At 34.5% G+C, this 72,089-nt stretch overlaps 2 protein-coding genes across 2 annotated transcripts; both read right to left on the bottom strand.

The window, feature by feature from the left end:
- Positions 1 to 36,329: 36,329 nt before the first annotated feature.
- LOC115883659 lies at positions 36,330 to 37,052 on the bottom strand. The gene has a single exon (XM_030902045.1). It carries the CDS (start codon positions 37,050 to 37,052, stop codon positions 36,330 to 36,332), a length of 723 nt encoding a protein of 240 aa, XP_030757905.1.
- A 41-nt stretch (positions 37,053 to 37,093) lies between these two features.
- Positions 37,094 to 41,118, bottom strand: LOC115883658. Its single transcript, XM_030902044.1, has 3 exons — positions 40,845 to 41,118; positions 39,669 to 40,043; positions 37,094 to 38,277 (listed from the first exon to the last, which is right to left on the bottom strand). Exons 1-3 carry the CDS (start codon positions 41,116 to 41,118, stop codon positions 37,094 to 37,096), a joined length of 1,833 nt encoding a protein of 610 aa, XP_030757904.1.
- Between the last annotated feature and the right edge of the window lie 30,971 nt (positions 41,119 to 72,089).

Below are 72,089 nucleotides of genomic sequence, written 5' to 3'. Positions count from 1 at the left end.
ATCTTATGGGTTTCTGTCTCTGCTTAGTATGCATATATGTATATGTTAAATTGTCACAATTTAATAAATCCATGTATTGATGGCCGTTAAATTGGTTTCATCTTGGTTGCATTCAATAAACATATTTATAATTTCAGCTATTTTTGTCTCAAAAAAAATGCTTTCTGCACCGCATTCATTAATTTGCAACCATCAGTTCTTTAAACATCTACGTATAGAAAAATCAAGATAATACATTCGGACTGGACGCGAATATAATTATACGATCAAACGAACTTACCTGAAGTGAAGTTCGATCGTAATTATATGAGGCGTCCAGTTCGAATGTATTATCTTCCCACCCTTCCCGTTTTGCCCCATGGTCGCTGGAATTAATGAATAAATCTTTGAAAAATGAATACCGACCGCCGCGCCAGGGCCGTCGCCGCCACCTAGACTAGCAACGGGTAGGAATTTAGCTTATAGCTTTAAAATTGTGCACGCAGGGACGGTACTACGTATAGAAAAATCAAGATAATACATTCGGACTGGACGCCTCATATAATTACGATCGAACTTCACTTCAGGTAAGTTCGTTTGATCGTATAATTTTAAGGATAAATATCTAAATAATCCGATCCATTTTGATCATCTAAACAGTTTAATCTCACCGAACTAGTCCGGCTCGGTTTAAAATCAATTTCCGGCCGCAAAATTAAATTTTTAATTCGCTCATCTCGCCGCCAACCCCCGACCTATGGCCCTTGACCCCACAGTCCCCTTCGAATTCGTTTAATTACGACGGTTGTTTGGCACGCTGGGCGCCGCCGACGTTGGCGTCGCGTCGTGGCGCGGCCTCTAATTAAATTATTTTTACAAATTTTGCCCCGAAATCTCACTCCCGGAGACAAATTAGATGCTTTTCTTCTTCTGTTTTTCGCGCTCGAATCGTCAACGAATCTGATTTTAAAAGCTGAAAATTTATTCGCGATATTTTTTTTGAAGTTGGGTCTCTACCAAAGGAAACTTGCCAACTTTAACGTTGTCAAAACCTGTTAAAATTTCTGTAATTTCTAAAGTTGTTAAAAATAATCGTAAATATCTGTGCGATAACAGCGTTTTAATTTTTGGCGACAGACATAGAAGGAATATGCGTATAAACGTTAACCTGGATGCCAGGGTACGGGGGTCACAAGGGTATCAAAAAAGCAGATAAAATGACTAAACATGACTCATCAATGTCATTCATTAGCCCCAAACTTCTTTGCAAAAGCAGTTCCAAGAATTATCACAAAATGGTTAGGTTAGATTAGGTAGCTTGGGTTTGGGATCATGTTTGATCCCTCACTCGGAGGCCTTGGGCCCATTGCGATACCACTGTATACTGTATTGTTGTACCGAACATTTCTCTCATTCTTTCTTTGCGTTAAAAAACTTCCAGCTCTTTGCAAAGTTCTCGATGTCGCTGATGTTGGCTTCTGCTGCTTCCTCTAGTCCATCCAAAAAACCTTGCCCTAAAGTTTTAAAGCGTCGGTATTCCAGTGCCGGATAGTGGCACAGCAGGTGCTCTATGGTTTCTTCTTCCTCTCCGCATTCTCTGCAGTAGTCGTCGTTGGAAATCTTCCATGTCACCAGGTTCCATGGACTAGGTTCTTTTTGTGCCCTAGTAGTTGTTTTGCATTTTCGCTATCTACCGCTGGCCACAGTATTCGAGCTGTAGCGCAGGCCTCACGGTATTGCCACGTCTTTACCACAAAATAGTAGGTGGCTAACAAATTTCTAGAATAGTGGAGAGAGCCAGGCAGAGAGAGGCGAAAGAGTCCAATTAGAACATTGGCCAACATTTGCGGCAACTTTGACAAGCAAATAAAAAAGGACTATCTAAGCTCTAGTGGATCTACTAACAAGGGATTGTAAGCTCAATAGGATACTATATTTTGTAAGTATCAAAAGATAATGATACTATATTTAGTAAGGTTAATTTTGGAAAGAAAATTCTCTCTCTCTCTCTCTCTCTCTCTTTCTGACCTTTTGCATTTAATTTTTTATCTCCAAAGCAAAGGAACGTTCAGCTTCGGCAAAGACATATTCTAATATAAAATTTTACGCTCTACAAAAAAGGCATCTTTGGTTTTTTCAATAAAAATATTCCTCGAAAAGTTTTTTGCGGTCAAAGTTATGCACATAGTTTATAATCAAATTTTTCTATCGTTCACTTCAAATTCTAATTGCGCCTTTTGATTTTGACTAAAAAAGGATCTAAAGTCCATACTTTTTTCAATAAAACAATATTTCTTTACCAACTTTAATTTGAAAAACTATTACTACTATTACTACTAATTTAAGTATTAGTAAATAATATTTACGAACATTGAAAGACAATGAAACAATAACGTTAAATTATAATTTGGATCAATTGATCATAGATGGAGCAATATTAGTTTCCCATATTAAAGTTGGTAAAGAAATATTGTTTTATTGAAAAAAGTATGGCTCTAGATCCTTTTTAACTCAAAATCAAAAGAACCAATTAGAATTTGCAGTGAATGATAGACAAATTTGATTATAAACTATGTGCATAAATTTGACCGCGAATAACTTTTAAAGGAATGCTTTTATGGAAAAAAAAACAAAGAGACCTTTTTTGTAGAGCGTAAAATTTTGCAGTAGAATATGTCTTTGTCGAAGCTGTAGGTTCATGTGCTTTGGACATCTTGTTTACGTTGGATAATTTTTTTAGAGCAAAAACTGAAATATCAGAGGGAGGCAGCAAAAAAATCAACCTGTGAAATAACGGACACTCTAGTGTGCAGTGGCCTGTGAGTGTGAGCTTTGATAGCTGATCTACCCACCGGGAGAGCGAGCGGCCTCTTGGCCTTTTTCCTGGACCCTTGCCCTGTATAATGAGTCTTTCCATACAGCCAGTATCCCTCCTCTTAACGTGGCCGAAATATTTAAGTATACGTGACTGTATAGAAGTTGAGAGACGTTCTGTGATGTTCAGTTCTTGGATTATGGATTCATTGGTTCGCCGGGCAGTACAGATAATTCTAAGCATTCGTCGCCAACAGTACGTCTCAGTTGCGTCGCGGAGAAAATACTATTTATGATTAAATTTATTAAAGGATTATAAAGTGTTTGACCATATTGTGTAAGGAATATAAATCTTAGTCATAAAGCCTGATATTAACCATTTTTCTGAATAGCGTGCCATTCCGTATAAAACAATATCGTTACGTTCAACGATATAATATATGGTAGTGCTTAGCCCGAGTTTAGAATTATTTACAATCAAAATATATGGCAGGAAACTAAGGAAAAGAAAATATTGTTTCTAGACGACTTAAAGATATAATTTTAAGGCAAACTTCACGGTGTTGTCGGAAGAAATACGTTTCACATCTTTATACTCCACTAACTTAGAGTAATTGAAGTTAAATTTTGTTGTTGCTCTTAAGTTAGTTCGGTTTAGTGGGAAGGCTTTCCTTGTTTAGGACGATGCCAGAATTGCCACAGAATGCGGATCGTTATGTATTTTACGAAATAATATTCCCTAGGCGATGCGCGATGTCTAATAATAAAATAAACTACTGCAAATATTTGACTGTGTACTTTAGAGTTAAAGAAGTATTAAAAATGGGTTATTTGATTTTAACATTTGATGGGAATAGACTTTTTATTTTATTAACTAAACGACAATGAGCATAACCATAAAATAAATCTGATTTATATAGAGATTTAAGGAATCATCTATGTCTCCGATATGTGTATGGTGATGTATCATTAGAGGAACTTGCCTGTACTCAGAACCCCTGCTGTTCAACTACTAAATAAGAGATCGTAATATAACACGATAAAATCGTATTGCGTGATCGTAAATTATAGTAAAAATACAATTAATTATACAATACTATGACATTTCGGTCATAGTAGTATATACCGTAAATTTTGTACATTATTACAAGCATTCCTCTATGTCTTCAGGTGTAGATAGTCATATACCATTAGAAATAAGAATGTACCTACCTAAAGTGTATCATCATTATAATGCAACCAGTCACTATGGGTTAATGACTACAACTTTTGATTTTTAATGGCACCCTCGGTGTTTTTTTTTACTTTATTCGATAGAAAATGACACTCTGAATAGAATGACGTAATATCATGTGTCAACTTTTGACATTTTCGCATATGGTTTATTTGAAATTATAACAGGTGGTTCATAAAAACTATTTGACTCGAAACACCAAGTGTCTGGCATCAAATTATTCGTAAAAAATGCTTTTTCCAAATACACTAATGAGCCATCCACGTTCCATTTGAAAAAATTGAGATATGATTAAAAATAAAATATGGGTATCTTTTAACCGGACGAAGACACTAAAAACGTTAGACGATCAAATCTATTTCACCAAGACCCCTTGATTAAGAATTAGTGTTGTTAACATAGCCATTGGCACTCTAGATTGAAATTTAAAATATGATTTTTTATTAAGCGAGAATGCCAAAAGTTGACATATTATGATATTATGTCATTCTATTTAGAATTCCATTTTAACATTGAAAATGTTTCTGTTATCCTATATAAGGGAGCCCAAATCGAATTAAAATGCTACATTTGCCACACCATGACGTCATATATACAAGGGTATAGGAAATCTCGGCGCAGCGGCGGCAGTCGGCCAGCGCGCGCAAAAACCATTACATCGCTAATTGTTTATTGATATATCTTTATTAGTTTAAAAGCAAAAAATATGGGGTTTGCTTTGATACCTTGTCAAGACATAAGCGAAACTTTTAAATTGTTTCTTTTTTTTTTTTCATTTAGGCCTTCGTTTTTCGTTAAATGAAAGTTATATTACAAAAATCTATTTTAAACCAAATTTTCGCATGATTGAAATGATTATTCATGTTTAAAGTTTTTTTTTTGGTCATAAGCGCTAATGGAAATGTTTTTTGTAAATAATTATTAAAAATTTGCTCCCTACGAAGACTTTATTGTATACTGGATCAAAAATAAGTATTTGTTTTCTCTATACGGTGTTATTAATATATCGATTTGATGATAGTGCCTTTTTACCCGCAGTCTAATTTTGTACTACTTTCGGAATAAGGGTCCCCCATATCATGTATTGCAAATGTACTGTACTTCCATCCCTGAAAAATTCAGCTTGTGACACCGAAGTGAGAGTAACGTCAAAATAAGCTTTAATCTACCTACATCATAGGTAGGTGTAGGTACTCTAGGTATATTCTACCTAGACAGTAGCTGAACTTAGCTGACAGTAGTAATTAATTTGTTATCCGATAAGTAGTTGTCATTATATAAGTTTAATCATCTTATACCTCCTATAACGGTAGGTTTTGGATTTTTTCCTGATTGGTTTGTTAAACAAAAATATACTGGCCATATAAATGTCTGTTACAGGTTAATTCGTTAAAGAAATATGTTACACACATATTATTTTAATAATAATAGTATAATAGTAATGGCTATATTATGTTATAACACATACATATGTATTGAATGTACTTAATAATGCTTAAAATTTAATAATATATTTGTACATAAAATAAAATAGACTAGAAAGTCAATTAATTAATATTGACGTAATTACTAAATAAGTACAAGATTTTTTTCTAATTATTTTAGTGTATTTTTAGTCACCTAATTATAAAGGAGAGATATCCAACCATTGCATTATTTTACTCACAAATAAATGTTTTATGGTTTTATTATAAAACAACGATTAATTTATTATACACCCTTAACCCAAACACTCCAAGGAGGATATTTCGTGACCCCTTATTTAAAGTGGACAAGCTTTATTAGTCAATGTTTTAATTACCCAGCGTCTTTAATAAAAATCTAATGTAATTTTCATAGAAATGATCTGACATAAAAAGCAAATTTTATCAAAAAACTTTTTGATTATCTACAAGGAGTAAACCGCTGACAAATGTCTGTATACTAATGCCAAAGTAATGCCAAAAATACCAAAATTTATTTAATTAATTTTTTTTAATTTATTATATATTAAATACCAAAATTTCTCATATAATGTCCCACTAATGCCAAGCTGATTCCAATATAATACCACTAATACCACGAATAATATGTAACACATTTGTTTCACGAATTAACTCTTAACAATAATGGTAGGTACGTGCACAGATTTTTTCCTAGGTAACTTAAAAGTCGTTAAAAAGTCTAATTATATTTAAAGAAGATATAATTCCAACAAATTACATTATAAGGCCAATAATGCACAAGTAATACCATTAAAATTTTAGCGTTTTTTAACTTGTGTAACACATTTCTTTAACGAATTAACCTGTAATTAACCTGTAGGTACGCGCACAGATTTTTTCGCTAGGTAACTTTTTAAGTCGTTAAACAGGCCTATAAAAGCTATAACAACATAGGTAACTAATATTTATAATTTAATTCGAGTTTTAATCTCAAATAATAAATGTTTTTACTGGTGTATTTCTGAAGTGTTCATTATTAAAAGTAGATATTCTTCAAGTTATGCGAAGTAATAAGTAATGTTTCCGGTGAGTCCGCGTATATGTCATCGGATTCTGGTTAGTATAAAGATTTTTTCTATAGAAAGAATTTTTTCTATATTTTCCTTTCCTATGCGCAGATGAGCGTCTTCAAGACTCTTCCTTCGGCCAGGGTCACGACGCCGCCGAAGAGGAATCGGCCTACGTTTGGCTAAACAGGCTGGACACGGTGGAGTACGATATTGGCGAGTCTGAATATTTATAAAAATTTGCAAAGTAAAATATGTTGGAAAAATAATTAATCCATACATAAAATCCATACATAAAAGCGCTAAAGTATTTTTATAGTGCTTAATGGCTATTTCTTTGTGTAAAACGACTAAATACTAAAACATACCTGAAAAACACCTACACACAATACCTCCAGAAATAAAATATTTGTCATTGTCAGTGGTGTGTCAGTTAGATTATATATTACGTTTGTATTACGTTTTTAGATATTTTAGAGTGAGTTCATGCCGCCAGCTTTAGATACATAAATATTGGCAAAAAGGTTCGTTTAAACGACATTAGTGAGTTAGCTACACAAAGCGATTTTAGGAAATTCATCCTCTTAGAGGGTAAAATTATCTCGGAACAGTTTGTTGTATGAAAATTCCTTACTATTTGGTCTAGAAGAATGAAATCCTACAAAAAGAATTAGAAGAAATTTTTGAAATTCATCAACCAAATGGGTAAAGTTAGTAAAAATTTATATTGTTGCGGGCCGGTGTGGACTCGACCTAACCTCACAATATGGCCCGCCCTCGGATGACCTTAACATCGCATAGACACCGCAATGATTCATTCGTTCGAGAAGAATCGAGTCCCACTGGAATGGACGAGTACATACGAGAACATTCGAAAACCTTCTCTACGCACCTAACGATCTATGGACAATTCTAGAGTTCTTTACCTGCCGGTATAAAAACCGGCGGCCGTGACCTACAGGGGGCAGTTATAAATATACAGTTGACGCGCTAAAATTCAAAATAAATTCTTAGTTATAAATCGTTTGTAAATAGTTCTATAAGTCTTTTATCGTTATTGTTTTTTTTGTTAATTAGTGTTAAATAAATAGTGTTTAAATAAATTGTGACTTTCTATCCACACGGAACCGACGAAAAACGTAACAATTGGTGTCAAGTGTGGCGTGTGTGATAGACTAGGAAAATAAAAAGACAGACAATGGCTCCGAAAAAAATTGTTGAAAGACTTGAAAGTGTCGGAATTAAAATGCGTACTGGAAGAGAGGAATGCGAAACAGATGGAAAGAAAAGCATTTTACAAGCCAGACTGAGACGTTTTGATTGAGGAAGGTGAGGATCTGACACATATTGCTTTGAGATGGAAGGTGACCTTGACTCGTCATTGAAAAATTTACAAGACAATTTAAACGACAATTTGAATAGTTTAAATAGTAAAATAATTGACTTGGAAGTTAATTTAGAAGAAAAATCAGTGATAAAATTATGGAAAATTCCCGGAGTTTGCAAGAAACTTTAAATGATAAAATGAATATTTTAGAGATAAGATCATAAAATTCTAAAGACATACAGGCCAGCTTCAATAATAAAATATTGAATTTAGAACAAAGTTTATACAACAAGATAACAGAAAACTCCAAGGAATTAGAAGAAAAGATAATAGATACACAAGACAAAATAGCACAGATTGAGGACGATGTTAACAGAAAAATCGAAATTTTAAAAGAAGAAATAGCGAAGTCAAATTCACCAAAATGTCAAGAAACATCGGAGGGACCGAAACTAGTCGAAAATAGGTATGCCTCAAAATCAGTTATAAAACCTCCACAGTTTGACGGAAAAACCGCTTGGGCCAATTATTTTTGCCAGTTTGAGGCCGCTGCGAGAGCGAACGGATGGACAATCGCTGAAAAGGCTACCGCTTTGACTGTCGCACTGCGAGGAGATGCGACTGATATCCTGCAGACACTGTCACCATCGGAACAGGGAGATTATCAGCAATTGGTACGACATTTAGAAATGAGGTACGGCCAAGCTCATTTGGAACATGTCTATCATTCCCAGCTAAAAAATCGCATTCAAAAGTCAAATGAGTCTATGCAGGAGTTTGAAGCCGACGTAGCCCGCCTCGTTCGCCTTGCGTACCCTGCTACGCCCGAGAATGTAATGGAGCGGTTGGCAGTACAGGCATTCTCCGATGGCTTACGTGACAACGAGACAAGACAAGCACTTCTCCTAGCCCACCCAACGCACTTGGTGGATGCTTTAGCACGTGCCCTAGAATTTGAGGCCGCGAAACAAAGTTCTCGGTCTTTAGGAAGAGTACGGGCCATCGACGAATGTTCCGACGAATCCGTGGAAGGGATTGTTCGGAAGGTAATGGACCAGTATATGGGCAAGAAGGGACCGATACGTTGCTGGAACTGCGGACAGGTAGGACACGTGCGAAGCCGTTGTAAGGAGAAGAACGAAGAACCGGCTCCGTCGAGGTCGGAAAACTACTAAGGGTCGAAATGAAGGGGCACACGTCGACCTGTACCCAACATGCCCCAACGAAAACTGCTCAAGTCGCCTCGCTACAACACAAATTCAACAGCATTTTGTGGATGGATGGTTTGTTGATGGAGAGTTCCAGGACCATGCTGTTGGATACAGGTGCGACGAAAACTATCATCAGACCGGACATTCTTAAACATCGAAGAAGGTTAAAACAACACAATGGCGACTACGTACTGCTACGGGGGGCTCCGCTGCTGTCCATGGAGAAGTAAATCTTAATTTTGTTATTGGGAGCACCAGTTTTGAACATCCAGTGTTAGTAGCAGATATCGAAGATGAACTTATTCTCGGAATGAACATCATGACCACTAAAGGTTTTGACCTAAACTTCAAAGAGGGAATTTTGAAAATAAATGAGGAATAAGTGGTTCTACATCGAAAATGTGAGGAGACGCTTCGCGTGGTAGTAGCAGAAGATGTTTCGATCCCTGAGCGCTGTGAGGTATTTTTGGATGGTTGCCTGGAAGGTAAAATGAATAATGGGAGTATTATTCTGTTGGAGCCAAGGAACCATGACAGCGAAATAGGACGAGGGATCGCTGTTGGAAAAGCCCTGCTACGAGCGAAGAAAACTGTACCGGTGAGAGTAATGAATACGAATTATTATTCTGTATCCTTGAAGAAGGGAACCCTGTTAGGGTACTGTTGTTCGGTCTCCTCAGTCATTCGAAGCGTGGAAGCCTCCAAAGTTTCGACTTCAAAAATTCCGGACAAAATGGTGAAGGAGTTAGTAAACGTTAAGGGATTATCTCCCGAAAATAGTAGAAAATTGGGAAACCTGATAATCAAGTATCAAGATGTGTTTGATAAAGGAGAAGCAGGACACAGAGGTCGTACCAATTTAGTACAACATAAAATTGATACCGGAGAAGCACGACCAATCAAACAAAATCCGAGAAGACTTCCGCTCGCCAAACGTGAAGAAGCTGATAAAATCCTTCGAGAAATGAAAGAAGAGGTGTCATCGAACCATCTAACAGCCCGTGGACATCGCCGGTAGTACTAGTAAAGAAGAAAGACGGTACCACCAGGTTCTGTGTTGATTATCGGCAGCTCAATAATGTTACCAAGAAGGATAGTTATCCCCTGCCGAGGATAGACGATACTCTAGACACGTTGGCGGGATCGACAATATTCTCTACCTTGGATCTGAAGACTGGATATTGGCAAGTCGACATGGCGCCTAAAGACAGGGAGAAGACAGCGTTCTCGGTGGGCTCCGGACTGTGGCAATTTACCGTCATGCCTTTTGGATTGTGCAACGCGCCAGCTACCTTAGAAAGACTAATGGAGTCTGTGTTAAAGGGACTATCCTGGACCACCTGTTTAGTGTACCTGGATGACATTATAGTGATGGGGAAATCCTTCGACGATCATCTGAAGAATTTGGAAGAAGTTTTCAAGCGACTTGCGAGCTCTGGTTTGAAACTTAGCCCCAAGAAATGTCATCTGTGTCAAGAAAAGGTACACTACTTGGGCCATGTAGTCTCCTCCCAAGGAGTTGCGGTAGATCCACAGAAGACCAAGACAGTGGAAGAGTGACCGATACCCAAAGACAAACATGAACTCAGAAGCTTTTTGGGGCTATGCACATATTATCGCCGTTATGTACAGGGTTTCACCACCATCGCAAAACCATTGACCAGACTTACCGAAGGCGAGAGGCGTTTCTCTTGGGACTCAGATTCTGACGAGGCATTCCGAAGATAGAAGAAAGCCCTGACTAGTGCGCCTGTACTTAGCTATCCTCTTGGCAACGGAAACTTTATATTAGATACCGACGCTAGCAATGTTGGATAGGCGCTGTTCTGTCTCAGATCCAGGATGGTCAAGAAAAAGTCATTGGTTATTTTAGTAAGACCTTGTCAAAACCGGAAAGGAACTACTGTGTAACCAGACGAGAATTACTAGCAGTAGTTAAAGCAGTGGAACACTTCTACAAGTATCTCTATGGAAGAAAGTTCTTGTTAAGAACAGACCATGCTGCTTTGAAATGGCTGTTGCAGTTTAAGAATCCTGAAGGGCAGGTAGCTAGATGGATTGAACGATTACAAGAATTTGACTTCGACACAGAACATCGAGCTGGGGCAATCCATCGAAATGCCGACGCACTTTCCAGAAGACCTTGCGCTAAGGACTGTAAGCATTGTTCCCGAGCAGAAGAGAAAGAAGTGAAACTCCTAAGAACAACTGTGGTTAATGATAGTTGGCAACCCGAAGATCTTGCAAATGACCAAACCAGTGACCCAGAATTAGGTTTAGTAATTAACTGGAAAAACACAGGCCAAAGACCAACGTGGGAAGAAGTTTGCAGATATTCGCCGAACGTAAAGTCGTACTGGGCCCAGTGGAATTCCTTGGTAATAGATAACGGACTACTTCGCCGTGTGATCGAGAGACCGGAGGGACAAGAAGAGAGAAGGCAGATCGTCATTCCAAAAGAAGAGGGGTCCCAGAAGTCTTGGAGGAAGTTCACAATGGAACCAGCGGAGACATCTTGGTGTTACCAAGACACTTGGCAAGCTGCGTGAACGGTTCTACTGGGTGAACTGCAAAGAAGATGTGAGGGCCTGGTGTAAGAAATGTGACATTTGCGCAGCCATTAATGGGCCACAAAAGCGTGGTAAAGCCCCTATGCGCCAGTACAATGTTGGTAGTCCCTTCGAACGAATAGCGATCGACGTGGCTGGTCCTTTCCCGGAGACGAACGATGGCAACAAATACATTGTGGTAGTAATGGATTACTTCAGCAAATGGGTCGAGGCCTACGCGTTGCCAAATCAAGAAGCGTCCACGATTGCTGATGCCCTTGTTAAAGAATGGATCTGCAGGTTTGGTGTTCCCATGGAGCTTCATTCAGATCAGGGAAGAAACTTTGAGTCCAATCTGTTCCAAGGCGTCTGTGAAGTCCTGAACATCCGCAAGACCAGGACGACTGCTCTACATCCACAATCCGATGGGATGGTTGAACGCATGAACAGAACTATCAACCGTTATCTGGCCAAAGTAGTCTCTGACCACCAAAGAGACTGGGACAAATTTCTTCACCTGTTCCTGTTGGCCTACCGTTCATCCGTCCAAGAATCTACAGGGCAAACTCCAGCCAGCATCGTTATGGGACGGGAAGTGCGCCTACCCTGTGATCTGAAATTTGGTTGCCGACCGGGAGAAGAAGTCGCCGGAGAAGATTATGTCCACACACTACGTCAAAGGATGGACGACATTCATCAGAGAGTCCGCCTAAATATTCAAAGTGCTAGTGACCGAATGAAGGAACACTACGACATTCAAGCTGAGCATGGAGGATACCAACCAGGGAAGTTGGTGTGGCTATATAACCCGCAGAGACGTCGTGGGTTATCTCCGAAGCTACAATCCTCGTGGGAAGGGCCATACGAAGTCATGGATAGAATTAATGACGTCGTATACCGTATCAGAAAATTGCCAAAAGGAAAACCGAGGGTAGTCCATTTCAACCGTTTGAGCCCCTACCAAGGCGAAATAGAAGATCGTGCTGGGACCGTGAGAACCTGCAGCTTTGATCCCCCTGATTCGGAGATGTCCTTTGACGATTTCATGGCCCGATACAACAGCAGTGAGAAGGCTCGCTATGGTGTAACCAAAGAAGATCAACGAGACCTCTTTTCCGTGCCTCCTGATTATTCGCTCGCTCATTGTGTGGCTCGAGATTTGCGGATGTCCAGAGGAATCGCTGCGACGTTCAATGAGAAGTTTGGGCGTGTCGGAGAACTACGCCGACAGGATCCAGAGGTTGGAAGCGTCTTGAGGCTAACCGACAATGCACATGGTCAAGCAAGGCACATCTTCTACCTGGTCACCAAGGAATGGTCCCCGAGTAAGCCGACTTATCTCAATCTATGGAAGACCCTGATTGAACTGAGAGAAGCCCTGCTAAACAACAACATTGCACGATTAGCCATTCCGAAGCTGGCGTGTGGACTCGATGGTTTGAGTTGGCGTACAATCCGGAACATGATTGAAGTCTTGTTCAGATTTACGGGAATCGAGATCCTCGTTTGCTGCTACAACCCAAAGCTGAGATCGGGAGAGAAAACTGTAGACTGCTATTTCTACCAGACTTCGCAATGTACCAGGGGCCAGCTTTGCAAATACCTTCATTCACCGTATACATCTCGGGACGAGCATGTACCCTAAGAAGGGGCAGTGTTGCGGGCCGGTGTGGATCGACCTAACCTCACAATATGGCCCGCCCTCGGATGACCTTAACATCGCATAGACACCGCAATGATTCATTCGTTCGAGAAGAATCGAGTCCCACTGGAATGGACTAGTACATACGAGAACATTCGAAAACCTTCTCTGCGCACCTAACGATCTATGGACTATTCTAGATTTCTTTTGCTGTAGATATAAAAGCCGGCGGCAGTGGCCTAGAGAGGGCAGTTATAAATATACCAGTGCAGTTGACGCGCTAAAATTCAAAATAAATTCTTAGTTATAAATCGTTTGTAAATAGTTCTATAGGTCTTTTATCGTTATTATTTTTTTGTTAATTAGTGTTAAATAAATAGTGTTTAAATAAATTGTGACTTTCTATCCACACGGAACCGACGAAAAACGTAACAATATAAAACTTGGTGACCTCTGGATTATACACATAAAAATTGGCACAAAGGTAAAGCGAATTTATGAAATTTATACCCTTGGGGAGTAGAATAGGGAATGAAAGTTTGCTGTACGAAAATGCAATACTATAACATTATAAACCAGACAGTATAAAATTTTATACAAGGGTTTATTTAGTGACATCATAACGAAATATATCTTCCTCAATTATCCTTCAAAGAATAAAAAATAGCCTATAAAGAGAGAGTATTAGTGCTCTTAATAAATAAAAAGATGAAAAATAAAAAACATCTATATGCTCACTAGCTCTCTCTCTATAAAGAAGTAAAAAATCATTCAAATCAATGCATAAACGATTCGAGGTGTAACGCGAACGTAGTCGCGAAAAAAGCTAGTAATTTATTAAATTATTTTATTTAACTCATTAATTTTCATTGAAAAGGAATTTTGTAATTCGCCACTATATTAGTTAAAAACTAAGAAACTCATATCAAATTTAAGTTTTGCGATTTTGACTTATACTTTTTACAAAATCTGCACACATTTAAAAAGAAAAAAGTTTTTGATAATATTTGTGTAGATTGACTACAAGTTGTATAACATAAATTTCTACGACCGGTCTACCTAGTGGTCTGCAGCATCGCCTTGTGGTGCAAACGTGGGCCTGTTAATCTGTGACGTGACGCACAACAGCCAAGAAAAACAGAAGCGTGGCTAAGAATTTAGTAATTTAAAAAAGTCTTTTTAGATACAGTAGTAGGTATTAAAAAAGTTTTGTGTTTAAATGGGGTTTGCCTTTAACAGGTAAAAAGTTATATCGTAAAGTGTAATTTTCCGTAAGAATTCTTTATCTGTCATTGATCATGATCTGTCATCATGTTAACCTGATGTTTTGTATGTTATTTTATTTTTTCGAGGTTTTTGCTTGCTTGTTTACGGATAGGTGCGATCGCATAATTATTATTGATAATGTTATATTTAATGTTAACATTACTACTTTTTCAGTGAATCTTTAAATCTGTTGTTTTTTGTTAAGTTCGTTATTTAAACATATGTATGTAATACACTCATATTAACACTAATCATATTTTTACGTTTTTATTCATCATTTTCAATGCCCCCCCGGTTGCATCTTTGTAAAGGACTGTGAATTTTCTATCGAATAAAGTAAACAAGCGTCCGGATCGTACAATGAACTTAGCGCGTGGCTACGGACAGGCCAGTAGGCAAGCGAGACAGCGACGCGCCGATTTACCAAAATAAATAATTTTAAACCTGCCGTCATTTCGTTAATAATTATCGTATCGTGTTGATTTTTGCATAGAAATACTCATGAGTCTTTAGCGCTTCCGACAAGCCTAAATAACTGGATTATTTTTAATATTTTCGATTTGTTTACATTGCCCGAGCATATTATAATTTTGAGATAAAAATCTCTGTTATAAATTTTAAAACTGACAGATATGAATACTATCATTTAATTAGTTATACATTTAGTTACAACATATTCAAAATTTAGGTCTATCGGTTTATGTTAGCAGTAATAACGAGTATAAATAAAAAAATGGTCAGTACAACGCTCGCCGTTTTTAGCGCACGTTCGGCTTTGGTTTTAGTTTTAGCGCTATTTTTACAGAAAATAAATTCTGAACTTTAATCAAATGACAACAACATTATCATTGCCGATATCTCCTGGTTATAATGTAGTTCTTTTTTCAATATATTGCATTGTTTTAGCTTAAAAAAACTTGAATTATGCGGCTTTTTTTTGCGAGAGCTACAGGATCTGCGTTAATAAAGAGATGGCTGTGTACGTCAATCATAGCCACAACAGACTGTAAGTTTACATCGTCACGAGATTTTTTGGAATTATTGCACTTCCATTTATCCGGATTTCTACTAAATTTTGACCTTTCTTTTCGGTCGCATTTCCCTCTATTTAATAATAAATAATTTAAAAAAACGCAGAGATACTACTGGTAGTAAACAAGCTGTGGCAAAAATTTTCTATACTCCGTGTAAACAAAAGACTATCGCAAATACTGACTTTCGATTGACGTACATAGCCATCTATTTATTAACGCAGCGCCGGTAGCTCTCGCAAAAAAGCCGCATAATTTAAGTTTTTTTTAAGCTAAAACAATTCAATATTTTGAAAAAAGAACTACATTATAACCAGGAGATATCGACAATGATAATGTTCTTGTCATTTGATCAAAGTTCAGAATTTATTTTCTGTGAAAATAGCGCTAAAACTAAAACCAAAGCTGAACGTGCGCTAAAAACGGCGAGCGTTGTACTGGCCATTTTTTTTATTTATACTTGTTATTACTGCTAGCATAAACCGATAGACCTAAATTTTGAATATGTTGTAACTAAATGTATAACTAATTAAATGATAGTATTCATATCTGTCAGTTTTAAAATTTATAACAGAGATTTTTATCTCATAGTTATAACATGCTCGGGCAATGTAAACAAATCGAAAATATAAAAAATAATCCAGATATTTAGGCTTGTCGGAAGCGCTAAAGACTCATGAGTATTTCTATGCAAAAATCAACACGATACGATAATTATTAACGAAATGACGGCAGGTTTAAAATTATTTATTTTGTTAAATCGGCGCGTCGCTGTCTCGCTTGCCTATTGGGCTGCCCGCAGCCACGCGCTAAGGTCGTTGTGCAATCCGGACGCTCAGTTGAATACGTCAGTCAACCCTAATTTATGTCATATACTAAAATACCAAATAGCAGATGATACACTGGAAATTCTAGCATTTATATTTCAAGGAGTCATCCATATCTTTAGATACGGATGGTTATACAGGGTGAGTCATAAATAAGGTGCAAAAATATTAGGGCTAGTATATACCCAATCCCAGAAACACGATTATGAGGGTTTTTTCGCAAAAATGTTCTTTGGAAAATTTGGATTTTTGAAAAAAAAATTGGATTGGATAAATATAATTTCCCGATAGTATGGAAAAATAGGTAGTAGATTAAATTTACAACAAAGAAAGCACAGAAAAGATCCAGTGGTTCTCAAAATTTAAGCAAAAAATATTTTTTTTTAATTTTCAAAGTAAAATAACTCGGTTATTTTGGACTTATTTGAAAAACGAGAAAAAAATAAGAGAAAGAAAGAGAAAATATGTTTCCTTTATCAAGATTTGAAAATATTGGCACTTAAGACTTACCTGTAAGTATAAAATTTGATTATGTACTAATGTACTATATACAGGGTAGCCCATCGAAAACGTTCCGCAAAGCATAACGGCCAGGGTAATTTTTTTTCAGAAAATTCAAAAACATGTCAATTTTGTTTGTGAAGGGGACAACGTTTGCCCCAAAAATGATTGCAAAATCTTCAACCCTCTAAGCGGGGGTGTCATCCCCCAATTTTTTTCAAATGGGAAGGGGTGTCAAGTGGTACCGCAATGAAAAGAACTTTCTATTCTCTATACTTTCCCGCTTCGTTTCTGAAAATCGGTCGAGTCATTGAGAAAATATGAAGGATTGAAATTTGAAAAGTTTATTTAAACATTTATCAGAGTAAATGGTAAGGATAAATTTCTTCGACCAATTTGCTGTTTTTTCTTATTATTTCAAGATGTTTACTCATTTTTTCACTTACCACAAGGTTGAACGATCAGGTGCGGTAGTTGCTAGATAGCTGTTCCGTGACTTGTGCGTTGAAGTTCTGCTCAATATCGTTAAACTTTTTAACAATTATGGTGTACTCACTGGCAAAAAAAGTGGAAATAATCGAACTTTATTTTAAAAATAATAAATGTGGCAATCGGGTTGCGCAGATATTCAATGAACGCCATCCTGTCGAGGAGCTACGACCCAGGCCGGGTAGACGAAACAGTAGCTTGTATCGCCTGTTGGGTATAGAGGTAGGAGGTAGGCTCCCGACCCTTGGAGGAGGTGGTAGCTTGTATGCCACTTGCGGAGGATAGTCTCACGCAAATGTCGGCCACCTCTCCTGTAGTTCTCTTTGGGTTTGGCCCTTGGAACTTTCATTGTTACTGTTCCCAGTGTCGCTAGGGGGGTTCCCCACAGCTTCACCGGTGATGTTTTTATTACTATTATTACCAGATCTCATAGTGTTCCTATGAGTCGCTAGGGACAGTCGGTCCACTTCTACAGAGCCCCGCATGTAGAAGTAAGGGGTAAAATACAATGGGGTGCCCCCCGGTGCCCCAAGGTTGAGGCTGTCCGTAGCCCCGCCCGGTATCGTTATATGTCTTGGTGCAATTCCCTGGCCACGACACTGCAGTCAGGGACAAGACGATAAGTGAGATGCTTCTTAGACCAAGCCAAGTGCTAGAGGGGATTCCCCCCAGCACCTGACCAGGAGCTTCCCCACCAACGACAAGGTCTTGCATCTCCTAGGGGAAGTACGTGTGGGCTTGTATTTTTGGAAATTCTATTGTCGGTCAGTTTAACGATATTGAGAAGAACTTCAACGCACAAGTCACAGAACAGCTATCTAGCAACTACCGCACCTGATCGTTCAACCTTGTGGCAAGTGAAAAAATGCTTAAACATTTAGAAATAATAAGAAAAAACAGCAAATTGGTCGAAAGAATTTATCCTTATCATTTACTCTGATAAATGTTTAAATAAACTTTTCAAATTTCAATTCTTCATATTTTCTCAGTGACTCAACAGATTTTCAAAAACGAAGCGGGGAAATATAGAGAATAGAAAATTCTTTTCATTGCGGTGCCACTTGACCCCCCTTCCCATTTGAAAAAAGTTGGGGAATGACACCCCCGCTTAGAGGGTTGAACATTTTGCAATCACTTTTGGGGCAAAAGTTATCCCCCTCACAAAAAAAAATACCCTGGCCCTTATGCCCTGCGGAACGTTTTCGATGGGCCACCCTGTATTATAATAATTAATAAAAACTAAGAGTATTGGACTAATTTTAACGTAAGATTATTGATGTTTATAATAATAAATTAAAATTATATTTACAATAAATTTACAAGTCCTCATTAAAAAAAGAAAATAATACTTACGTTACTGTCTAATACCACAGATTATACAGATTATAAACTTATCGTCAAAAGCATTGTTTTTCGTGGTTCCAATTTTCGGAGTCGCGCACTAGTTAGGTTATCTACTAGTTTGCGCACATAGCACGCCCACTTATGGCCTCTAAAATTGTGCACAGCGCCTGACCGGACAGTTACTACGGCCACAGATTAGGTATGCTATAAGTATACAGATAAAAATCTTGTCCCTAATTCGTGGTACGAAAATTGTTTTTTATGACGATGTGCAAACGAGTAAAATTTCCTGTGCGCAAAAATAAACTCGCGTAAAATAACAATAAACAGCGTAATAGAGAGATATCGCTAAACCGAATAGCATGCATAGACGTTAATAAGGCCAGGTGTTATTTCCTTTACGTGAGGTGGTATTAACTCTCTTCATTTATAGTTATCGGATCTGAAAGAATTCTGTTCGCGGCGCGTCCGCTATTTAAACTTAACCTAACTTTGAATTAAAAACTTTGAAATTGTTTTGTTTACTAGGTATTTTAAAACTAAAGGGCTAAAATCCTTATTTCCAGTGCTTTAATGTTCAACGTCTGCTAGTGGGTTTAGGGCAACAAGCAACAAATTCTCTTAGAAGGGCTAAGTCGTCATCTGCTGTAAACCTAAGCCTCTTTGTAGGTTCTTTAATATTGGAAGATGTGGAATCCATATTTTGGGCCATATTTATTTAATTAAAACTAATTCCAGCTACTTAAATATCAAATTACGTAATAAAACTAAAGTAATAATTCAAAACATTTCAAACATAACCTAAAATAAAAGATCTCACCGGCCGGCCTCTGTTGTCAAATATCCGCACAGCCCACACATGCCCATTTAAGCAATTTTTAAACGTTATTTAGAAATAGTGCTTGGTGTATTTAATCCGCAAATTACGTCAAGCGGTAACGTTATTAGGGTGTTGCGTTAAAAATTGACTCGCGCATATCGTAAACATGATAAGGTACAAGAACAGTTAACCTAATAGGAGTGCTCATTCAGCCAAAAGTGTCCGCCAGGTACATGCGAAAACTACTCGCTTTGTGACGTCATTGTAGCCCTTGTCAGGGTTATTAGTCCTTATCCGGCAACCAATAATACACACACGTGCATTATTGCTTACCGAATGCAAAACGTTCATTATTTAGTTTATTTATTTAAACACCTTATATGTATGCAGTATAGAAAATTAACTGTATAAATCCTATTAAATACTCGGATAGCAGTTCCCAGCATCACCTTTTGCAAGCATTCTTTTTAGAGTACTTCCATATTTTGCTTGAAAATAATTAATAAACAAAATCTTAGTATGCACTTTCTCACAATCCACAACACAAAATGAACGTATTTATACACTCTATAGCTCTAAAAACTTTAAAGACACCTTTTTCACATTTAAAATTGACAAAATATTTAACTCAAAATTTCTCAGCTGTTATTTTTATAAGTTTACCATAGGCAACTAATAATACACACTATCATGACAAGGCCACGAAGGCTTTGACAAGGGCTACAATGACGTCACAACTGTCAGCTGAAGCGCGGGAAGAGGCGAACGTACGTCTTATGAGGATGAGCAATCCTATTAGTTTTCCCTTTCTTGGATAAGGTACGCGTAAATACTGCATGACGCTATTCAGTTTTCCGATATCTCTCTAATAACTGTGCCGGTCAGGCGCTGTGCACAATTTTTAGAGGCCATAAGTGGGCGTGCTATGTGCGCAAACTAGTAACCTAACTAGTGCCCGATTCCGAAAAAAACAAAGTTTATAATCTGTATAATCTGTGCTACGGTGTTAAACGCGAGTTTATTTTAGCGCACAGGAAATTTTACTCGTTTGTTCATCGTCATAAAAAACAATTTTCGTGCCACGAATTAGAGACAAGATTTTTATCTGTGTATAGTATACCTAATCTGTGCTAATACAGCTCTAAACATTATATTTATTAATTTCTAGTACAACAATATGGATATTTTAAACCGCAAATTGGTTTTGAAATATACATTAACTAGCTGAAAGGCAATATTTTTATTTTCGCCCAAATAAAAAAAGTATTTTTTTATTTGTCTCTCCCCGGCGGGATTTAACGATAGAAATATCGTCGATATTAAATATTTTTCACAATATTGGAGCATCCCTGAGGAGGGCGAAAACACTCCAATCAGGTTGGAGCGGCTGGCGGTGCCCGAGCCTCGGGACTCGACGGACAAATTTAAATTTAAATCGCTTTTTGATGGAAAAATTAATCCCACAAATCCGGAACGTCGTATTCTGGCCTGGAGACGATACGACGTAGGTTCGAATATACACAAGGAAGAACATAAGCGGTTTATTTTAACTTTTTAAGTAGTTTTATTTGGGTAATTTATTATTAACTGAATATTGAAGAAAGAAATTTTTATTTTATACAAATAAGAAAGCTATATACCGGATGCATCTCAAAAATGACTCACCCCTATAACTTTTTATTTTTCAGTTAAAAAACGAGATTTGGTATGTTAGTATATGACATAAATTAGAATTGATTGACGTATTCAATTTTTTTGGTCACTTCCTGTTTGACCGGAAATGACTACAACATTTGATTTTTAAATGGCGCCCCCCGTATTTTTTTACTTTATTCGATAGAAAATAACACTCTGAATAGAATGACATATTACATGTCAACTTTTGACACAATTTAAATTTCAGTTAGTCAGCCCGGCGCCGAATACGTCCATCGTTGGCCAACAATGAATTTAAAAATCGCGCCCTCGTAATTACAATAATAAACCTATTTGAAGTGTAGATTCGATATTTCTCCTTTTCTTAAAAATGTTTCAACAAGACTAATTTATTTTCAAACTTATTAATATTTAATTATAAAAAAACAAACAGCCGAAAATGACAAAATAAATTAACACATGTTTCAATGAAATACATAATGTTTTATTTGAAAGGGCACAGAAATATACCATACGATAAAAAAAACAGCGTCAAAGACGGCTGGGGAATGGCAATCGATGATAATTTTGGCAAGGTAAAGCCCTAGACATCATTGCCATTAGTATAAATTTATCGAGGATAGAAATTTTGTTATTGAAACAGATAAAAACCCAACCAAAATACATCAATCAATATCAGTATACCTAGGTTTGTTTTATTTAAGATCGCAATACATATTAACGCAATTTTCAGTCGATTGAATACAATTTGTGTAAAGCATGTTTAATTATATAAATAATATAAATCCCAAAATAAATTAATGGCAAAATAGTTAATTTTAAACAGGACAGAGGTATACATTTAAGATCAACGACATTATATAACCGAAATTGATTGTGTTTCATCGCAGACCAGCGCAGCGTTCTGTGTGCTTGTGCCTCTTATCTATATCAAAAACACGACTAAAAGGGCACGTCTGGACCGGCAAAAGATCTCTGCGAACACGTTTCGTAACATTGAAACACGCCCGCATCCAGTCGTGTTATCTCAGTCCGAACGATTCGGCAAACAATCCTTTACCGGAGTGGAGATCGCTTAAATAGACTTGACCTCATCCTTGGTCCTCGTTCTCTCGGCTTTCCATCAGCCTTCTCGATTTATATTCTGACCAATTTAAGACGGACCTTCCTAGTTACGAGGCATGTTTTTTAAGTAAGTACCGTTTTGGAATTTAAAAAAAACGTGCAAAGATATCGCAATAATTTTATTTTTACATGAAAGCATGTACCTTAATCTACTTTTCTACATAATTTCCGTGAATATTGAGGCACTTGTCATAACGTGGCACGAGTTTTTCAATACCCTCCTCATAAAATTCTGCCGCCTGACTGGTTAACCACTGTATCACAACTGTTTTGACTTCGTTATCGTCTTGAAGACGCTGACCGCCCAGGTGTTTCTTCAAGTGCAGGAATAAATGGTAGTCACTGGGCGCCAGATCAGGGCTGTATGGAGGATGATCTAGAGTTTCCCATTTAAAAGATTTGATGAGATCTTTGGTCCGATTAGCCACATGTGGACGGGCATTATCATGCAGCAAAACAATACCCTTACTCAACTTGCCACGTCTTTTGTTTTGGATTGCACGGCGCAGATTGTTCAATGTCTCACAATAAGATGCTGCCTTGACTGTCTCATTACGAGGCAGAAACTCCACTAGCAATACTCCTTTTCTGTCCCAAAAAACTGCACATGATTCTCCGGGCAGAAATTGTTTGCTTAAACTTCACTGTTTTGGGTGATGATGAATGTCGCCATTCCATGGACTGTTGTTTCGATTCTGGTGTTTCGTAGGCCACCCATGTTTCGTCACCAGTAACAATTTTGTCTAAAAAATCTTCACCTTCATTGTGGTACTGCTCAAGGAAAGTCAATGCACTGCCTAAACGTTGGGTTTTGTGCAAATCCATCAACATTTTCGGAACCCAACGTGAACACAATTTCCGGTAATTCAAGTTCTCGGTCACAATGCGATACAAAACACTACGAGAACATTGAGGAAAGTAGTCGCACAATGATGAAATTGTAAAGCGTCTGTTTTCTTTCACCTCTTTGTCCACTTTCTGCACCGAATCTTCATTAACGACCGAAGGACGCCCACTCCGTTCTTCATCATGCACATTTGTGCGGCCATCTTTAAATGCTCTCACCCTTTTCCTTACATTCCATCACTCATAATGTTTTGTCCGTAAACTTCACAGAGCTCACGATGAATATCGATACGCCTTTAGCACTAAGAAATTGTATGACAGCCCGTACTTCACAATCGGCGGGGCTCACGATTGTCGGAGGTATCTTAAACACTCAATAAACAACGTATACAATGAAGAATCAGACTGTACTGGCGTCTGTGCATAGACAAGAGATGTAGGTAACCAGCGCGCATGCGCGGAACGCCGACCGTAGCGCTGCGGCGGCGGAATCGCAAAACGGTACTTACTTAAAAAACATGCCTCGTACAATGAGACGGAGACCGTTAAAGCAAGGCAATCACAGTTCTTTTTTAGGATTCTGGAGCAGGCTTTGTTAATATGGATCGTATTAAGTAGTTTTTGCTGTTCTTCTTTTGTTGGGTTTTTATTAGATTAATAAGCTTGAAAATTGGCTGGACGGTGGTTAAACTGTAGAATAAAAGGCAGTGTTCACTTCTAATTAAATTTATCGAGGATGAATGTTTAGTTATTGAAACAGCTTAAACAAATCAATAAGTATAGTTTGAAGGCAATGAAGAATACACATATAAGGTAGTATTATTTAAACTCTCAATGCAAAATAAAACACTAAATCACCACAACTCAACTGTAATCTCAATGCAATATTGATGCAATTTTCTGCTGATTAAATATAATTTGTGAAAAGTATGTGTAACTATATTAATAATATAAATCTCAAAATAAATTAATGACGAAATAGTTAATTTTAAACAGGACAGAGGTATCAATTTAAGATAAACGACACTGTATAACCAAAATTGATTCAGTTTCAATCCAGACCAGCGTTCAGTGTGCTGGTGCCTCTTATCCAGATCAAAAACACGACTAAAAGGGCCCGTCTGGACCGGCAAAAGATCTCTGCGAACACGTTTCCTAACATTGAAACCCGCCCGCATACAGTCGTGTTATCTCATTCCGAACGATTCCGCAAACAATCCTTTGCGGGAGTGGAGGTCGCTTAAATAGATTTGACCTCATCCTTGGTCCTCGTTCTCTCGGCTTTCCATCAGCCTTCTCGATTTATATTCTGACCAATTTAAGACGGACCTTCCTCATCACAATGAGACCGAGACCGTTAAAGCAAGGCAATCACGGTCCTTTTTTCAGGATTCTGGAACAGGCTTTGTTAATATGGATCGTATTAATTAGTTTTGGCTGTTCTTCTTTTGTTGGGTTCTTATTAGATTAATAAGCTTGAAAATTGGCTGGACGGTGGTTAAACTGTAGAATAAAAGGCAGTGTTCACTTCTAATTAAATTTATCGATGATAAAAGTTTAGTTATTGAAACAGATAAGACAAATCAATCAGTATAGTTTGAAAGCAATGAAGAATACACATATAAGGTAGTTTTTTTCTAAAAAATAAAATAAAAAATTACATTCTTTTAAAAAGTTATATGAAATGATATTACATTAACTGAAATATAATTACAGTTTATCTACTTAAATTAAAGAAATGGCAGACAGACTCATTTAATTTAAGATCCAATTCCCTTTTATCAAAGTTAATATTTTATTATCGTCTACTTCCAGTTCCACTTACTACTTAGGAATCGCGTTAGCGGAAGTCTCTTTCGGTTAGAGGAGGTTGCCAACTTCCCCCGTAGTTCGGGATGCCTTTTAAAAGTTTTACTAGTTGTTTGGCAACGTCTCCTCAACTGGTAGATATTAAATAAAATTGGACGGAAATATCTGCTAATCCCAGACAAATGCACGTTTTAAACATGCCTTTTGATCTCGTGAAAAAGCCTAGAGATTTAGTCACTGAAAGTAAAATACATAAATATAAAAGTTATTTTTTGTAAAATACGACATGGTAAAATCCAAACGGAAACTAGAAAGTTTTTACTCGGAAAATTTGTCTGATCTTTATAAATTGCTAACGGTTTTCGGCAAAACCAAAAAAGAAAAAGAATTAAAAGAGACTATGTGCTTCTTCTTGCAGTGCCATGCCTGACTTCAGAAAAATCTAATCGTTTAGCTATAATACTCCGTGTCGTATGTGGTGAAGAACCCTGTATAGTTTGAGACAAAGGTTAAGACTAACTGAAAATTTAATCATTTTTTGCCTACAAACCAATACTTATGCTAGTTTCTTTTTTGTTTATTTTTATTTTATTATTTTTTTATTTTTTGTTTATTTTATTTTTTAAGTTTTTTTCTTTGTTTATCTTTTTAAGAAACTTGTCAAAAAAGTTATTTAGTTTCCTGCTTTCTTCTTTGCTTCAAAAGTATGTAAAATGTTTTATATGAAAAAAAAAATGCAAAATAGCAGCAGGTGAAAAAGGCGAATATTTTCTTCCTCTGTGGTCATTAGCTCGGGTCGCTTTTCTGGCCTTTCCCGGCCATTTTCAGTGGCCATTAGCGACGACCCCGACTCGTCGTCCTTCCGTTCGGCCTTTATCAATGTCCACTGGTCCGCAGTTATTTCGCCCGCGGCGAAAATTTATGTCAGCAAACTATTCTAAGCCGCCCGAAAACGGTTATCCCGTATGTAATATTAATTGCCAAAGTTTCGTTTTGGTCCGACGTGACCCTGCGCTCCCCTGCTCCTCCTCCTATAGCCATGTACTGCATCCGCCCCAGTCAGGCTCCAGTAGAAGAAGAAAAGGGGGGAAAAGGGGTAAAAGCGGACAACACGGTCGATTTTGGGCGATTCGGTTTATCGATTGTACAACTAGTGTGGATGTTAATGACCAAATTGTAATTAAGTTAATTATTCGATATTCTGGAATTAATATTAAAACTTTATATCATAGATATAGATCACAGACTATTACACACATTGGTGAAGGGAATCCAATTAAAATGCTACATTTACCTCCCTCGTTTTGTACTCAATTATTTCTCTCCTTACTAAAATAGCATTTAAATTTACGTTTAGTATCCAACTGCAGGGTTACCTCTTTTGAAGGTAGTAAAAAACTTTAAATGTCAGACTTGCGAGTGTCAGAAAGATTTCACTGTTTATCGTAGTAAATATCTCTGAAAACCTTTTTTTTCACAACAAGGGGCCGTTTTCTGCCGGAAACACTGCGACCTGTGAGGCCTATTGTGTTCGTCCCCTTTCTATATCTGCACCCATTCTCCTATCCCTGTACCCTGCACTAACTTGCAAATGCAGGTCCTTGATTGGATGGGAGCATAGTTCCTCCGGTTCTAGCTTTCTTCTCCCAAATAAAAAGTGTCGCTTGAGATCCAGAGCCTCGCATTGACATATTATGTGCTCCGCTGTTTCAGGATCTTCATCGCAGAGTATGCAGCAAAGACTTCCTTGATACAGGTTGAGCTTGTTCAGGTAACACTTGACAGCCATGTGTCCTGTCAAGAGGCCTGTTGCAATCCGCAATTTATTCCTGCTAAGCATTAGCAGTTCTTTTGCGGTTTTAGAGCTAGGTACTTGGATAAAAGCCTTGCTGTGCCTGTACCCTTGTCTGTTTCTCCAGTGGACATTCTGCTTTTCCCTGATACAGAGTTTTAGTGCACTACGGGCCATACATTTGGGTATTCCCAGTACTGGCTCTGGACCAAGATAGGAAGCCGATGATCCTTGCCTAGCTAGCTCATCGGCTTTTTCGTTGCCTTGGATGCCGCTGTGGCCCGGCACCCAGAATAATTTAATTCTGTTCTGATGAAACTGTCGTTCACCTCTAACTGAAAACCATTACGTATATTAAAAAAATCTAGAATTTCGTTTGAAAGAAATTTTGAAATACACGACTGATTAATAATAATAGGACCCCATATCTCCTATGCGGAGCAAAGGGCTTCAGTGAAAGCTCTCCATCGGGTTCTTGGAAACAAATACACTGATTAAACCAAAGGAATTCAAAATTGGTTCGCACAAATACAGACAATTATATGTTTGAAAGTAGATGAAAATCTATTAAAGAAAGTGAAATCCCATCAAAAACATATACAAACATCAAGTCTCGCAATACAATTCTTCCACTATAAAAAGTTGTGAGATCTCATGTTTATCCCAAGTCGGTTTATTTTTATTTTTTTATCCCAAGTCGGTTTATCCCAAGTCGGTTTATTTTATTTAGTTTCTCTTTAAGCACCTATTCAAAAATTTTGTTACAAATTGTTAGTATCAATATTAGACATCTTTATTTCTGTAATAATTATAATGACTTGGCAATAACACAATATGATATTCACTACTAATTAAAAAACTTTATTTTTAAGGGCACTGTTTAGATTTACTTAATAATCGAAATGGAAGATTATTATCTTTTTGTTTATGGTGCCGTACACACCTACACTATTAGGAACATGCTTTTGTATCTCTAACCACCGATACCACCGTTAGATAAATATTAATATAAAGTAATACCATGGAAACAATAAAAACCATTGACTTTATACCGATACTACAACCAGATCAATGTCCTTAGATGTGGATGGCCGTATACCATTAGGAGAGCGACTGTACACAGAACTCCTCTTGCTTAACTACTAACTTTAAATAGATTCATGGTACCACAGATCATTTAGGAACTAAACAATTTTATACATGTATTACAGGAAGTCATTCATGCCTTTTTATGGGGATGATATACCATTAATCGTGTACAATTGACATATACAGGGTGGCCCAACGAAAACGTTCCGCGAGGCATAGCGGCCAGGGTATTTTTTTTTTCAGAAAATTTAACAACACGTCAATTTTGTTTGTGAGGGGGACAACTTTTGCCCCAAAAATGATTGTAAAATCTTCAGCCCTCTAAGCGGGGGTGTCATCCCCCAATTTTTTTCAAATCGGAAGGGGGTCAAGTGGTACCGCAATGAAAAGGGCTGTTTATTCTCTATACTTTCCCGCTTCGTTTTTGAAAATCGGTCGAGTCTTTGAGAAAATATGAAACATTGAAATTTGAAAAGTTTATTTAAACATTTATCAGAGTAAATGATAAGGATAAATTCCTTCGACCAATTTGCTGTTTTTCTTATTATTTCTAGATGTTTACGCATTTTTTCACTTGCCACAAGGTTGAACGATCAAGTTAGGTAGAGTGTACTTTCTTTTTGAACGGTGTAGTTAATTGGCACAACTGTCGTTACTGGGCTGAGGACAACCCCAGGGTTTTTCACGAGATGCACACACAAAACCCTCAGAAATTGAAAGTGTGGGCTGGTATTTTTAGAAATTCTATTGTGAGTCCTTTTTTTCTTTCTGGAAATCTAAAAGGTGTATGTACTTGGATTTACAGAAAAATACCATCGACCCAGCCCTAACTGACATAGAGAACAATCCTGGATACGTTGGAGCAGAACTAATATTTCAACAAGACGGTGCACCTCCACATTACTCTCAAAATGTGCGTAATTATTTAAACAATAACTTTCCCGTTCGGTGGATAAGACGAAGGCTGCAATTGAGTGGCCTCCCCGGTCACCCGACTTGACTCCTTTAAATTTTTTCTATAGGGACACATAAAAAGTAAAGTATAGCACTCCACCCGCCTCATTAGGAGACCTGCTAAGACGAATTATTGATGTTTGTCGCGAAGTGACTCCCGAAAGTTCTTCAGAATGTTCTAGAACGGATTGAAAACAATTTGTTTTACTGTATGGAGGTTGACGGGCAACATTTTCAGCATTTGCTTCATTAATAAGATAAGTTTTTTTTTAATTAATTCAATTTATGCGTTTTTTGCAAAAAGTACTTTTCAAATTTCAATCTTTCATATTTTCAAAACGACTCGACCGATTTTTAAAAACAAAGTAGGAAAATATAGAGAACAGAAAGCCCTTTTCATTGAGACGCCACTTGACCCCCCTTTCTATTTGAAAAAAGATGGGGGATGACACAAAGTGGTCCCCCTCACAAACAAAATTGACTTGTTTTTGGATTTTTTTAAAAAAAAATACCCTGGCTGTTATGCCTTGCGGAACGTTTTCGATGGGCCACCCTGTATAACTTTTATTTTCAGACTGGTAAAAATAAACTAGCTTATTATTTTAATGGTTCCCGACAACACATATAAAGAAATCCTGAAAAGATATTTTTTAAAGAAATTTTCTCTGCCAGCATCGTATCCAGCAGAGAGAGCTTTCCCCTCAACTCGACACCTGCTTCGAGCAGGATTCCGCAAAAGATATCGTTATTTGTAAAAATCGACGTGTCGAAAGCTGCCGACAAAATTAGGGATTGAATTTATGAAATGTATAAAAGCGTTCCCCGGGGAGAGACGGGATGAAGAGCTTAAACTTGTCAGGAAAATTTCCGCAGCGACGAAAAATTTCTTTTGCCAAAATTGATTCGTGACTAGGAACGTTCCGGGTTTATTCGAAACTTTTTCGACGCCCCTTTCAAAGAAAATGTTTATAATTAATATTCTTTAGTCGGGCCATTAGTTTGAGATTGGTGATCGATTTTGAAGAAAATTGTTAGGTTTTTGACAAAATAAATAACGCTTTTCGGACAACCCGCTTCTTAATTTTTATATGATTTAATTTATATACCTACAGGGTGATCCGAAGTATATACCTACAGATATATACCTACAGGATGTATTCCGGAAACTTTGACCGCATATTCTGCAGATGAAAATAAGCCAAAAACTTCGTCTAAATGTGTGTTATAAAATGCTTAGCTTTGAAGATACAGGGTGTAGAAGTTTCATATTTATTTCGATTTTTTTCAAATAATATCCCAAGTAACGTCAATACTTGGATGAAAATTAGTTTCGGGGAGTTTTTTGACATGAGAAATTTGTTTTTGATGTCAATATAACTCCTGTTTGTAGGGGGCGTCACCTACATGTGCTTTGACTGTATTAAAGAGTAACTCTTAGTCCAAATCAACTACTGAGTGAAAAAATATATATTTCCGTGATGTTTTACGTAAAAAATGTCTCTTGGTAAAAATACATTTCTGTAATTTTTTACTTAAAAAATTTATCTTGGTAAAAGTCGCTACAAGCAACAGTTCTCGAGATTTTTATAATGGAACTAATCAATACATTTCATTATTGACAAAAATAAACACGTTGAGTAAATAGTTAAGGCTAGATGACCTAATTATTAGGGTGATTTAATTAATCATAAATTTTTCTTCGAAAAATGGTGATAAAACAGTTTCTGTTGAACTTTTGGCACAAAAAGATTTTAAATTTATGATTTCAGACATGTTGACTATTTAGTCAACATGTTTATAATTTATGTCAATGACGACAGGTATTGACAATTTCGATTTCAAATATCTCGAAAAACATTACTCGTAGCGATTTTTACCAAGAGACCTTTTTTACGTTAAAAACTTCACAAATGTATTTTTTTTACTTATTAGTTTTATACAGGTACGGACGAAAAGTTATTACACTTCAAACCAATTAAAAATTTGTTGGTGGTGCCTTTTACAAGTAGGAGTAACATTGACATCAAAATCGAATTTCTCATGTCAAAAAACTACTAGACCCTTAATTTTCATCCAAATATTGACGTTACTTCAGAAATTATTTGGAAAAAATCGAAATAAAAATGAAACTTCTACACCCTGTATCTCCGAAACTAAGCATTTTAGGACATACACTTATGCGAACTTTTTTACTTATCTTTATCTGCAGAATATGCTGCCGAAGTTTCCGGAATACAGTTCGGACCCCACCCTGTATAAATCTAATGTTTTTATTCTCTAAATTTTATTTTTTTATTTTATGTAGAATCGTTTATACAGGGTGTTCAAATATTTCGTGGAAGTAGAAGAAAATGGCGTCATAGACGGCTGGGGGAATGAGATTGATGATAATTTTGGCAAGGTCAAGCCCTAGACGTCATTTACTTAACATGTACTCTTCTTTATTTTTTAACGGCACTTTCTGCCAGTTGGTCTTAAGAAGGTTGTAATTTATTTTTATATTGAATAAAAGTGATTTAAATGGTTTAGTTTAAAATTAGAGACATAATTATTTTTTGAAAATAGATTTGTGTGTCTAGAAACGATCTATCCATAGAAACGTTATAATTAATGTTAATTTTGAAGTTTTACGTAAATTTTTAGTAGCATAGGGCTTGATCTCGCCAAAATTATCATCGACTATCCCTCCCAGCCGTTTCTGACGCCGTTTTTTTTTTCGATTAAACAGTATTTATCGAATCAAAATAGTAGTAGTTTTTACCCTTCCCGTATTTTTTCTTGATTTTTGTGAAAGTCAAATGTTACAGCACTTAGCAATACATACATAGCTACCCAAAATCTCATTCAAATCGGAACTTCGGTTAGGCTAGGTTAGGTTAAAATATCTGTTTGTGTTTTTTGTTTAAAAAATGTGTTTTTTTAAGTTTGATGCTCTCTAACGGACAAACGAAGCATTTTTGTATACAGGTAAATTATATCCAATAAACTTATTTTGATTTCACAAATACGTATTAATTCTATGTCCTTGGAATATAGGAACACCCTATATAAATTTTTCGACACTAATCCATTCTCTTACAAATTGTTGAAACAACATCACTTATATAATTTTTTTACGCGTAATATTAGTTTGACATATTAAATTTACATATAATATAATTAATTTAGTACACATCTTGGGACACATTTGATACCGTGTTATGTTAGTTAATATGTGAGGTTATACTAGGAGTTATTGCGTAATGGTACAATATATTCGGGAATTAATTCATTAGTATTAGATACAACGTCTGAAATTACAGGGAACATAAATTGCATCGGATCGGGACAAAACCTAGTTAAGCTCTAAATAGAATTAACACAATTAGTTAATAATGGCAACAGGGATGTTTTTATCCTGAATTTATAATTAGAGCTAATGAAATTAATTGGAAATACACATAGTTATTGGATTAAACACTATACACTCAAAAACTTGTTTTTTTAATGATGTTTTGGAAAAGTGACAGAATAAAACCAGAATATAGGAACAAAGCATACTTATAGAATACTCTGTTTCATGACTCAGGAAAGATTTCGACAGATAATGACAGAAAAAAGGCGGATAACGTCCATACCAATCGATTTATTTTATTTATGTTTAATTTAAAAGAGTTTCAAATATTTAAAGTTGACTATGGATGTGTTCATAGAGTATGTCCCCGGATTGTCTTTACAAGAGGAAAAACTTTTTTATTATTGACATTTTGAGAAAAATGCATTCTTCATAAAAAGTTTTGCTTGCTCTAAAGTGGTTAATCCCATTTATACTTTTCCAAATTTCCATACTGTTTTAGAGAAAATTAGAAAAAACATGAAAATATTGTTGAATTTTTTCTTAAAAAGTCTGAAGTCCTAAAAATAAAAAGACGTTTCTATAGTAACATCATTTGGATTGCATTCTTTGATAGATACCGTATGATCGAAAAAAAACGGCGTCCAGTTGGCTGGGAAATGAACATCGATGACGTTTCCCATATAAATTTACATATAAAATGACAGCGATCTTCATTCCATAGCCATCGCTGACGCCGTTTTTTCTCGATCATACGGTATAATTATTATTAATTTTAATTAATGTCATATTTTTTTACTGTTAAAGTATCACATTAAATACATTTTGTTCTTCTTTAACATTTACATACAGAGTGAGTCTTAAGTGCAAATATTTTTAGAGGTTGTATGTTTCCAACAGAAACACGATGAGTTTTTTTCCCAAAACTTTTTTTGGAAAATTGGGAATTTTTTTTAAAAAATTTTGGATTATTTTAGGTTTTAGTTAAAAACCATAATTTCTTGATATATGGCAACATGGTAATAGATTAAATTTAGAAGAAAGAAAATTCAGAAAACATCCAGTGGTTCTCAAAATTTAAGCAAATTTTTTTTTTGGAAATTTTCAAAGCACTCGGTTATTTTGGACTTGTTTGAAAAACAGTAAAGAGAAAATATGTTTCTTTTATTGAGATCTACCAGCCCTGAAACATTTATTTAAGACTCACCCTGTATACCGGGTGCATCTCAAAAGTGGCTCACCCCTATAACTTTTTTATTTTTTCAGATGAAACAACGAGACTTGGTATGTTAGTATATGACATAAATTGGGATTGATTGACGTATTCAATTGTTTTCGGTCACTTTCGGTTTCACCGGAAATGACTACAACTTTTGATTTTTAAATAGCACTCTCGGTATTTTTTTTACTTTATTCGATAGAAAATGACACTCTGAATCGAATGACATATCATATGTCAATTTTTGACATAGTCACTCAAAAACAAATTCTATTTTAAATTTCAATCTAGAGTGCCATGGATGTGTTAAAAACACTAATTTTTAATCAAGGAGCCTTGGAAAAATAGATTTGATCGTCTAATGTTTTTAGTCTTGTCCTGGCCGGTTGAACGAGGTTGGCTCATTAGCATATTTGGAAAAAGCATTTTTTTACGAATAATTTGATACCAGACACTTGATATTTTGAGTCAAATTGTCGTTATAAACCGCATGTTACAATTTCAAATAAACCATATGCCAAAATGTCAAAAGTTGACATATTGTATGTCATTCGATTCAGAGTGTCATTTTCTATCGAATAAAGTAAAAAAATACCGAGGGTGCCATTTAAAAATCAATAGTTGTAGTCATTTCCGGTGAAACCGGAAGTGATTGATAACAATTGAATACATAATGTTTGATTTTTTTGACAATTTATGTCATATACTAACATACCAAATATCGTTGTTTTATCTGAAAAAATAAAATAGTTATAGGGGTGAGCCACTTTTGAGACACACACGGTATAGGTACCTATATTGAGAACCACTGAATCTTTTCTGGATTTTCTTTCTTGTAAATTTAATCTACTACCTACATAATATGTTGCCATATTATCATCAAATTATAACTAAAAACTAATAAATTCAAAAAATTCTAAATTTTCAAAAATTTTTTAAAAAAAGGTTTTCGGAAAAAACCTCATCGTGTTTCTAGGGTCAAAATATACTACCCCTAAAAATATTTGCATTTATTTAAGGGTCACCCTGTATATAATCTCACTGTTACTATGTTATAATTTTATTATTTATTTTAATATTACTATGTTTAAATAAAAAAATTCACAGATTTTGCAACATGCGCAACCATCATAGGCGTATTGAAAATACCAGACACAAGTCGGCGGTTGTCGACAATCACCTGTTTTTTTTTACATTTTATATTAACTTGTGGCGTCATTTGGGAGAGCTCAATAGAAATATAAAAGAACTAAACCTTGTTCGCTGGAAAGCAATTTGACATTCGTGACGTCAGCACTCCGGCAGTCTACGTAAACGTATCATTGATCGCTATTCACAAATATATTCCAGATACGTATAGTGAAAGTGAACAAGTTTAACGTTCGCAACGTTAAATGATTTTGATGTTTGATTTTTATCGTGATGGTTTTGTGTAAAAGTGAAGAATTTAGTGAGGAAAATATTAATGATGGATATGAACGTGTGCGGATTCGTGATTGGTCACGATCACAGTCTGACTTATATGACGGGCTCCTATGCCCACGTAGAGACTAAAATATCTAAAAGGGGTCAGTTTAGCTTAAGTTTAGATTAGGTCTATATTTTTTATTAATGCAAAACCAACTAAAACCTAATTCTAATCTAACCTAAACTCACTTCTTCTTTTGCATATTTCGGGGTATTACCTGGGTATTCCTAGGTTTAACCAATATTCGAACTTAGGTGTAAATTTAAATTTATGGATGGCCCATAAATTTATATTCGCCGTACAAAAAAAAATACTTTTCACCAATTTTCACAATAAAAATTAAAAGTTATAAATCATAATATTTTTTTATAGAAATGAGAGAATAAGGGTGAACGGGGTGCCGCGCCGTTAGACCAAGAAGATACTTGGAATGTAAATGTTAATTTATACTCGAATTGAGTTGCTGTTGTTTGATAATACTTGAATTGAGTTGCTATGTTCTGATAAAAACACGCTTGATTTTTTTTATTTTAGAAATCATACGGGCTATAATAATTAATATGACTATATTAACAATACTTAAATTAAAATTTATTTGAAGGAATGCATTACAATAATTGTAAAACACGTATGTAATAATAACTCGGAATAATATAAATTATTTAAAACTGCTCATCGGCGTTATCGATGTCGGCGTCTTGTCACTTTTATTTAGTCTTGTCAGTATTATTTTATTAGCCGTTTAGGTATAGTTTGATTTCAGATAATGCAGATTTTAATGTGCCATTTATGGTTTTTTTATTGGATTTCTTTTGCATATTTGGTATATTCTATGAAGTGATTTTAAGTGCTCCTGGCCATTTTTCAATTATTAAAATGCCTATTTAAATACATTTAAAATTAATTAATTAGTGTATAATATTTGTATTATGAGTTTGTTTATTTTTTATGAGATGTATTTTTGCTACGGGCGAGAATTAAGGGGCTCAGTTCATTAAGGTGAGTTAATGTATCAGGACTGTGGGCACTCACCTTTATTCCCGTTCTGGACTCGTACCTGTTGATTTTTTGCTTGAACAAAACACTTGAGGATAGCGCGCGCTTGGAGGTGTACACTGTGTACTCGGCCGATCTTGTCACTCTGCGTATTCGACTACGGCTACGTACCCACTAAGGTTTTTCGGGTAAAGGATGGAAGGAAGGGATAGAATCCAACATACCGCCCACCAAAATGAAATATTTTCCATTTTCGTTTGAGAATAGTAAAGTAAAATAAAAAAAAAGTGAAAAAATGCTTAAAAGAAAGTAAGAGTGAAATTTATGAAGTTAAATTTAGAGGAAATTTAGAAAAATGCATTATTGGGGTTAATGCATGAGTGTAATTTAATTAAATATTAAGAGAGTTTACATTTGTTATAGAGTATAGAAAAGTAATTAAATAAGAGATGTTAATTATGTTTATAATGAGATTATGTTTTTTTTGCGATTATGTTTTTTTTAGAGAGTAAATTTTTAATTATGAGATTTGCAGTACGGCAGTGGACATATCTTTGTCACTGGTCTTTTAAGAATGCCTTTTGCTGTTTTTAAAGTAACCACGCGTGTAACACGATCATGGCCCGGGTGAATCTCTAAGACTCTTCCAATGCTCCATTTGAGCGGAATAAGATTATCATCCTTTATTAAAACAACCGAGTTTATTTCTATTGGAATAGTAGAGTCATTCCATTTAGCTCTTTGTAAAAGTGTTTGAAGGTATTCTTTAGACCATCGGCTCCAAAAGCTTTGGTGCAAGCGTGATATCAACTGCCAGCGAGAGAGATGATTTAATTTTATCCCGGAAAGATCATCTTTCGGAGGGGCGTTTAACGGCTCTAGGGTTAAAAAATGTCCTGGAGTAAGAACTGACAAATCATTAGGATCAGAGCTTTGTGGACACAATGGACGAGAATTAAGCACTGCTTCTATTTGAACCAGTAGCGTATAAAATTCCTCATACGTGAGCAATTGGTCACCAATGACCCTTTTAATGTGAGTTTTTACAGACTTTATTCTTGCTTCCCACAGGCCACCAAAATGAGGCGCGCTTGGAGGATTGAAGTGCCAGGAAATTTGTTCTTGCTCAGCGGCGGATTTTAGCATATTAATCAGTTCTCTAGAAGCTCCGACAAAGTTCGTTCCACAATCGGAATAAATATGATTGCAGCGACCTCTACGAGAAATGAATCGACGCATTGCACCCAGAAAAGTCTCGGAGGAAAGGTCGGAAACCAGTTCTAAGTGCAAAGCTTTGTGGCCATGCACACAAATAAGCAAATATAGGCTTTACAGGACTTAGCACCTCGTGCACGATATCTTAATAAAGAGAATGGACCACCATAGTCGCATCCAACTTCAGAGAAAGGTTTTACTTGAGAAAGTCTTACAGCAGGAATATCTCCCATAATAGGAGGCTGAGGCATTACTGGATTAGCGCGAAAGCATTGAGGACATTTAAAGAGAACACTACGAATTGTTTTTCTAGCAGAAACAATCCAGTATTGTTGAGCGAGAATATAGTGAAGAGTTTGGGGACCGGGATGCAAATAGAGTTTATGAGTATATTCTATGAGTAGAGTAGTAAATTTATGATTATTGGGTAAGAGTGCGGGATGTTTTTGAGAGAAATTTAGAGAAGCATTGCGCAAGCGACCACCAACTCTAAGAATTCCATTGGTGTCGATAAAGGGGGTCAATTTTCTTAAGTATTTAGGTAGAGATTTGCAATTATTTATTAAGAGAATTTCCCTAGCATAATATTGTGATTGAACACATTTAATAATACATTCTAGAGTTTCATTTATTTCAAATTTCGAGAGAGGAGAGGTTTTACGAGATTTAGAATGTCGAGTATTATAGAGAAAGCGTCTGCAAAACGTGACAATATTTATAATTTTAGAGAAAGAAGAGAACTTTTCAAAGAGAGTATCAAACAATGAGGGCTGTGAAGTACATGTCAATATAACTTTTCGTTGTTCTTCTTCAATTTCAGGGGAGAGTAAAAGTGATTGCGGCCAATAAGATTCCGGTTGACTTAGCCATGGAGGTCCCGCCCACCATAAGGCATTGTCGAGTAACTCGCTAGGTTGAAGACCACGAGAACCTGGATCAGCGGGGTTGTCTTTGGAGACTACATGACGCCAACAAGAAGGAGGTAATTTCTCTTGAATTTGGGAAACTCGATTGCTCACAAAGGTGTTCCACTTATATGGTTCACTTCTAAGCCAATGTAAAACAACCATCGAGTAGGACCATATAATCGTACTAACATTAATAAGTTTATTAGTAAGAGAAGTTCTAACGAAATCAATTAACCTGGTCAGAAGTAAGGCTGCACAGAGTTCCAGTCTTGGAATTGAGATTTTTTTGAGTGGAGCTACTTTGCCTTTAGCGCAGACATAATTTGTTTTTACAGAGTTATCTGGAAGAATTATCCTGAAATAAATTACTGCACAATAGCCTTTTTCACTGGCATCACAAAAACCATGTACTTCCAGGGATAAATATTTGAGAGTGAGAAAATATCGAGTAACTTTGAGAGAGAAAATGCAAGGTAATTCTTGAACGAGTTGATACCAAGAAGTAGCAATGTTATTGGGAGCAGATCATCCCAATGTATACCTAACTTCCACAAATCTTGTATAATCAGTTTTAGGTGAAGAGTGAGAGGAACTCACATGCCACAGAATGGATCGAATATGCTTGCGAGTTGTGAAAGAATATTGCGTTTGTTACAGATTTTGTTTGTCAAGGACAACGCTGGTGAATCAAAGAAAAATTCATCTGTAGAGGGATTCCAGTTAGAACTTTAGAGGAAGAAAGAGAATTCAATTTAAAGAGAGAGAAGAATCCATTTTGCATTCATTTGGAGATAACTGAGAAAGAAAATCTGAGCTATTCTAAGTCCATTTTCTAAGTTCAAAACCGCTGTGTTTGAGTATAAAAATGAGATCGCGTTGAATTTTTATAGCAAGAGAAAGAGAATCGCAACCAGATATAATATCATCGACATACGTCTCCATATCTAAAATCTTTGATGCTTCGGGATATTTTACTAAATTTTCTAAAGCAATTTGTTTTATAACTCGAATGGCTAAAAATGGGCTACAGCTTAAACCAAAAGTAACACGAGTAAGTTTGTATTCTTGAATGGGCTCATTAGGGTAAAATCGCCATAAAAATTTTAGGTATTAAGTATGATTTTCATTAACAAGAATTTGACTAAACATTTGTTTAATATCGCTAGCAAATACAATAAAAAGCGATCTAAATCGAAGCAAAATAGATAAAATATCTGACTGTAATTTTGGCCCAGTTAAGAGAGTGTCATTCAAAGATTTATTTGTGTAATCTCGAGCGGAAGCATCAAAAACAACTCTAAGTTTGGTCGTGAGACTATCTGGTCGGATTACGCAATGATGAAGCAGATAATAAGAATAAGCGTTGGGAGAAGGATTTTGCACGGCAATCATATATTGAGAATCTAAATATTCACGCATGTAATTAGAATATTGAGAATAAAGTTGGGGGTTTCGAAGCAATCGTTTTTCGAGCGAGAAAAATCTACGAAGGGCGACATCTCTAGAACCTTCAAAGACGGTTCCAAAGTTTTTAAATGGTAAAAGATACTTTTATAACGTCCAGAAAGAGTGCGTGAAAATGTTTTACAAAAAGTGTTCTTCGGCAAGCTTTTCATCTGAAGAAAGCGTCGAGAGTTGTGGAACACGATCCTCTATCCCCAGAATGCTTTGAAGTGATTGATCAAGGAAGCATAAGAGGTAAGAAAGTATGAGTTTACAGAGAGTGAAACACTAGATGTTTTAACTCTTCCTGTAATTATCCATCCAAATATAGTTTCTAAAGCGACGGGTTGATCTGGATCTGAGAGGAGTTTGTTTCCTGTTATCAAGAAACCATAAATATCTGCACCCAAAAGTATATCTACGGGTTTAGAGAGGTGAAAGTTGGGATCAGCTAAGGGCAATTGAGAAAACTTTGAGAACTGTTCAACGGGAAGAGAATTAATCGGTAAATTATCACTAATTTCGTTTAATATAATAAACTCCAAGGAGTAGATCGGATCAGACTTTCCAATAGGTTTAATGTTGCATCTAACACCGTGAGAACCTTTGGAAATATTTTTCCCGATGCCACACAATTGGATGGGGAGGAAAAATTTAGATAAACCTAATTTATTAAAACAAGATTTTGAAATAAAGTGACTTTCACTTCCACTGTCAATTACAGCGCGTATTACATGAAAATTACCCCACGCATCTTGAACATTGATTAATGCTGTAGAAAGAAGAGCTTTATTCTTATGTTTTGCAAATAAATTTGTAGATACAACTTCTGAGATAGAGCTGCTTGCTTGCAGAACTGGAAGAGTTTGCGATGAAGTGGATGGAGGAACGTTTACAGGAGTTGTTATTTGACCTTCGAAATGTAAAAGCGAATGATGTTTTTTGCCACAAGTTCGGCATGAGGAACGAGAATTACAACTCTTAGAAGAATGTCTAGTGCCGAGACAGTTTGAGCACCAACTTCGGGATTTAATTAAATCATATCTCTGTTTTGGAGTAAAAGCAATAAAATCTGGACAGTTATAAATAAAATGATCCTTGTTACAAACTTGACAAGTTAAATTTTGTTTCAACTGAGTGTTGACAACAAAGGAAGAGGTAGGTTTATTTTTATAACTTTTTTGTGAATACTTCGTTTTAGTTTTGTCATAATTACTATTTTTATTAAAATGAGAAAACGATTTAGTTAGAGAGATTGTATCTTTAGCTGAACATTGTTTTTCTAAAAATTCAATGAGTGTATCGTATGATTTGAGGTATAGCATATCTTGTGATAAAACAGAGCCACATTCCAGTTCAAAATTAGTTTGCAAAATTTCTGGAAGTCTATCATAAATCATATTAAATAGCACAAAACTCCAGCTCTCTGTGGGAAAACCCAAGTTATTTAAAATTGTAATATTACGAGTATAAATATCAATCATATTTCTTAGAGCTTCATGATTATTTTCGTTAGAGATGGGCTTAATATTTTCTAGAGCCTGCCAGTGAGCTTTTGCAATCAAACGTTTCTTATCGTACTTATTTTTTAAGGCTTGATATGCTATATTATAATTTTGATTGGCAAGTGGAGTACTAGATACCAAAGCTAAAGGAGGACCTCGTAAGAAACTCACTAGATAGTTGTATTTCGATATATCACTAAGAGACGAGTTACAGTGTATAAGAGAATCAAACATATCGATAAATGTTTGCCAATGTTTAATTCACCATCAAAATGGGGGTACCCCCTCAATTTTAGGAAGTTTTACTGAACATTGAGCAGTAGTGTTTTGTAATTGTGTTGTATCAGCTCCGATTTCGTTTGCGGAAATAAATTTGTGAATAATGCTTCAATGTGAAAATAATAATCATTAAATTCAGTTTGAATTTTGACATGAGGATCAATATCGCCATTATCCTGTGCGGAGACTAATAAAATTATATTATTATGAATCTTATTAAAAGTTTTATAAATATCTTCTAAGTGTTTTGCTCTACATCTAAAGTTAGGGTGAAAATTTGGATCTTCAAGAGCTTGATCAGCGGATTTTTTAAGTTCTTTAATTCTAGTAAGTTCTACAGAGCGTTGAGCTATAAGTGTTTTTAATTTGCGAGCGTCTGCAGACATAGCGAAAATGAGTATAATAATTAATTAGAGCGTAAGAGAGAAATGGAATGCTATAATGTGAGAAAATAAAATATTGAATATAATAATAATTAACTGAGAGAGAGAGAATGATATATTCTAAAATAGAATATTATATGAGAAAATAATTATTATATTTTCACCCCATAAGGTGAGAAAATAAAATATTATAGAATATAATAATTAACTGAGAGAGAGAGAGAGAATGATATATTCTACAATAGAATATTATATGAGAAAATAATTATTATATTTTCACCTTATAAGGTGAGAAAACAAAATATTATAGAATATAATAATTAACTGAGAGAGAGAGAGAGAGAGAGAGTAATTAATTAAGAGAATAAGAGAGAAATAGAATAATTAACTGGGAGAGTGTATGTGCGTGTGTGTGTGAGAGAGAGAGAGTAAGAATGATATATTCTACAATAAAATATGATATGAGAAAATAATTATTATTTTTACTAAGGTATAATAATAATTATTATTTATTAATTAAAAATTAAATTATTAAGAGAGAGAACAGAGTAGAGTTGAGACTAAATGCGTATCGATAAATTTGAGCGTGAAAAAGAAATATCCGGACCAGTATCGCGAAACAGCGCTAGATATCGCTTTTAACACCGGTACGGCAATTTAAAAATCGATCGGTCGGTGGCAAATTCCTGGCCAGTGGAACCAGTGACAAAAAATGTACTACCTTTTTTTACTGCGTTAAAGAGAAGATAAATATAGATTTTGTTCGAGAATTTATTTTATTGAATATATTTAAAATAATATATTACAAAAATATTAATGATATTTAGATAATTTTGAGAAATTAATTATGATAATCAATTTAATTGAGTATAAGTAAAATATGTATGTAGTTCAGAAAGGGATCTGCGGCGGAAGGACCAATGTTACGGGCGAGAATTAAGGGGCTCAGTTCATTAGGGTGAGTTAATGTATCAGGACTGTGGCACTCACCTTTATTCCCCGTTCTGGACTCATTACTTATGACCGATTTTTGCTTGAACAAAACACTTGAGGATAGCGCGCGCTTGGAGGTGTACACTGTGTACTCGGCCGATCTTGTCTCTCTCTCGTCACGCTGCGTATTCGACTACGGCTACGTACCCACTAAGGTTTTTCGGGTAAAGGAGGGGAGGAAGGGATAGTATCCAACAATTTTTTTCCCATTAAAATAAACATAGCTTACTAAATCACTAGCTAGCCATTTTTAAATACAGGGTGTTAATTAAGTATCTGGCCAAACTTCAGGAGGTGCTTCTTTGAGTGTTTTAAGGTAAAAAGTTCATATAAACATGTGTCCGGAAATGTTTAATTTTAAAGATACAGGGATCAAGATGTTTTCTAATAGACCTTTTTTATCCCATAGATCCGTTGGCCGATTTTGTTGAAAGTTCGCCATGTTGTGAACTTTGATAAGTTAGCACTAATTAAATGATAATTATTGTTTACAACAATATTCAAAGGATAAATCTTATCCCAATAAATATTTGGCAACGCCTTGGATTCATGTGTTTTTACGCCTGTTGGCGGTGGAAACCATGCAAGCTTTTTCTTTGGCCAAGTTGTTAATTAAAAAAATAATAATCATAAAAAATATAGGTCCTAATAGCCTAAATTTTAGCAAAATGTATCAGCAGATCCGATGAGATCCGAGTTATTATGTTTTGGAACTTAATGATTTAATTAATTATTCCCTTTAATGCATTTACCTATCCTAGGCGCCAAGAAAAAATATTGCATTAGTCTAAATTTATTATTTATGTGATTCCACTCTTTCACGTAATTTTCCACTAAAACCACTTTCCACAAATTCCACTATTTCACATAATTTGCCCCTTGCTTCTCATACGGAAAGAGTTAGATTAAAATAGCCAAACTGTACCTAACAACCCATATGCCTTGACGCATATTCTTTTTTATAATAATATAGGCTTTCTTTATCCGCCGACTCAGACATACATCCATATTCATAAAATAGTTGGCCCACACACACACTGATAAATTAATAAGACCTCATTTCGGCCCTCAAACGTCCTTCGATGATCAACGCTGGCTAAACTATCGACTTACGTGTTGACAAGTTGATTAGGCAGGTTATTGAACTCGTGTGGCACCGAGCATGTCGTTTTTCAAAAGATGGGTCCCATATAAACGCGTCAAGTAAAGTCAATACTAAAACAACTTTAAAACAAAATATTATTTGTTGTGCAGTGATTTGCATACTATTCCTCAAAATATGCATTCATTGACTGCTCCACTTTAAAAATGGTACACTTAGCATAAAATAACGTGCACTGTGTTAAAAAACCCTATGTTCTGAGTTAAAATAAAAAGCACGGTACGCATAATTTTTTAGATGGCATATTAAAAACGTGTTTAAATAATCTGAAATCCTATACCTACTTCGAAGATTTATAAGTATTTCAGGTTGTTTAGTATTACAAATATTTTTGATACCGTTTTTCAATCAATATTTTGGTTTATTCCCAAAATTCAAAAAAAGAAATTTATTAACAGGTATACAAGGGTGAGTTTTCTACGATGTTCTCTATGGGTATCGGAAGCTACTGGAGATAGAGAGTCAGTTAAATGGGGAAAGGATTGCAGTTTTGTGGGGTCATAAATATGCGCTTTTCAGATTTCCGAAAAAGTTCATGGCTTACTAGATATTTCGAAAAAAACAAATTTTGGCTATTTTAAAAATTGTCCCTAATTCCATTATAATCTATTTTAGACAAAAAGTTTTCAGATAAAAGTTGTAGATAATCACATCCCGAATGAGATTGTGTTCTCCGATTTTTTCTAAAGCCTGTCATTTTTGACATATGACACAAACATATATTTTTTAAATGGAAACCATAGTTACCATGAGCGCTATTTTTTAAGATTTTTAGCGATATGAACTATAATATGTTTTTTTCGAAAAATTACTGAGTTATAGTTATAGTTAGTTATAGAGAATAATTATGATATAAATGATTTTAACATTTCATTATGGGGGGAGTGTTTGACATTTCTGAGAGCAAAGACGATTGAGCTTTCCATTGCTAACTAAGTGAAATTGTTTAAAAATGATAAGAATTCGCTATAACTATTTTTCAAAAAAAAAAACATATTATAGCTTATATCGCTTAAAAGATGGCGTTTTTTATGAAGACATGGCCAACTCTAAATTGTTTTCAGCATTGCGACGTTGCCGCTTATATAAAAAATTCCTAACAACTTTATTTTTTAAATGAAACCCTGTATATTATTGCATTTTTGGATTATATGTAAAATTCTAGCATAACGCTGAATTTCATCTTTAAGCTGGAAAACAGTTGAAGTTAGGTATAAGGAACATTATACATGAAATATGTCTCAATTTACATACAATCCAAAAATGCAATATCTCAAGTGTTCATTTCAAAAAAATAACAGAGATTTGATCGTGACTGACAGGGTGAAAGAAAAAACTAAGGGTAAAGCAATCACCACACAGGCTAATAAACTTCACTAAAAATTTGTAAGTTTGACTGAGTCAGTGCTTAAAAACAACATCCTCTGCACAAAAAGGCCTTAAAACTAGCATCATATGACATTGGAATACAAAGAAATTTCCTTTATAAAATATTAATATACATATCCAACGACATTTACTTACTTTTTTACTCAGTCACTATTTAATCAAACAGTGACTCAGTCAAAGCTAACAATGTAGAAATTGTCTTCAATAAATTTTATTTTTTTTTGTTTTAAAAAAGTAATGTCGTTGGATATGTATTTGTATTATATAAAGGAAACTCTTGTAACCAATATCGCTATAGTTACAGGCTGCTGCAGAAAGAATGTTGTTGCCAATGTTTTAGTCAAACACAAGAAACTGAAAAAAGCTATTTTAATAACGCAATGATGACTATTCAGCTCAAACTTCCATCACACTAAGGTACGAGGTTTTTTTTACATATAGTTTTCACTAGGACTTTTGATATAAGCGGCAACGTCCGCAATGCTAGAAAGTATTTTAGATCGATAGAACACGTGGAAAATCTATGACGACAAAATTTCAGAAGAATACACCATCCCGTTTTCCATAACGTCTAACCTAGCACCGACCGTCAGCGCTTATGCTTAATAAATAAATCAGTTTATTATAGTAAGCACACCACCGAAATATGGACTTGCATAACACCACAGTTTATTTGGGTTAAATATCACCGTATAGCAAAGTTTACCTTTGGCTTATAGTTTGGGCAAATGGGTTAAATCAGCTGAGCCCCATTTGAAATTAATACTTAAGCAGCGACCTTTGTGTTCAATTAAAACAATGATGTTTTCTAATTTGATGCATTGAGTTTAACATAACATCTCCGATAAGCATTTACTTTTTAATTTTTAGTAATCAAAATTTAATTATATTCCTGCTTGTAGTAGGTAAAATAAATCGGGCTACATAGCAATACGCCCGTACTATGCAACTATGCAATTCGGTATATAAGCTAAATTGTTTCTTATCACAAATCACTTAATCTAAACAAGAAACGGACTCGGTGTGTGTATTGAGTTTTGCAGATTTTATTATAAACAATAATTTTTTCTATGTAATGTGTGATAATATACTGTTTATATCAAGAAGTCTGAACTCATCGAATATCTGACGAATTGCTCATATAATTTTTTAAAAGGTAGTTAGATTAAGTTCGAAATTACGGCGGATCCATTAAGAGATTGACGTTGCCAGGTCTACAGTTTTTGAGAATCACAGTAACGCTTTGTTTTTGGCGTATGAAACGCTCACGGGTTTTATTCGATATTTAGTTCTGAGGAAAACTCTACTTTTTATTAAACATGCTTTTAATTTAAACTTCATAATTTTCAGAAAGTATTCGCAAACATTAACATTTAAAGCAATAAATGGTGCATCTAACAGACCGACCGACCCAGTTGACAGATTTGGGCCACGATTTGAGGGCAGTATGCTTTTTAAGGGGATAATAATACATACATACATTCTTGTGTTAATAATGCATGAATCAAGAGTTTATCATTTGTTCTTCATATTAACAAACGATCCTTCATTTTTCGAAAATTATGTATTTAATACGATTATAATCAGGCTTAAGGAATTTGATTTTTTAATGAAATTCAAAATCAAAATTCCTCAAAAACTAATACCAGCAACCTGAGTTTAAAAACGCGAAATATTTTTATTCAAACACAAGTTCACACATAATGGTATGCCTAACCTGGTTTTTGTCAGGATTTTTAGTTTGAATTTCATTACAAAATACAACCAGATAAAATCTATCAAGATTTTTCCATTTTTTCGAACAACAATGACGAATCAGTTTTAATATGAGAAGAACAATCACATGACCAACACTTTGATTCATGTCTGCTGGAGAGCTGTACGGCATGTCAGGGGCCCGGATACAGGAATTTTTAGGGAGTTTCCAAAATAAAGGGTAATACGGCAAAAAGCCTAATATTTAGCAATTTATAGTTTAAGAAGAGGTTAGTTTTTATTTTTTAGATAGTTTTTTATTTTTTTAGAAGGGGCCTTGGCCATGGGCTACTCTGTATCACCACTTTGTGCAATATAATACTATCCTCTAAAAAGGCATATCCGACACTGCACCTATAAATGATACAGAAATCTGACACAAATTCCTCGGTCTATAGAGAGGTGGCAAAGAGCCACTGTGGCACTGAGAAACATTAAATATATCCACGAAAAAAATACTTATTATTATTTTATAAAATCTTATTATCAATTTACAACAAGTAGGCTTTGGAGCATCCACAAAAGAAACAAAAACAAAACGTTGCAAAGTTTCAATTTTGAGAGTGCAAAACGTTGCAAAACCTTGCAAAACGTTGTATTAGAGGTTGTTTTTGTTAAATTATATTTTTCAAAAAAACTTTTAAATTTATGAACGATTTTTAAAAAGAAATGTAGTAATATCTTATTTTTTTTATACATGTCATTAAGCAAATTGGTCTTTATACTTTTATGTCGCGCAAAAAAAATATGTCCCAAACTGCCATCACCTGTGTGGTATTGTTCTGAAGTGGACCCTGATCCCACAGTCCGGCAATAGTGCGTCCAGGGAATCTATAGCTCTAGAATATATAAAAACTTGAGGGGGCGTTAAATGCATACCTAAAGTATGTGCAGGGGATGTATTTCAAAGGAAAATTTTTAACTTCTATAGGGTGAAGCTCAAAAAAGTATGGAGTGGACCGGGATGATTTTTTTTTTAAAAGGAACACTCTGTGTGTGCATTTTTTTGGCTTCCTTTCTGATTACTTTACATAATCCCACAAGATAAGATGTAAATATATTTGGATAGTTTAGAGATATTAATAAAAAAAATAAAAAAATATATATTTTCAATAAGTTACAACGTAAGAAGTTGATAAAAATATTGTATTTCCAAAATAATTACAAAAATAAAATTAGGTAGCTGTTATCATATTTTTAAGCAATTGCCTCAAAAGTCTTAAAAAATGATAAGAAAGAAAAAAAAACTAGTTTTATAAAAAGTTGATTACTTTTTTCTTACTTTTTAGGGACACCCTGTATAATAAAATTTTTCTCATTTTTTTGATGCTTCTAGGCTCGCCGTTTTTGGACACTAGTTAAGGTGTGCCTTTAGCTTTGGAATCTGCAGAAAATATATTTTTACATAAGTGCGTTAATATTGTAACACCCTGTATAAACCATTTCCTATGGGCTAATAATTGTTAATTTTTTCATATTTTTGAATTGATTTTGTGATTTTAACACTAATTCATAATAAATAATACTAAATAATATCTATGAGCAAAATAATTTTTCCATAAAAATAGGGTCGCTGGCCCTCTGTGCGCCGCTGGCTTCCTGTAGACTTGGTAACGTCGTACTTTGTCGCGGATATTACCCTCACACAATCCGTCGTCATTTCCGAACTTGAATCAATTTTTTAAAGTGCGGATGGGTAATTCGTCAGATATTCAATGCGTTCCAACTTTGTTATACACTCTGTATAATTGGTTAGTTGTGTTTGGATTTGTTGCTCATTCACATTTTCATCTTTAACGAAAATAAATAATGTACAGGTAAATTTAATAAGTTTGACTAAGCGAATTTATGTGTTTTTATGGAAGCGATATATTCCTCACTTCAGCACATGTTAGAAGTATATACATTTTTACACCCTGTGTTTTTAGAACGTACAGAAACTTAATGTCATACTAATTTGTATCACTAAATCAAACGAAATAATAATAATTAGTGTAATTGTTCCAGAAATATATAGAAATTGCCATCAGTTTCCGTCACGAAGAGAGCAATAACATTAGGTCCCATAGACAAAAATCAAAATTATTATTTTTGACATAGACTAAAGAGACATTACGTTGCCTCTAAATGTTTTTAAATAAATAGGCAACAAATTACAGGGTAAAGAAAAATATAAATTTTCTGAAAAAAGAAGATTTTAAAATTTCAAAAAATCTTTTTTGCTGAGATGGTAGTTTTCCTAAACCTGTATGTTCAAGCCCCTATCACTGCAATAGAAGAAGCTTAAGATGGGACTGAAAATTTGGCACGTAAAATCAGAAAACATGACCCGCGATAAAAAAACGCACTGCACTATACTCTAATAAAGTATACATATACGGTAGGAAAAAAGCTGCATTACTTCACTAGTAGGTGCCTTTTTTTTCACTGCATTAAGAATTAACCCTTGTTTTTGCAATTCTTTATCACTAATTGAAACACACTTTCATTTTTCCAATACACAGGTTTTTCGGTTTTATTTTAACATACGCAACACTTCTTACTTTTATTTTTTGGTTGTTTTATTTAACACGTACCTATCGTCGACGAACAAAAATAAAATGAAATATTCATGAAATACTTAACACACACCCTATTGGCTTCACGCTTATACAATCGAATAAAAAATCACATAATATTTCTCTCACCCACCACACACTTGACTTAAAACTCAAAAGTACCCACCAATATCTTAAACCCTAACAGATTTTAATTAATTTTCAACACTTTTTAAAACTTCAGATCGTATTTTAACATTATGGATCATTTTATTTACGACCTCTACCTCATTTCACGGCCTTCAGATGTCCTTGCCCTATTACATTTTCCTAACGCCGGCTAAACTATCGACGTGTTGACAGGCAGGTTATCGAACCCATGTTGGCTCGAGCATGTCGTTTTTTCGAAGATGGGTCCCATATAAACGCGGCCAGAAGTATTTTCAATACTAAAAATAGGCGCTAAGTGGCTTTTTGTTGTGTTTAAAATGTATGTATTCATAATTTTATTTTTGATTCGATTATGTTGCACTTCTAAAGCCGCGTCCAAGCTACTCGAACAAAATGTTCGCGAACATATATAATTAAACAGCGACTGAGTGAAAATTGTGAGATAGGTAGATTTATAAATAATAAAGCCAACAAGTATAGCTAGCCTAGGCCTATTAAGGAGCGCCGAACTGCTAGCTTGTACGCCAGAGCGTGCGTCTGCCTATGCTAGCGCGCTCTAGCATTCTTCTTCCGACGGGTGTCGGTAAATCAAAAGGAGCGAACGGAGTACCGAACACTTACAAGGGTCTCATTTAATTTCGGGCGTCCATCTGTGATTTTTATTTTTTACCGAGTATTCGACAATGGGAGACGCAGTCATTGAGTGGGATCGTGAAAAACATTTACAACTAATTTGTTTACACAAAGAAAAGATTTTATAATTTTAATTTTATTGTGGGTTGAGTGTGAATAGATATGTAGCTAGACTTCGTCCATATAATTTCATTTTTGTTAATAAAGACCTTTATGATTATTTTTATTAAAAACAGGAATTATTATGGGATTCTGAAATTAAAAATTACTACTTAATAGAAAGTTTGACACCGGAAATGAAATTTTACCATTACATCTTTAGAAAAAAATATACTGGATGTTTCTGAAAAGTGGTTCACTTCTATAACTTTTTTAATTTTTTAGATAAAAAACGAGATTTGGTATGTTAGTATAGGACATAAATCAGGATTGATCGACGTTTTCATTTATTTTCGGTCACTACCTATTTCACCGGAAATGATAACAACTATTGATTTAAATGGTACCCTCGGTATTTTTTTACCGTATAGGATATAAAATGACATTCTAAATAGAATCATATTCTAAATAATATCATTAAAAATACGATTTGGGCATTTTTTAAGCGGCCATGAAAGGATACGAAAAAAAATTACACGATCAAATATGTGTTTCCAAAGTTCTTTGATTACAAATTAATAGTTTTAACTCAGTCTTGGTACTCTAGATTGAAATTTAAAATGCTATTTTTATTTAATTGGAATTGTCTAAAATTGACGTATGGTATGTCATTCTATTCAGAATGTCATTTTCTATCAAATAAACTAAAAAAGTACTTAGGAGACAATCTAAAAATACAAAGTTGTAGTCATTTCCGGTGAAACAAGAAGCGACCGATGGTAATTGAACACGTCAATCAATCCCGATTTATGTCATATACTAACAAACCAAATTTTGTTATATTATCTGAAAAAATAAAAAAAGTAAAAAAGTGAGCCCCTTTTGAGAAACACCTGGTAGAATCGGCTGAAAATGAATACAGGTCTTAAAAATTCACTATAACAAATTATCTGCCAAAAGACCCCTGTAACCCTCCGCCTGCTAAATATTGATTCTTCAACGACAAAAGTTCTTAAACTGTTTACCGGTTAATTTATTTAATAAAATGCTTGCACTCGAAATCCGCGCTCTCGAAAAAACAGCGACTACCTAAACGCATCCTAGATCTATAGAGCAAACTGGTTGTCGTATTCTTCCCCGCACCTCAGTCCTCGGGACCGATGCTATGGGCTGTGCCGTCGTTTACGACCTGCTGCTACGACTGAATTACATATGTTTATTACGCGAACGTTTTGTTCGAGTAGCTTGGACGCGGCTTAATAATCTAATAAACTACAAAATGGAGTAAAAAAGTCCATATTTATTATTTTATATTTTACAAAGGATAATTTTGCTCTTAAATAACGTTACCCTTTTAAGTAACGTTAATAAGTAACGGAACGCTAAAATTATGTTGTGCCAAAAGTCTCCATTAATTTCTTCCGGACCACCAGATGGCTTTAAATGATGGATTTATTTGTTGTTTTTTCAATGTCCCATCTATCGTACATGACATTAGTCTATGAGAACGACTAAAGAATACCAGGAAAAATAACACCCGAGACCAAATTATTACCGTGGCTCCAAAGAGTGCCATGGACACATATTTTTCTTAACTTAGCTGCTTAAAGAGATATTTATATTTTTGATAAAAATTTTGACTACGCCTATGGTGTATGCGGTGGTATCACAATAATTAATTACGAAAAAAAAACGTATGTTTGTGTCATATGTCAAAAATGACAGGCTTTAGAAAAACAATGGAGGACACCATCTCATTAAGGATTATTTACAACTTTTATCTGAAAACTTTTTGTCTTAAATAGCTTATAAGGGAATTAGGGACAATTTTAAAAATAGCCGAAATTTGTTTTTTTTTCGAAATATCTAATAAGCTTTTCTTTTTTAAGAACTTTTTCAAAAATCCGAAAGGCGCATTTTTATGACCCCACAAAACTGCAATTCTTTCGCCATTTAAGCGACTCTCTATCTCTAGTAGTTTCCGAGATACCCATAGAGAACATCGTAGGAAACTCACCCTGTATAAAGTTCACTACAACAAACTATTAAAAATCGCTAAAATTGCGGCTATTGACGAGCTGGTGACTTATCCGTAGACTCCAAAATGATGGCGTCTAACTGCACAAAGTCTGCTTCAGTCCGTATATGGGCATTACGCGTCCTTGTATTCTTTAGTCATTGGGCTATGATAAATAAACGATAAAAAATACGGATATTGGTCAAACATCAAAAAAAAATCAAACGTATTAATATATGTTTCTACATTAATTTTAAAAAAGAATCGGATCAATTCTGACAACATAATTAAGTTAATTACACCTTATCCCTCCCATCAAAAATTTTCAAATATCAGACGATGCCAAAGGTCAACATGTTAATACGAAGGGTGCACAAAGGCAGTAATCTAACGAGCAAAAATAATTAATCTCGGCCTTTTTCGTTGGTAATAGTTAGTTTAGAAAACGGCAACGTGAGGTTGAATAAAGGCCGGATTTTAATAAAACATTCTCAGACCATCATTAATACCTATTAGCAGTCAGATTCGCGGAAAAAAACGTTCGCTTTTTGGCAAATCCGGCTAAAAGTATAATTAGTTTGTTTCAGTATTCCATTTTAACATAAAAGCAGATTAATGTTAGATTTTTGCTATTTTTATTAAGTAGTAATACATAATAAATATCGTGTATACAGGGTGTCCCAGGCTGAGCGTGCATTAGAAGTTTCTAGAGAACCACAATATCTAGATTGGAGATTTTTTGCATATCATTGTTTTACAACGAGATCTATCGATTAAAAATATTTTCAAAATGGCGGCACTTCCGGAAATACCGGAAGTTGACTACAACTTCCTTATTTTAAATAACCACCCCTACTTTTTATTACATACTTAAATTCTCTGTAAAATTCTGGGAATATTGATGTTAAACACTCTATATCTAACATTAACCGTTTTTGAGAAAAAAAATATTTAAAATTTTTGGTGATACCTAATTATATATAATATTAGTTATTAATATAATATTCTTAGTGATACCTAATAGTTGATATTATTAATTATATTATTAATATAATCAGTAGCGGATACAGAGGGGGGCCCATGGTGCCCGAGCCCCCCTCAAAATCTGTATGTTGGGTTAAATATTAGGCTTTTGGGATAAAAGTGGCGCCATAAAAGGCATATCTTGCATTATTTTTATTTGGGCCCCCCTAAAATAAATTTCTGTATCCGCCCCTGAATATAATGTATCAACCCTGAAAAAAAAACAACGCAAAGTTGGCTTGAAAATGATCAATAACATATTGCTTTTTGAACAAAGTGTCACAATATGACATGGTCAGATCTATTGTTTTACATCACTTGACGTTTAAAGTCATAGGCTACTGGTTAAAATCAAAAAAATATACGCTTTAAAACTAAATTTTAAATAACTTTAAAACGATTTCTTTTAGGTATAGGAACATGTATAGTCAAAAAGTAACGAATTGAAAAGCCTTTTCACTAATGAAATAAAAACAGTGGGTTTTCATTTGAAAAAAATGATTTATGATACTTTATTAATCGCCCAATTCCATGACAGCTGTAGCCATTATTAAATATGACATTCAAATAATTTAAGTTTTGAAATAGATGGACACATGTCTTCTCTTTATGGCACAGTGGCTGGGATAATCACTAAATTTGACGTTTAGATTATACATATATTTTTGACAGCCAGTTTTTTTCGTCCAAAAATTTTCAATATTTTTTTTCTCAAAAACTTTTCAACAAAGCTATTTTTTATTACATAAAAAATAGGGGCATCCATTTAAAATAAGAAAGTTGTCGCCAACTTCCAGTATTTCCGGAAGTGCGCCATATTAAAAATATTTTTAATCGATAGATCTCGTTGTGAAACAATGATGTGCAAAAAATCTCCGGTCTAGATAGAGTGGTTCTCTAGAAACTTCTAATGTACGCTCAGCCTGGGACACCCTGTATATCTGTGACGTGGTTATTTCTGGATAAAAAGCAAAATATACAATGTTCCATATAAAAATGCACACTACGGGGATCCAGTAAACTCAGAGATATAGAGATAAGTCAGTAATGTAAGTAATAGTGATTATATCGGCTGGTCCTAACACTATTCCAGAAACTTCAGCAGCATATTCAGCAGATAAAAATAAGTAAAAAAGTTCGTACAAATGTATGTCCTAAAATCCTTAGTTTCGGAGCTACAGGGTGTAGAAGCATCATTTTTATTTCATTTTTTTTTTCTAAATAATTTCTAACGTGAATATTTGGGTGAAAATTGGTCTCTGGGAGTTTTTTGGCATGAAAAATTTGATTTTGATATCAATTTGACTACTGAAGAATAATAACTGTTCGTCCGTACCTGTATAAAACTACTAAGTAAATAAAATACACATTTACGACGTTTTTTGGGTAAAAAAGGTCTCTTGGTAAAAATCGCTACGAGTAATGGTTCTCGAGATATTTGGAATCAAAATTATCAGTACCTGTCAGCATTGAAATGAATTATTATTCAACATGTGTTGACTAAATATGGTACGAGAGCTAGCAACGTCGAAAAAACAAGTATTTTAAGACGTCTGGCACTTTCATAATCTTTTACTATGCTCTCTAGAACAGCATGCGGCTCGTCTGGCTGCCGGTAAACTTTGCGTTCCCTACTGCGCATTGAAAGAAGATCCTATATTTTATTAGTCCTTTAAATTCTAGTATTGAATATAAACCGACCGAGTCTCCATAGCTCAGCGTGTAGAAGTTTCGCCTATCAAGCGAGGAGTCAGAGTTCGAATCCGGGTCAGGGCAAAAACTTTTTTATTTTATTTTCTGATAGTAAAGTATTAAATATTTGCTTGCTTCATCCACGTTACCGTAGATGGAGCTAAGAAGGCTTAGGTAGGGTATATATATATATATATATATATATATATATATATATATATATATATATATATATATATATATATATATATATATATATATATAATAAATGAACAAAAATACGAGTAGCGGAAAAAGGGGCCAAAAAACCCTACATATATGCTTATTCTCTGCATTAAGTTCATCAGACCGAAGGGAACAGCCATTCGACGACCGGTTTCGGAGATTTTTCTCCATCGTCAGGCCGACTTTGCTGTAACCAGGGGGGTGACAGTGAAATAGGAAAATTGGAAACAGTCATTAGTGTCATACCTGTCATTCTCCTCACGACAAGTATGGCCGCCTAGACAAGGACAGCATTGTTTTTGTCTAACTATTGTCTAACTTCACAGTTTAGAATTGACAGATTTCAGTTTCAGAGACAACTTCAGATTTGTTCTAGAACAAATTCTAAAATTGTGTCGAAAATATTCGACGCCATTTTAATTCATTCCGTTTAGTTTCGTTTTGGAAGTTCAATTTAATATTTCGGCTGAAATTTATAATTATAAAGGTAATAAAGTATATAAAATATATATTACATGAAGAATCCTGGAGAAAATGACGTTTCTGCCGTAGTAGGTATGTCCCATGTATATGAAAAATAGGTAGTAAATAAACACTGTTTTTACATTTTTTAGATGCAAGAAAATGGTGTTATAATCTCTTTGATCGGCGATTTTTTTGAAAATGGAAACAATTTACAGCAAGGTAAGATCATTTTTAACTATAGCCAACATCATTTATCTCCAATATGTGCGATTTATTGTCAATAATGCAATAAATCGGACTGATAATCTGATTATGTTATCCGACTAAAAGTCTCTTTTTGCTTCTTTTTGATTTATAAGCCAGGTCTCTTTGGGAATAATGGACGCTTTTTTAAACAGTATATTTATATTTTATACCTATTGATATTTTTAGATTGTTAATTTTAGTATAAAAAAATTTGTTTTTCTGTTTTCAGGTTTTTGTATAAGGCTCCCGTTTTCATGTCCCTGTGTCCGTTTTCTGTCCTTGAAGTCTGCGAATACGTGTGTTTATTTACAAATTACTGTAAGTCATGCTTATACCTTAACTAATTTACGTTAAAAGTACATATAATTAACTAATTGGTATTGAAACAATACAATCCTCTATATTTTTATGTTTATTTAGTCACGTTGTTCCATACTTCAAATAAATATATGTGAATAAATTATTTTTTGGTTTTATTTATGAAAAGAAAAAATACAAAATACATTTGAACTGAAAGAGGGCCCGCCATTGAATAACCGGAAACGGAAATGAAAATTAAGCCATCATGTCCTTATCATGTCAACCTGTCAATTGGAAAATTAGTTCTCCAGACGACAACGAAGGCTTTCGGTGGCGTATCGTGTTTCCACGATTTAACACAGAGTTGACACTTCTTTCTAGTTAATTATTTTATGGCTGTAACCCTCGATCTGACCAACGAAAAGCAGAGAATAGCATTTGAGTACAATAAGTACTACTATGGCAAGAGTGCTAGACGCTCTACGCCATCTAGATCTGTGATTGTCACGGCTACCGTTAGATGGCGTAGAGCGTCTAGCACTCTTGCCATAGTAGTACTTATTGTACTCAAATGCTATTCTCTGCTTTTCGTTAGTCAGCTCGAGGGTTACAGCAAAGTCGGCCTGACGATGAAGAAAAATCTCCGAAACCGGTCGTCCAATGGCTGTTACCTTCGGTCTGATGAACTTAATGCAGAGAATAAGCATATATGTAGGGTTTTTTGGCTCCTTTTTCCGCTACTCGTATTTTTGTTCATTTATTATATATATATATACCCTACCTAAGACTTCTTAGCTCCATCTACGGTAACGTGGATGAAGCAAGCATGTTTGTCCAGTAGGCCGCTGGTTTTGAATTTTGGCGGTACGATCTGTGATTGTCACGGCTACCGCTAGATGGCGTAGAGCGTCTAGCGCTCTTGCCATAGTAGTACTTATTGTACTCAAATGCTATTCTCTGCTTTGCGTTGGTGAGATCGAGGGTTACAGCAAAGTCGGCCTGACGATGGAGAAAAATCTCCGAGACCAGTCGTCGAATGGCTGTTCCCTTCGGTCTGATGAACTTAAAGCAGAGAATAAGCATATATGTAGGGTCTTTTGGCCCCTTTTTCCGCTACTCGTATTTTTGTTCATTTATTATATTAAATATTTGTTTTTTTTTGAACCACCAGAATTATTTAATACTTTACTATCAGAATATAAACGAAAATAAAATAAAAAAGTCTTTTCCCTGACCCGGATTCAAACTCTGAATCATCGGTTCGTGGCCGGAAACTCTACGCACTGTGCTATGGAGATATGTTCGATTTATATTCAATACTAGAATGTATAGGACTAAATTAATAAAAAATATAGGATCTTCTTCGAATGCGCAGTATTGAACGCAACGGGTATCGGCAGGCAGACGGGTCGCATGCTGTTCCAGAGAGCATAGTAAAAGATATATATCAAAGAGCCAGGCGTCTTAAAATACTTTCTGGAAAACGTTGTTAGCTCTTAGACTAATAGTTATTAGACTGAAATCATAAATTTGAAATGTTTTTGTGCCAAAAGTTTAACAAAAACTGTTTTATCATCATTTTTTCGAAGAAAAATTTATGATTAATTTACAAAAATAAAAAGTCCCCAAATTTATCATTTCAGTCAAATAACTATCTACTCAACATGTTTATTTTTTGGCAGTAATGACATATGCCTGTTGCCTTATGTTATTGCATAATGTACTTATAAGTATTAATTGTTCTCTATGTGTGCTCTATGTGTTACACTAATAGTTTTGTTAATGCTTTATATTTTTTATATTTTTTTTGTATTTTTCATTGTTTTTTTTTTATTATATTTATACATTTGATATATTAATTTAAGATAAGGTAGTAGATATTGATATTATTTGTTCGGTTATACTGTAATGGTACTCGGTTAACTAAGCAGTTATTTACTGAACTTCGCCGAGGATTATTAAAATAAAGACATATTATTATTATTATTATATATTGACTATTTCTATTATAAATATCTTGAGAACGGTTGCACATAGCGATTTTTACCAGAGACATTTATTACGTAAAAAATTACGGAAATGTATATTTTTTTACTCAGTAGTTTTATACTGGTATGGACGAAAAGTAATTACTCTTCAAACAGTTAAAACACATGTAGGTGGCGCCATCCAGAAATAGGAGACATATTGAAAATCAAATTTCTCATGTCAAAAAGCTACCAGACATCAATTTTCATCCAAATATTGACGGTAATTCAGAAATTATTTGAAAAAAATCGAAATAAAAATGAAACTTCTACACCCTGTATCTCCGAAACTAAGCATTTTAGGACATACATTTATACGAACTTTTTTACTTATTTTTATGTGCAGAATATGCTGCCGAAGTTTCCGGAATACAGTTCAGACCACCCTGTACATGAATAATGATATTTTTGTCAAGCCAAGGAAACAAAAAATACTGTAAACAATAATTAAAGTCAATTTTCATCATACTCCAGCCAAAGGAGAAGCGACAAAAACCGTCGGCACTATTGAAGTGAGGGGGAGAGATCGCCGGTTTATAGCTACACTGAGAGAAATTCAATGAAGGCAAAAGAAATTAGAAAAGCTATACACTGAATAAACATATGTTCAGTAAAAAGTATATTATAAATATCTAGGAATCATATTGAATAGTAACTATCTTTTACGATTTAACGGGTTTCCGCGGTTTGTGGATTTACCGCGTTCTAACCATTTTCTAACCTATTCCTTTTAGAGGGATATTTTCAAATCGTATCTGATAGTATTGTATGTTTCGAAATTAATATTTAAAGTGTTTTTTTTAAGAAAATTCCGAATATTTATCAGCTGTTATCACATGAGTTAAAACAAACCAAAAAGTAAATAACATAATTAGAGTTGAGGGTTGGAATCGGGGTATTACAACAGCAAAATAAAACACTAATTTACCACAATACACCAAAAGACTTTACTTCTGCAGTGCATCAGCAGATGATTAAAACTAAGATGATTATAAATTTCTATACTATGAGAACATAGGTGGTAGATTAAATTTACAAAAAAAAATCATATTTTACATAAAAAACCATATTACATTTAAAGATAACACAACTCACATTAACGTCGCTAATATATTATATTTGCGATAAAATATTTAATTTTCTAATTATTTTTTATTAAACGCTAACAAACTGCATCTATTTCAAGTTTTAATAATATTTAGTTCTGAAAATTAGTTCTTTCTTTAAGTACTATTATAAGGTAAGGATAAAATATAGATTAATTAATTCATAAAGATTAATTATGTACACAATTAAAAAAATAGTAAGATTTCAGGACTTTATCTTAACAATGGCAACGCTGATCGTATTCCGAAAACACGTTGAGATGACATTTAACCGGTTTACCTCCCACTCCAAATTTTTATGCGGGATTCGTTTTGTCGCTTCTCTATGATTGTTCTTCTCTGCTCCAGCGCACTGGGCATCTATCTGCTAGAGTTCTTATTCTATTTCACTCTCTAAAAGTTTGAGGGTCATTAGTATGACCCTCAGTTGTGGGTCATTAGTATGAGGACTCCCTCATACTAATGACCCACCCAGTATATAAATTCAATAAATTTCAATTGTAGGTTATTGAAGCTTCTGCAAAAATGAGTATAGTACCGAAAGTTCTAACGATATAAAAAAAATCAAAATATGCAGGGGTAATGATCTCGTATTGAAAAAATAATTGTATAGTCATATAAATTAAATAGAAGAAGAGTTAATGCTACAGTTCTGAACGGAGACCGTACGATCTATATGTTTTAAAAAAACGCTGTAATAGCCACCCGAGCATTAAAACTATTCCAAACTTTTCGAAAAGTAATTCTAGACCGAGTTTTTGTTTCTCTTCTAAAATCGATGCCGGAACGCTCTGTTTTTTGACCGCGTCCGCCTTTTTAGCTTTTGCCTTCCCCTGCTTTTTACCACCCCCTTTTCGTAAAACTTTTGCTATTAATATGGCTATATAGAGGGCGCTGCGTTGGGATGACGGCCATTTCCAAACCGCGCGAAATAGTTTCTGGAATTTTTAAAACGGCCCCGTCTCTATTCGTTACTTTGTTTCTGACAAATTTATTACAAACGAGCAGGAAACCAGGCGAGAACTGGGCTTTTTCTGTTTAATGCCGGGAGTTACGAGGTTTTTATTGCTGGTTTTTGGCGAGGTTTCGATGGGATGTGAGGTTTATTGCGTTAATTTGTTGGATGATTGATAGAATGAGATATAAGTGTAACAATTTTAAAGTTAACAACTCTATAAATCATTTAAATTACAAAAGCATTTCTTTAGTGTGTATGGATAACATTTTTAAGTGCTTTCATTACAACGGCTATCATGGATAATCAAAAATAATGTTTATAATTATTAACTCTTAACGGCTACACTGAATAATTTTCCTTTAATCGCTACAAAGTGGTCTGACTGGCTACAAACACCTCTATTAAATTATATAATTTAATAGAAAATAAAATGTTTTTGTATCTCTTGTAGTGTTAAAAATATTTTTATTGTGGTTACCTCGGATGCGCTTTGACAGAAGCAATATTTTGGGAAATTTGAGGTGAATAGATTATGTAAATGAAATTCTAAATTTGTAAATAGCCCTAGGTACTTATTTTATTAAATTAAATGAAAGGAGTGCTGTACTCTGCCTGGAATTCAGAAATAAAAGAGCACGATAGAGAAAACCCTGATCACTAATCCAGAGAATCCAACTATCCTGTTCTGAACTTTAATAGAAGAGAAATAATAATAAAACAAAAACTGTTCTCATACCAAGGTTTGTAGTTTCATACATTCAAAACATGCTACATTTATTACATTCAGAACAGAGGAGGCTTTTGTTAGTTTAAAGCGGCCCATACATTATCAAACAAATTGTTGGTTGCGGAACTAGCAGCTGAAGTTGACGGTTTGGTGCATAAATCTTTAGGTTATAAGTTATTATATTTATTGTTTTTGTTTGCTCTTTTGTGAGATATATGATATTCGCCCATTCACGGTCGAAAAGCGTAACATTCGACAACGCCCTTATTCTCACACTGAACCACCAACATCGGTACGAATGGACAGTAAACGATTGTATTTAGATTACTTTTAAACTGAAATTATTTACAGCCTAAATCGATTCCATTAAATACATACACATGTTATATGACATAATTTTCAGATGAAATAAATAAGGAAAATCTTTAGCACAGAATATTACAACAAACAAATAAGCTTTAGTTAAGATGAGTTAAATAATGAGAAAACATTTACTTTACCTTTAATAACATTCTTTGTCGCAAAACTTCCGAACCAAAATAACATCAATGCGTCTCGAACGGTAGTCTAAAAGCTATTACTTAACAACTATTATCTCTGGTCGTCGCCTGATTTCCCTCTCTCTGGTTTAGCAAATAATATTTTAAAAATCAATAATTTTATTTATGTATACAGAATGTCTAAAAAACGGATGTTTTGAATTTAAATAAATATGCTCATTTTTAAATAGGTGGCTCATCTCACTCTCTATACTTTTATAATATTAATAGATATAATATAATTACCATAATACAAACAATTATGATAGGCAATCAAACATTATTTGAAAAAATACATGGTAAACATAAAAAAGTAATATTTTCACATATTTTTATACTCGCAGCAATTTAAACATATTTTTTTTGAGCACTGTAGACAAATGTGAATTTTACAAACCGTAGAGGGATACTCGATGTTTCTTTTTATTTTGTAAAAGAACGTAAAGCAAAGTCTTCTCATTTCTAATCAGTCCTCTCTTTGCGAATAGGGTGAATATTGAAAGATACTTTGATATGCGAACCATAGTATCTTTCAATATTGAAGTCTTAGATTTCTTAGTATTTTTTGGTTGAGCAACCTTTTTCCCATCATTAAATTTGTACTAAGTTTGGCTAGATGATTAAGAAAATCGATTTGTATAGCTTTATTGCATAAAAAATGCATTTATGGTGCTGGACGTCAACCATTTGGAAAAAATTGTCATTGGCCATCAATACAAATATTTTAATACGTATTTATGGTGAATTAGTTCACACCTAACTTAATTTTAATATATGTCTATAATAAAACAAACAAACAAATAACAAAAATCATACAATATCCCAAAAAATTAATAGAAAAAAATACTTACACAATTCCTACACAGTAGTCCGGTAGACACCTCTCGAATTTCAATATTCAATAAATAAAAAAACACTTCGTAGGCCTATACTAAGGGCTGGCAAAGGTTAGTCTTGGGTCAAGATTACCGTATGTAAAAAGAGTACAATGCGTTTATAATATACTGAACAAAGAGATCACAGTAAACACGTTGCCAAACGTATGAAATAAACCGAGAAACTGTGCACATCGCTGAGACGTGGAAGCACCTGGAACGGGATATAGCAGATTTGTCGCAGTTGACCGGTGGACCCAATCAATACCTCTATCAGTACTACAGTTCTAGGGAAAGGTGTACGTCATGCGTTCAGCTGCACGATTTAATTACGTCTCGTGATACTTGATTGATTTATTTATTAACGAGTCGTTGTAATTTTCCCTATAGCTTAAATTTTTTTAAGTGCAAGCTAGAAACACTTGCATTTTTGGTAAAAATAAGTGGCATTGAGTGGGTGTTCGATAATGGTCGCGCTATTAGAACTCTGAATTCAAAAATCGATATCTCGAAATCTATTAGAAATAATAGATTGTAGTTTTTTCAAGAACTTTGTTAATAATTCTGCTGTATTTTCTTTGTAGACAGTATGTGAAAATCTTTATCTATAAAAAAATTACACGATTGCTGAAAATTGCTATGCTCTAAAAGTAAATGGATGGATTCTTTACAATTTTTGAATGGAAAAAACAACCTTATCGAATTTTTCTTATGTAAACATATTGTAAAATATCCGATCTTGAAAATAAAGAAAAGTTTCAATATCTAAAGTGGTTCTTGAGTTATGGCCTGTTATGTGTTATAAAGTTGAGTTTTTAAATTATCGCGATTACTGACGTTTTCTCGTTATAAAAAAAATCACACCCTAACGATATCCTTATAATTCCATTTCAGATGCTCAGAAACATGTCTAATGATTTTATCTAGTTATCTCTTGAAAAACAAGTCTTTTAAAAATAAGCGGTTTGCGATCGTGATTTTACTTTACTTGATAGGGAAAGGCGTATCGGCAACGCCGCAATAGCACATCGTCGCACGTCGCGTCAGTCGGTCGCATTTCTCTCACTCCGACTTAGTAAGATCCCTATGCGATTTACTTCCACACATGTAAATGCCGACCCAAAAGTAACAGTTGCCAGCACGGTATATTGATACCATATAAAATTTTAATTATGTCATCATTGTTGCCAACCATGAACATATTTGGTGCCGTGCTGACTAATTGGAAATTTAAATTCTCTTTTAATATCTATAACATAGAATATTTTTCCTAAAACTAATTAAAGCACGTTTTTTAAATTTTCCACTCTATAAAATATTTTCATAAAGTTGTTTTTTCGGGACACTTGCTAAAACTGAAGACACTTGTGCGGTTGATTATTTTCTCAAAATCTAATATAACCGTAAAATATTTCTTTGAAAATCTCTGTTGAAGCATACTTCGGCAAAATTTAATTTTGCGTCTAGAAAATTATAGCTATCAATTTTCCTTGGAAAAATTAAAGTTTTCTTGTATTTTTTATTCTCTTCCCAGCAATAAGGGGCCTTCATTTTAGGATTAATTTTTCATAGTGTCTTAGTAGAAATACTAAAAAGTAAGAAATATCTTTTTTTTTCGGTGTACAGGGTGGACCATTTTGGTTGTTTCTATAGGGTATCTAGGAAACCGTGAGAAATATTCAAATTTTGATACTGCAGTCTCGGGTTCTTTTTTTGAAAAAATTACAATGGTGCAAACGGATCATGGCTATCTGGATCGGTTTCGAAGCTACAGGGGGATTCTCAAATTTTGTACTTTTTCAAGATGTTCGATAGTTTGTTTATTTCAGCAACCACGGAAAAATAAATTAGACATTCTAAAGGCACTTTTCTGTGTAGAATGCAGTGGCGTAGTCAGACTTTTTTCGAAAAAAAATATTTTTTGAAATATTAACTATACTTATGTTTTTTTTAAATAGAACCCCCTGTATATTTTTAAATTTTCTTATTCAGCTTGGCATGGGCTTCTCGAAAATATATAACTCTCTATATTTATTTTCACTATTAACCTCATCATTTCATTTTTTTTTTAAATATCCACTTAGTGGATAGTAGGCCGCGCCGAGGAACAAAGTAAACGAACCAAACCAAACCACACTTCAATCTGTTGAAATGAAATGTCCCGCATCCATCAACGGTATGTTCCGATCACCATGACAACCGTTTACTTTGTTCCTCGGCGCGGCCTACTATCCTCTAAGTGGATATTTTAAGAAAAATTTGAAATGTTGAGGTTAATAGTGAAAATAAATATAGAGTGTTATATATTTTCGAGAAGCCCATGCCAAACTGAATAAGAAAATTCAAAAATATACAGGGGGTCCTATTTAAAAAAACATAAGTATAGTTAATATCTCAAAAAACATTTTTTTCGAAAAAAGTCTGACTACGCCACTGCATTCTACACAGAAAAGTGCCTTTAGAATGTATAATTCATTTTTCCGTGGTTGCTGAAATAAACAAACTATCGAACATCTTCAAAAAGTACAAAATTTGAGAATCCCCCTGTAGCTTCGAAATCGATCAAGATAGCCAAGATCCGTTTGGGCCATTGTAATTTTTTCAAAAAAAAAACCGAGACTGCAGTATCAAAATTTGAATATTTCTTACGGTTTCCTAGATACTCTATAGAAACAACCAAAATGGTCCACCCTGTACGTGAAATAATATTACATAAGATATACAGTATGTCCCCGGATTGTCTTTACAAGAGGAAAAACTTTTTTATAATTGACATTATGATAAAACTACATTCTTCATAAACGTTTCTCCTTGTTCTAAAATTTATTTTTTATTTAATCCCGTTTATTCTATTCCAAATTTCCATACAGTTTTAGAGAAACTTTGAGATAACATGAAAGTATTATTGAATTTTTTCCTAAAAATCAATAGTCGTTTTTATGGTAATATCATTTCGATTTCACTCTTTGATAGATGGTTATTATTAATTCTGAGTAACGTCATATTTTTTGCTGTTGTTAAAATATCACATTTTCCGGTAACTGTTATCATCCTTTTTATAGCATTGAACTGAAAAAAATTTATGTTTCTTTAACATTTTAAAACAGCAAAAATATGACTAATTAAAATTCTATCAATAATAATCTATCAAAGTATGACAACGAAATTATATTATCATCAAAACGCGTTTTGATTTTTAGGACTTTCTGAATATTTATACACCGCAATACACCGAAACATTTTAATTTTAACACTGAACGCGCGAAACTAACCATGTTAAAATCATCAGCAGATGATTCAAACTAGTAGTTTATTAACTAAACTGGTTTTAATCATCTGCTGATGACGCTAACATGATTAGCGAAATGCGCATCCAGTGTTCAAAATTGTTTGATGTATTGGGGTGCAGTAGTGTTATATTTTGCTGTTGTAACACCAAAGGCTCCAACCCCCAACTGTAATATTAATAAAAAAATGGGTTTCTAAATTCACAATCAACTGAAAAATTAACTAATTCATTAAGAGAAATAGATATCAGTATAATTTTAATCTAGCGAAACAAGAAAATAATAAACATCTTTCTCATCTCACTGGTAAATTTATCAATTGTAATGATTTACAAAATTCTAAAGAAAAAAAAATATGTCTCAGATACACAAGAGTTATGTAACTGCTTATTACTTTTGTTTTTTTTTAACACCAAACATTGCCAATATTTATAATGCTACTTCTTAAAAAAAATAAATGCAACACCCTGTATATTATTTTTCTGTTAGTTGCAAAATTAAAAAAAAACACATATTTTGTATTAAAGTGTTCCAAAATCTGTAATGGTTTTGCAGATATTTGCGGTATTCACCAAGCCGGATGAGATTGGATATCCCGTGAGTAAGAGTCGATTTAGACACACGCCAAGTCGGTAGGCCATTGACAATGATATTGCCGAGTACCGCGGTTCGGATTCCGGGTAATCAAAGTAAGCCCCGTCCACATTAGCCATAGCTGCAAAAAAGAGACATTAACTAAAAATACTTCTGTTGCAAAATTAAACATTTTTCAAAACTGAACAGATTATGGAAAGTGTCACTTTACATGACAAAATTAGAAAAAAATTGTCGTAGTATTGAGTCATCTTTACTATTTTCCTTGGAGAAAATATCGTCAGTAGCCTAAGTTTTTCGAGAAAAATGTTTAAAAAGGGCAAAAGGCAGACGAAGGCGTTTAAAAACTCCACCTCAGTCAAAAAACCGCGCGTTCCGGAATTGATTTGAAAAGAGAAACAAAAACCCACTCTAGAATTACTCGTACTTCACCGAAAGTTTGGAATAGTTTTAATGTTCGGGTGGAAAAGGGAATATCGATTCGATAATTTTTAGTCATGGCGGCCGAAAATCTGGCAATGATAATCCTTGACGACGGATCAAAAAGAGGACAGCTTCATAAATTATGCATTAAACGATATTTCGGATAAGCCCTGTCACGCTTCTGTCACATATATAACGGCACAGTTTTGTTTCTGAAAAATTAATTTTAGATTTATTTATTTATTTATTTACTCGTGTCCAACTCAGTATATATAAAAAAATGAAGAAACACAAAAGTATGTATAAAATATACAAAACGGCTAAATTAATAAAAAAGGCGCATCATACATTTAAAAAAAAACATAGTCAAACAATCAACATAAATAGGAACAATACTTGTACAGAATTAGACAAACTACAAAAAGTATATATGCATACAGCAGTTATATACAGGATATCCAGTACTTGGCACACTCCAGAGCGTTGGTATTTCTCTCCGCGAGATCACTCTGATTGCATATGTTTGGGAGATTTGGGCATACGAGAAGATGCCTCATATTTTATTCCTCTCCGCATTCACAGGATACAGATCCGTCAAGGTAGTCCCACTGGTTCATGTTTGTCTTGCATCTGCCAACCTGAGTACGCAAACGGTTCAAACTTCTCCACACCGGCCATGCCTGTTCCGCACCAGGTGGTAGGCTCTCTTTTGGCCTTAGCGCAAATTCATTTGGTATTGTTGACCACAACTCCAGTCTCTTTGCAGATGTCGTGCAGCTATCAAGTGGCTTGACGGCAGAAAGAAAGCTTTTTCGGGATTTCAACCTGGGTCCAGCGGAGTGTTGTCCGAAGACCGGGTGCCGGGTATCGGAAAGAGCTTGCTTTTCTCTTTCATGCTGGAAACTTGTCTCCTTATGTGGGGTGGAGCTATCCCGCTGAGGAGGTGTAGCTGTTGGGCCGATGTGGTTTTTAGGCATCCGGTGATTAGACGGCACGATTGGTTCAGCATCGGGTCTATCTTTTTGGCACGGCAGGAGCGTTCCCAAACTGGTGCGGCATATTCGGCAACAGAATAGCAGAGTGCAAGAGCAGTAGTTCTTAGTGTGTATGGATTAGCCCCCAGGTGGAGCTTGCCAGCTTTCCCAACAGGTTGTTCCTTGTAGAGATCTTGGCCCTAGTCTTCTCGACATGATGTTTAAATGACAGGGTCCGGTCTAATGTGACACCTAAATAAGTTGGCCGTTGGCAAAATCTGAGTTGCTGGTCGTTCCAATTGACGTTTATAGCTCTGTTAGCTTCCCTGTTATTTAGATTGAACAAGCTAGTCACAGTCTTCGAGGCGTTTGATTTAAGGCTATTATCTCTGTAATATTGGGTTAGCGCGGTCAGGTGTAATGTTAAATTATCTTCAATTTTACAGAAATCCTTATCTTGGCTAACTATTGCTAAATCATCTGCGTAAATGAAGCTTCTGATGTGTTGACTCAGCGGCTGGTCATTTGTATAGATATTGAAAAGAGTTGGAGCCAAAACACTCCCCTGTGGTAAGCCATTCTTTTGAATCCTCCAGCGGCTTCAATCACCACCCAATTCGACAAAAAAAAACGTCTGCTAGAAAGCAGGGTGCGGATGACTTGTACAAGTTGGTAGTCCTTCGTCATTTCGCGACCTCTAACCCTTCTGCCAAGCATTTCCCAAACGTCGAACATGATGGACAGTTCATAGTAGTATATAGTTCACAATAATCACCAAATCTGCCTTGTCATATTGAAAAAAAAAACTTCAAAAATAAATTATAATTGAAAAAATTGCAAACTGAACTGTTGGTGGCAAGTTCATTCCGCTCTTAAAAATTAACAAAGGCATGTATTGACATGATCCAAAAACAAAATACTCAGAAGACATGGTTCTTACACTAAAATTATATTTCAGGAAAATTTATATACGAAATGATTGCACAGGGTGTGTCAAAGTTAAGGTAAAAAAACAACCCCTCAATTAACCCTGTATAATATGCTAAATACTAAAGTTTATAAAAAACTGAGTTTACAAATTAAAGTTGATATAATTATATACAACTTGCCAAAAAATTCATGAAAATAGGGCTAAAATTAACAACGGTTTAAATTTGATCAAAATTTTCTCCGTTGCACTTATGATTGAGCACTTCTTTAAGCACTTATTTAAGACTCACCCTGGATATTAAAATTTTTGAGTAATACAGATACCAAAAAGGGTAATTTTTGCAATTTTTTCAGTTTTTAGTTAAAACCATAATTTCTTGATAATATGACAACATAGGTAGTAGATTAAATTTACAAGAAAGAAAACATTATCTATTATCAAAAAAATATATTATCACCATTAACAATTCAACACTGAAATATTCCGTTTCGATATTTTATTTCACATACACAGCTACAATAATAATTACCTAATAGTTTATAAATAACTTCGAAAAGTTTTGAATAAACTAGAGCCGTACCAAAAACTGAAATTTAAAATATTCATATTCGCAGTACTTATATAGAACTTTTCAAATAAAGCATAGTCCTTTAAACACCTTTAAACATTAGAAATGTTATGTTTTTGTTCTAGAAATACAATATTCGGAGTAATAGTTTGATATCAAGTTTTTTTTCAGCATCCCACATCTATTCAGATCCATTAACAATGCAACACTGAAATATTCTGTTTCAATATTTAATTTCACATACACACAGATATAATAATCATTGCCTAATGGTTTATAAATAACTTTGAAAAGTTTCGAATAAACTAGACCCGTACCAAAAACTGAAATTTAAAATATTCATATTCTCGTTAACGTACTCTAAAACAAATAGACAATTTTGTTAATAATATATACCTACGAGCCCCACGGCGAACTTAACTTTCCAATCTCGTATGGATAAATATGGTGTGGGTGTCTTAACGTACGACCAATCGAATCATAGAGAATTAAGTAGTTCGGATCTGACAGGAGAGATGGAAGCAGTGGCGGCGTTTGAATTTATTTTGGTGATAGAAAAAAAAATACATATCTATTTATTTTTACTTCAATTGTCTTTATTTCTTTTTTATTAACACAGCGTTTCGGTCAGAAGGATCACTGAGCGTTATCAAGTGTAAAGTAAACTAATTCCTAAAAACTAAACTTTTATGCTACAGCCAGACATTCACCTGTGAGGTGATCCACTTAGAATGCCTGCATATGAGCGTTTTATTAGTGGTTGCCATATCGTAAATATTTCCGTACTAGGATTGCTAAAAATTTTGTTAATGCAATAAAAACGATCTCTTTAAATTTACGCTTTTTCCAATGAAGTTCCCTGCGGATAACCTGAGCTTCTGACCACGTTATATTGTATAGTTTTGACCAAACATGATCCGCAATACCTGACTTAATTGTTTCACCTTTTTATACATGTTTTTTGTGCTCTCTAAGTCATACATTTAGAGGATGTTTAGTCTCTCCAATATACGACTCACCGCATTCACAAGGTTTCTGGTAGATACACTTTGTCTCTTGTTTCAATAACTCCGCGCGGCGTATGAGAGGCGCCACACTGTACAAAGAATCTTAGGGCAATTTTTAAATAGGCAATTTTTGGCGTCTACCCATTCGTGTCCAGCTTTTAACGCCACCACTGGATGGAACAGAGAAAGATAGAAAATCTCAGTGTGTATGAGAGAGTAAGACGAGTCCCAGTGCTCAGGTTATAAAAGACGATTTATCTTCAACGGGAATTTAAGACGCTCCTTGCAGAAAATACAGGTTTGATGGGAGAGACGAGAGATGCAAAATCCTATCGCAAACCGTTGTAAAATTAACTTTAAATAATACATTTACTTCGTAATTAGACTATTAAACGAGATGCTCGAGTCTAGCGCAAGGCGCTTTATTATTTCATCTATTTTATAGAAATTAATTTGCGTAGACTGAGTGTATTAGCACTTGAAGGAATTAGTTCGTACTTTTAAATGCCTGGTATTTATTAATCACTTTTTTATAAATGGAGTATAAGCTGGTGTTGTGTATTTACGGAGCGATCAACAATGATAATAATTGGGAACACTGTATTAGAGATTATTATTATATTATTTTGAGTAATAATATAAAATAGGCGCTCAGCTAACTAAACTGCCCGTCAAATTAAATACCACAGCGATTTTTTTACTCATTTTCAACGAGTTGTAACTTTGAAAAAAAATGGACCAATTTTGTTGATTTTTTTAGCATATTAAAGATCGGTTTTCGTAAATTGATCTGATTGTTCTAAGTTTTGTATGAGATTTAGTTTTCTATGATATACAGGGTGTGAAAAAAAGGCATGTAATTTTTGTAATATTTGTGTTGCTGCCATTTTGCCAAAAAACAAAATTTAACTAGAATTATAAGTTCTGGGTATAGCTAAGACTAATATCTCGGGACGTATTTGGAATTTTTACGATAACTCATCTGGAATAAAAGATAATCAATTTTTACTCTAACTTGTATGTTTTCTACCTTTCTTAAGAGATATGCTAACAAAACTGAAATTAACTTTAAAATTGTAGAATATTCGTTACTTTTACAATGTGAAATTAAAAAAAAACTACTAAGTTGCAGCTAAACTACAGATTTTTAGACACAAAAAGAATTTTTACAAAAATATCAAATACGTGTCGAGCTTTTATTATTAGAGTTATGGTTATATATCAAACCTTATGGGCTGTTAAGTTCAGAATATTAAAAAAATAATTTTACTTTTCCGCTGGTCGTATTTTTAAGAGATCCTGTATTAAACTGCGTTAGTTAAATCATTTTTTTAATTTCACACTACAATTTTAAAGTTAATTTCAGTTTTGTTAGCACATCTCTTAAGAAAGGTACAAACACAAAAAATGGCAGCAACACAAAAATTACAAAAATTACATTCGTTTTTTTCACACCCTGTATATCATAGAAAACTAAATCTCATACAAAATTTAGAAAAATCAGATCAATGTACGAAAAACGATCCTTAATATGCTAAAAAAATCAACAAAATTGGTCCATTTTTTTCAAAGTTACAACTCGTTGAAAATGAGTAAAAAAATCGCTGTGGTATTTAATTTGACGGGCAGTATACTTTAATAATTTATTTACATCATTAATGTCACATAAAAAAATGTGCACTATGTGCGAATATTTGAAGTGAAACTTCTTACAGCTATTAAATTGAAGGATTTGAAGGATATATGTTTTTTTATGAATGTTTTTTATAAACCTCAAAAAAATTAAAGTTAATATAAAAGCGTATACTATTCTAGCTTTT

This window comes from Sitophilus oryzae, unplaced genomic scaffold (assembly GCF_002938485.1).
Source record: "Sitophilus oryzae breed Bouriz unplaced genomic scaffold, Soryzae_2.0 scaffold_1974_pilon_pilon, whole genome shotgun sequence".
Lineage (NCBI taxonomy): Eukaryota > Metazoa > Arthropoda > Insecta > Coleoptera > Curculionidae > Sitophilus > Sitophilus oryzae.
This window is presented reverse-complemented; position numbering and strand designations above follow the sequence as displayed.

What these genes read in the sequence shown, in the direction of transcription:
- LOC115883658 (XM_030902044.1), bottom strand. Translation starts at nt 41,118, where the DNA reads ATGTTTGATTCTCTTATACACTGTAACTCGTCTCTTAGTGATATATCG. An exon ending in TATGATTGATATTTATACTC is followed by an intron (nt 40,044 to 40,844) that starts GTAATATTACAA and finishes TTAATAAATTAG; the next exon opens with GTTTATCTAAATTTTTCCTC. An exon ending in AGGAAGAGTTAAAACATCTA is followed by an intron (nt 38,278 to 39,668) that starts GTGTTTCACTCT and finishes TAATTCTTCCAG; the next exon opens with ATAACTCTGTAAAAACAAAT.
- LOC115883659 (XM_030902045.1), bottom strand. Translation starts at nt 37,052, where the DNA reads ATGCGTCGATTCATTTCTCGTAGAGGTCGCTGCAATCATATTTATTCC.